Here is a 61,358-nt window from a genome sequence, read left to right on the forward strand (position 1 = left end):
AGTTGCCGACACTTCTGCACATACCAATCGCTGGCCTACAATACCCTTATGCAAACTCAAAAACAGACATATGAGCAAATTACAGCATGCACACAACACATCCGTCTCAGAACAGATGGACATAAAAAACACAGCAGATGGTGGAAGGCTAGATATTTCTGAAATATGATCGCTTATACACTAGATGATGCCCTTTCAATAAAGTGAACTGTATGAAGAGAATCTGGCAGCTGTTCCTCCACATACAAATCTCTGGCCGGGCAACTTTAAAGACCCCATGCAATAACAAGTTTAGAAAGTTGTATTATTAGTCCCTTACATACACAGAATTCTCATGGTCAAATAAACCTTGGCAGAAAATGAAATGGCCGATGAATAAACACTTCTCTAAATTTATCATTGACAGTTAAAGTTGGCCTGCTTTGCGGTTTTAAAGGGGGTTCGAATATAGAGGGGGTAAAACCTGATGCTTGGTGATCCAGTGCTCTGTTGACATTGCAAACTATCAGTTTACCGTGTTAATTGAACATCTAATAGCTTGCGTAGAGCAGATGGCCTGAGGTGAAACACGTCCTCTCACCCACCCCCCCCTCTTTGGGATTTATTTCGGGATCCGCTCTAGGAGGTGGGGTGAGAAGGGGGCAGAGGATGGTGTCTGTGCCCAAGACTAAAGCCTTGCTGTTTTGGCACATGAGACCCGCTCCTCCCCTCATCTTTGCCGACGTCCACCGCGGCCAAATTTAGGTGAGGGGAAAACTACGCAGGGAGATATTTCAGTAAACTGTGTGTCAATAGTGAAGCGTGCCAAACCAAACTCCATTTGCACTTGTTTCTCTACTTAATCGCTCATCTAAACAAGCTTGAGGGTTGGTGGGAAAGGAGGAAGAAGGGCAAAGGGGGCGGGAGGTGGAAAGGTGAGGAGGCAAGGAAGGGGGGGAGGGGTTGGCTGGGGTATGCCAAAATAAATGCATGAATGCTGTCTTTGACTGACTGGCATCTTTGAAGTGAGCTATAATTGCAGTCCTCTTGTCCAGCAGTGGAGCCTGTGGCAAGCCATGCCTTGGCCAAACTGAGATGTTTGGCTTAAGCATAAAGGAAACGTCAAGGCTTAACAATAAACAATATCAAGAGGGGCTCAGTTCAGCAAGATGATGGTCGTGCTTTGCTGGGAGCGGTGTAACTCACAGAAAAATCAGTTACTGATTTGCTAATTTGTTAAAATTCTAAAAAAGACAAGCTGTTTCGATTATAGCATCATTCCACTGATAGGGCACCAGTGTAGCTACCCACTGGGAGCACCACAAAGAAATTCCCTTTTATGTAAAGATATAAAAGCACGGTGAGAGTTCAAGAGGATCCTCACAAAGCTCCTTTCACAGCAGCACATATCCAGCCATTAGGTAACAGCTATGGCAGTCCTTCAACCCTCTCAGAACAGCGCTACCTGTGTGCACTGTACTCTGCTCTGAGAACACATTAAACGTATGAGCATATGTTTATATGTTCATGCATCTGCACACACATGGGTACATATACATCGGGGGGGGGTTAACCTGAGGTCCTGAGACATGAGAGCCAGACTTACTGCGTTAATTCTTTCTGACCACTATGCGGTTTTTCCACTTGGAGTGAGCAGGGAGGGTGGAGGTTGATGTGTGGGCACATGGGCCATGATTAACCCCTTAGGCTCTAGGCTTTTAAGTTAACTTTGAAAAAACATCCCCAAATTAAGGCAGCGGCATTTGCTGCACAAATGGAAAGCCAAAATGAGCAACCTTGGGCGCCATGGATAACACGAACTTGGAAAAAGTCTCCCAGTCCCCATTACCAGGTAAGATCAGGATTTGAAAAACATTCGTACTGACTAATCAGTTGGCAGTACTGACACGGCCTCTTCAATGAAGGCTTGAAGAGGTTTGCAAGCCTTAGAAAAAAAGTAACTGGCTGCACATTAATAACAGAGATGGACAGATCCAGGAAGAAAAGGGTTACTATATAGCCACTTGATGTCTTAGTTAAAAAATAAACCTACCCAGCCCAGTGATTATTAGACTGAACTCCCTGAAGAACACCTTATACAATTCACCTTTCAGCTGCTCTTTTTATTTCTTAGGCTCTGGGTGTGTTGTCTGGGGTTTTTTAAATGTTCCACTGCAGCACTTGTGAAGAGGGAAAAACCCAGCTTAGTATTGCCTTACAACACCCCTTGGTGCATGTCTATGTAACTTTGTGCTACTTTTAAAAAAAGAAAAAACTGGGAACTGGAAAAGTAAACGGAAGGGGGAGCAGTTAGGTGTTGCAGGGAGCAGAACAATACTTGTTAGGGCACAGCTTAAAATGGCTGCTAGGTGTTACTTGTCCTTTGTTTCTTTCTTTTTTCTTTCTTTCTTTCTTTTTTTTTTACATGATGAGGACCCTCAGCAGCTTGGCTAGTGTGATGAGAAGATGGAATGGGTGATCACCTTGAAGTAGCTTTTTGATGTTTTCCTGAACTCAGGCACTGTGCCAAACACACATTCCAGATCCTGCAGATGCAACGTCTCTGCAGTCTTTCCTTAAGTCTTTTAACAGACATGAGAAACTTATATACTCTCCTATATGAGTACTGCCACTCAAATTTTGTCCATATGATTCGTGTAATTACTGTGGGATTTATATGAACTGATCATGTTCAAAGCATGGCTGTAAACAAGGATAGGAAAACCTCAGGAAGGGGTGCAGAGTCCCTACACTGAGTTTGGTGTCAACACTTACTGACTGTTGTTTGGTCTAAAGATTAATTGCCAAATGTTTTGCCAATTGGAAAATTGACATTACGGTTTGGTTTGGAGATTATCTTTGCCAATTTTAGTGATGAATGGAAAAAAAATACAGTGTTCTTTGGATATTTTTTTTCCCATTAAAGCCAAAATGACTAAAAATCCAACTTGGCAAAAGTAGAAACTGAATGGTCTTTTTAACTTGGTTCATTTTTTAAAAAATTCAACAGTAATTTTGAAAATGGAGCATATGTTTCAAAAGTTTCATGACAAAATGTGGTGCTATGGTACTTGTGGTATGAAATTTGGGGAAAACAGGGAAGTGTTTCCATCCAGTGTCCCACATTTAAAGCTGTACTGGGGAAGAAGTGGGGATAAAAGATAAAAGCCCGATACTTATGGTGGACGAAGATGCCAATCCAAATATATGTAATGAGACAGCAACAGCCAGGGGAGAGAGAGAAGTCCCACATAATGATCTAAAATTGAGAATCTATGTGCTCTTGAAGATTTCTCAAAGTGTCTCATTATAATTATGATGGCCACCCACATAAATATCTTGGTGAACATTTTTGCTTTTTATTTCTGAAATCTGCATTATGCATCTTCTCTGTGTCTGGAGCTGGCAGATTTCCCCCCTGAATGCAAACCTTACTGGTAACTGCTGGAATCCAGGCTCAGGCTGGGGGTTGGCAGAGGAACCTGGTAACCATCCAAAAGCTAACCCTCCTACACACAGCTCTGTTTCTCAGGATTGTACCTGCGCCTGGGTCTGGACCTCTCTCAGTGAAGGTTTTTCTTCTGTTGGAGCCAATACAGCCAATACACACAAAAGTCACATCTGCATTACCGACTTAGCACAAATGAGCATACACGCGTCCACATGCTGTAACTGTGTTTTAATGGGGATAATAATACCTAAAAAGATACCTAAAAACTGAAAATGAACATAATTTGGTGCTTTATGAATCACCAAAATGCAGATAAAACAGAAGTTTTTGTAAACATGTAAGAGTATTGGTGGATGGATGATAGTACGAGTACGAATTTCCACAAAAGTCACCCCTGTGTGCACCACCATCTACTTACTACAGAGCATGAAATGTAAAGCACGTGCCCATACTTATTTTTAAACCAGAAAACAGATACAAGACGATGTTATTTACTTACTTTGATCTGCAAAACAAGTGGACCTGTTAGCATTTTAAAGATCAGCCTTAGCGTGTCTGTACCATCTAGGAGATCAGAACAGTACCCACAGTACTAAATCAAGCTCACGATCTAAGTATACGAACTGATAACAGCTAGTCTCAGCGGTAGGCCACAGCAGCAGAGGGCTCAGCTGATATGCATGCTACCAACATATCTTATATATAGGGTGCAGTATTTAAGTTGGTTTAGCCTGCCTACAGTTGTTTCTGCTTCTGCAAGCCGCTTTGCAACCCACCTCTACCCCAGTTCTTTCTTTTCTTCCTGCGCAGAAATGATTTTTTACAAGACATGTTCACTTTGTGATCTTTTTTGACTACAGATACTTTATCTGTTTATTTATAATGGTAACAGCTATTTATTTATACTGAGGGAGCCGGCTCAGTTTTGAGCCTTTTAAAATGGAGGGCAATTTTTTTAAATAGTTGTAATTCTGAAACATTTAACAAAATGGTTTTGTTAAACCCTTTGAATTAAAGCTGACAATCAGCACTTTAATCACATCTTTACTGACTGATTTAAAAACCACAATGCTGGTGTACAGAAGCAAAATTACAAAAAATTGAGTCTTTATCCAAAAGCTTATGGATCTAACTGTATGGAGCACGTGGTTTGTATGAAGAATAATCAACTAGCTGATCCTTCCATGCGAAACATCCTAAGTTGTTATTTTTGGCCAGTTAGTTAGTTAATTAGTGGCTTCCTTTCACATTTTCCCACAGTGTAATCTTTGTCATCAAAGTGGGCATCTGGGCTGAACTTAAGCTAAAATGAGGTGGTCTGAAAGTTGAACAAAGAAATGCCCATCCCTCTGCTTATCACAGAACCAGGTTAACCTTTCCACTCCTACTGGCTGACTTAGACGGAAGGGCTGAAATTACAGCAGTGTACACTCCAAATTTTCCTCCATTCTCTGCATATGCCAGACAGCAGGGAGGAAAGAATAACAGGCTCTACCGCCTTTGGCCTGCTCAGAACTAAAGCTCAGCCCCACTAACAGATAATCATTACAGCTCATAAAGACGCGGAGAACAGGAGGAAAACGTAGAGGAATGAAGACAAAGACGGGGGGAAGTGATACTGTGTACTGAGTTGAATGTGGGAGGACAGATGCAAGGAACTGTGGACAGGGAAAAATGTGGTATAGTTGGGCAGAGGTGGGAGTATATGAATATGAAAACAGATTGAAAACTTGAGGGCAAAATCAAGAGAAGTTAAATACAAAGCTGGAAGTGTTTAAGATAAATACAGAAAGAATACCAATTGATTAGAACCAAAACAAACCAAAAAAAAAAGAAGACAGCCAGGATGAATGGTGAATGAGCCCCCAAAAAAGGAAGAAGAGAACAAGATGATGACAGAAGACAGACTTGGATTGTATCCAAGTCAAATGAAAACCACACAATTAAGCTGCATGCTGATCCCACACATCGACTGCTTCTCTCTCACTCCCTTTCATCTACAGCTCTGAAGCAACAGCATGAAATCTGTGAAGGTAATAAAAGTGTGGAGGGGTAGTTCCCCAAGTCATCCTCAGCCTACAGACAGCGTGCAGACAGATATAAAGCCCGCGTGTGCGAAATAGAGATGTCATACCTGGATGGAAAGCGAGTGGAGACAAGATGAGGAGAAGCTGAAACACACACACACACACACACACACACACACAAAAATGAGGCAAAGCAGCCATGACAGCAAAATATTAGGAAACCCCACGGTTTATTCAAGACTGATGAGCACATATAGAAGAAAACAATGGCTTAAAATTGAAAAAGAAAAGAAGAAATTACATGCAGTTGTTAATAATGGGAGTTGCTTTTTTAGCTGACCCTGAACACAGTGTGGGGCCTAAACTAAAATATATAACTCATAATAATGTAAATATAAGTCAAATCATTTGACAGTGATCTGGCTCAGAAGCTGACATGCAGTGGTTTTCCATTTAATCCACATTTTCTCAAACATAAACCTGAACAGGCTCTGAAACATTCAGTAGTGAAGATGTATTCAGAGCCTTTATTCATCTAAATACAATATTAGTTTAGTTACTTTATGATTACAAATATTTAAAGTATCAACAGTAAAACTGTCACAAATTCAATATTTTATTTTTTTCTGTATAGCCATATTTTACTGCATAATATTTCATAGGCTGTAGTTTACAAAACTTTTAAGAAACATAATACATCCAGTAAAGTATAATGCTGACTGAAAATCAAATATTCAAGCATAGGAATCCCAGTTTCGTATTGTAGTTGAGTAAATGTACTTGATTACTTTTTATCACTGGGAAATTCCTGATGATTTTTCAACAAAAATCTCCGCACTCAAAGAAAACAAAGGAGACATTTTAGCCTCCCCCTGCATGTGCTGTCAACACAAAAAATCTTCAGTCTCATTTCTGATGCATGATGCGCTACCTGCAGTCATCTATACTAGACTTGTGTAATGTCTACAGCAGCACCTTTGAATTGGTGCGATGACACACAGGGTGAGGGAGACGGTAACCAGGAGTTAAGAGGTGGTCCAAGGCTGTAGCGTGAGCTCAGAGAAGTGTTTTGCTGATGCTATCTGGGCAGCTGTAAACAATTCTTACTCAGAACAGTCTGGCCAAGAAGACTCTTGGACATGCTGTGAACGCTGCGACACACTGACTGTAAACTAAAACATACCGCGACCCTGAAACAAAACCTCTCCATCTGTGTTAAACTTTAACACTTGCATTTCTGTTTGTTAAAAGCATCCATTTTCTCACTATCTCTGTCAACCTTTTTCGCCCCAGCCCCCCATCCTCAATTTGTTACATACTCATGGATCTTGTCTCTGATGTGGATGTTATCAGAACTATCACATTCCCTGTTCTTCTTTTTTTCTCCTTCTTTTCAGCTTGTCTTTCTCTTTCCGTTACAGCTCGCTGCCACTCCATCACACGCACCAACATCATACCTCTGTACTTGCCATCGTTTAGGGCCAAAAATATGACAGGTATACTTTTTGACCTCATTCATCCGAAACTGTCGGCTTAATCTCCTGCACCAAAACACGGCCTACAATGCACTGTGTGTAAACTATTTTAATTTTGAATGATCGGCTGTAATTCAGCAATGGGGGCCGGACTCTGCCTAAGCACGTATATGTTTATTTTAATGCCGTGCGTGTGCTTTGATTGCGTTGGAAAGCGTACTGGGACCTGTCAAAGCCTCAGGAGGCTCATGGCTGGCTCCAAGCAAAACAGGACTGCCAAGCCCGTCCATCAAGGGTTGTTTATGTAAACTTCTAGTTTATTGGTGGACTTTTTATTTCTTTGTTTAAATAACTACATATTTAAAGTGATAGCAGCAGAAAAACCCAACTCTTTTACTTATTTTGTCATGACTGTAAGGAGAGGTAACCTACCCCCCCAAACCCCAGTAAGCATTTCAGAGTGTTTGCGTCTGTTAGCAGATGGCTGAACCACTGACATGTCTACACAGGTCTGCCATCTGAACTCAATCAGTAATTCAGACACAATTAATATTTTCTCGCCAGACATTTTAATTGATAATTTATTGAAGTCTCCCCTTTAACCCCGTCTGATCATCTGTGTTCACGTGTGGCCCCATCTGTGCGTTGTCTGTGTACTCACTGTTGACTAAATATCTTGGAGCAGATTAGGATACATTAGAAGGTTTCTGCACAGTAATGACATTCCACAGCGTGTCTGCTTTCCTCCTGTGTCTTATAGTTTTGTTCGGAGCAGGTCAGCAGGTTGCCTCGCAGGGGTTTCAGACTCAAACTGGGGTGATGGGCTATAAAAGTATAAGTGGACTGGAGCCTTTAAATGAAGACAAACTCATTAATATCACCCGCATTTGCTTGCATTTCAAATAATCTTTTATATAGCCATAATTATGAGGAAGTAAAACCCGTTATATAGCTTTGTTATGTAAAAAAAAAACAAATGTTTCACTGCACTTGGGACTGAATAGAGGAAAGTTGTATAAAAGTAGCATAAGACCATGTGAGGGAGGGAAGCTCGTGTAGTGTGGCTGGTAAAGTGATAAAAGGAGCGAGTGTGGGAGGAAGGGTGTGTGTATGGTTGTTCTGCTTGTGGACGTAGTAGACGGTAATGTTATACCTCTTCTGTGTTTTGACATTTGAAGACTAATGGAATAGCTTCATACCAACAAAAGGCCAGACAATTATTAACGGTCTTCTGTAGACGGAAGTAAAAAGGGCACAAAGGCATCACTTTCCCATGATCACACTGCTGGGTCTGTGCCTGATCTCACGTGCTGTTTTTTTAAGTACCGCAATATTATAAATGGTTTATTTTCTACCTGTGTCTTGCGGTATGAAGGTAAGAGAAGCAACTTCCTAATTTCAAAATGAGGGGGATGTCTTCGGTGTTTATTCCAAATAAGAAACAGACTGACAGACATAAAATTGGTTCTCAGAGGAAATACTGTCTGCATAATTTGGATGGGGAAACTGTGGGTGGATAAAGAAAGAGGGAGCTGGAAGTTTGTTGAATAGCAATGATAAAAACATATTCAACGATCCGGATCATAAACAGCGTGTCTTGCTGTGAATGTGACCTTAAGTGACCCCTTGGCAGATCAGGTAATGCCATTTTTTTTCCACAGAGCTGCATTTGTGATTTTCTTTCTGGCTCACCTCAGTTTTAATCCCATTCATGTTTGGTTTTTGTCACAGGTTAACCTCCGGTCATCACATAGATGATGTTTTCCACACATCACTGCTAAACCACAGAATCACACAGTATTTCATGACAAGTTTCACTTCATCTTTTGTACTCTTCCCCTTTTTCTTTGCACTCTCCTGCATTCTCTTTTTCATATTTACGTCATTCTTCTGGAGAGTGAAGTCACAAACAAATATTTAGAAATACCACCAAATAAAGTCGCCATTATAATGAATTCGACCTGTTCTGGAAAACTTTTAAACTCTAAACCCATCAAAACAGAAAAGATAAGAAGCCCAGTGTAATGCTGGATTAACTGTACTACCAAAGTACAGCAAATGACCATTATAAGTCTAAACTACATACAGACAGCTGCCTGTTGGTCTGGAGAGGACAATAATAAGTCCGATCTGTCCTTTTTTTCTTGAGACCTTTAAAAATGGCAGATTTCAAGTATTTTTCTCTACATTACATATTGTTTTCTTCAATATTCCTTACTAAAAAACAAAAATGAAAAGGAATACTTAAATCAGTATTAACGTTTTTATAAATAAATACAGATAATTACATTAAAAGTGGTAAATAGTTGCACAGCATGACATCATGCTTTTATGCAATTGCATAAATGCCATGCCAGCAGATCCCAATATTTAACGGGGGTGAAACATCTCCACAGACAAAAACTACAAATGTAAAACTTCAATAAATCCTCAACAGTAAAAAAGAAGAATCTTTTTTATATATAAAAGTTTAACTGATTCTAGTGAAGGTCGCAGAATTGCAAGGATGGAAAACTTAGAGGTCCTGGTTGGAAAACGTTCTTGCTTCAAATTGGTGAACGATCATGTTGTTTTTTAAAAGCATTACCAGCACTGAGTTCCCATATTAAGTTCTTATAGGAAGGTCACATGTTTTATTACGTGCAGCCGCGCTATTGCAGTTATGGCGTTAACGTCATTTTAACGAGATTAACGCTACCAGCACTAAAATAGTAATGTCCAAATGTTTTCTTTTTACCAACCAGCTCCTCTTTGATAGCTGCCGTGTCCATCTTGTTGCCTGCAGGTGAAGCAATGGGGGAGGGGGAGTTGTGTTCAGTGAAGGAGAGGCGAGGCAGAGTAACGTTGCGTAGAGACAAAAGTGGACAAAAGAGAGGCAAACTTGCGATTCCACAAGTATAATTATAACGTAACATAGACTATATCGATATAAACGATATTGTCACATCTTATATCTCGTATAAAAATATATCGATACATTTAAAAACTCGATATATCGCCCAGTCCTACCATATGGTCACCTGATCCACTAGGTGAGCTACACTGGTGCCCTTTTCCAATTATTTTGAAGGGTTAATGCACCTTATAGAGTTGTGTCTTGCTAGCATAGCTGATGCCACTGGACAGCAACATCTTCTCAATCAGTCCCCAGCTCACTAAAGAACAAGATGTCTTTTGTGCTGTTTCTTAAATGAGGTGTAACATCGTGACACGTTGTATATGTCAGACGGCTACAATCTCTCATTCAAGTGTGATATCATTCATCTAGAGCCGATAATGTCTCGGAGTCCACCGCCATCTCCTAGATATGGTTGCTGTGGTCGTTGCCTGACGACGTCTCTGTTGTGGTCCTGTTTACAAGATAAACCAGGCAGTATCTTGCTTGTATAATTTTTTTGGAAAAGGGGAGAGACAGTGACTTCATCGTTAAACTGTCTTATTATTTTGGGCTCATGTTACAGCTCACTCTGTTGTTAAATTGTTACTTTCTAACCTCAGCCACCCCCCCAGGTACTGGTAATGTTAAGACAGGTTTAGAAAATTTTAACAATTTAATTTATTCACTTTAAAATCAGTTCTAGTCTTACACGGGATTTAAGGATCTAAACTTTAAAAGCCAGAGTGCAAATATCTCTCCTTAGGCTTAAAACTCAGTTGACCCCCACACTTTCCAACCTGTTTTTCCCTCATTTCGTGTGACCCCATCACCCCTTTCTCTGTTTTTATATCCTTGCCCCCCTTCTTCCAAACACAGGAAACCTGCGCTGAAGAATTTAGCTTGTGTGTCACTCCACCTTAAAGTGAGAGTATCAAGCAGGAACATAAATACGGGACTTAGAAAGTAGCAGCAGAACAAAGTAAAACAAAATTGGCATGGCTGCATAGCCAGGTTCTGGCTGATGTCCATGTTGATAGAGCGGCTTAGGCCCCGGCTGGGAGGTTGGTAGCGTTATAGAAAAGCTGCTTCTGCTGCTAGCAAAGGCATGCTGTTAGTGTGCTATTAGATCACTCATTCCCAACTAGTGGAACAAGTACCCCGGGGCGTAGAAAACGTAGCTCAGTATGAAAAGATAAGTAACTAATTACTTAAATGATGATTTATTCCTTGTAATAAAGAATAAAAGGAATAAAAAATTCTTGAGACACTTTTCATGTCTTTATATTTTTCTTCCAAAGAGCCAGACTTTCCTTGTATATTTTTTCAGGTCAATTTGAGCTGAAGGTCTTTGAAAGTTTTTCCTTTGGACATTGGCTGCTTTTTCACTCGTTTTCAATCTAGTCCTCGTACCTCAGCAGAAGAATGTGGGGGTTTTTTTCTATTTGTTAAGCTACTTAACCCTGACCTATGAGTCATTCAAGGATAAAATGCACTCAAAAAGATGAAATTGGGTGGTTGTTACATGTACAAGATTCAAACTTGTAATTTGAACTAAATAATTTCATGTTTCTATGGTGAACGTAATTAAATCATGTAGCATCTGCATGAAATTCAGCAACTTAATTTGTTCTTGTTGAGATGACATGATACAATCTAGTAAGAATGGTTAGTTGCCTGGACTCACGAAATTCACAAGATCACATTAGATGTCAAACTGCGGGAAAATCGCTGGAATTTTAAGAGGCAGAAAACTACACCCACACCATGTGTATACTATCGCTATTTATTGTGGTTTAACCTGTCAAGGACAAAAACGTATAGAAAAGTCTGCATCAAGCCTTGTCATCATAGCTTTCCTAGTTTTGGTAAGCCTGGATTGACAGCTTGGTGGCGTGATGGTTAGTGCTGTTGCCTCACAGCAAGATGGGCCTGGGTTCAAATCCACAATCTGGCTAGTTTGCGGTGTGTAAGTAGAGTTAGGTTAATTGGTGATTCTAAATTACCCATGAATGTAAGTGTAAATGGTTGTTTGTCTCTATGAAATCATCAGCCCCCTTATTGGTTCATTAAGCATGACTAGCAGTAATTGCCTTGATTAACACAGTAGTTGTTCAAACAACAAGATTTCATTGTGTTTTCCTAAAGTTTTGCTTTCATTCTACATACTTAAATAAATCACTTCAAGTCAATGCAAGTATACTACGTTGATCCAACGTAATCTGATTATATTAAACCACCAAATGCCAAATGTGTTGGTTTGACATGGTCAAAAATGGGTTATTGTACTTGGTTAAATCACGTGGAAAAAGGTGCCATGATTAAATTGTGTTCATCCAACAACAGATTTTTTTGAGTGTGGCACCTAACTCAAGTGATGAACCAGTCTTCACTCTACACATAAAAGAAAACTTAGTGAAGAGCCACTTTTAAATTGTATCTTTAGGCTCTTTGTTACTGTCACACACAAAAACACAATTTCTTGAGTTGAATCTACAAAACATGCCAAAGACAACACTGCTTCAACTGTAACTTAGTGTAAATACGAAGCTAAAATCATGTCGAACTCATAAAAGCATGAACCATGAAATAATTGCCAGAATTTCTTTTTTAAAGATTTTTTTTTTATTGAACCTTATGATGAAATAAAATAATAATTTAATAATAATTTGCATATATTAGTTTAATTTGTATCATATTTGCTACATCTGGCTTTTTTGTAATTTATTGCTTAAAAATGTATCGTGTGATTTACTTTGTGTTTGTTTTCCTTTTTATTTCTGTGTTTTATCAAAGGTGGGGATGGGGTAGAAGAATGTAGAAGAAGATTCATGCATCAAATATAATACTTTTGGCTTTAAAGGGCTAAACAGTTGAAACTGCTGACTAAAAGCATTTATTGAAACAGCCAACCAGTAAAAGTGGTCACTAAGATAATAAAGAGTTGTCACAAGAAGTGAAATAATAAACCATTGAGTATAGACAAAAAGTCAAATACAAATGCTACTTAAAGGTGATGTCGCTGAAGGTTGTTTCTGAGTATCAGAGGAAACTCTGGGAGAGTGACAGTTGTTACTTTGTTTATGCTGCACAGGGTGTAAGGCAGCCCTCTTGTATTTCAGTTGCCTACCAAGGCAACAACTGTGTTTGGTTCTCTGTCATTCGCTCGGTCTTGTACATTTTCCACGCTTTTTTGCTGCCTTAAGCCAACCGTGGCAACCATCACTGATCTCTTACCTTACTTATCCCACAAAGCTGACAGAAAGATTTGTCTGGCAGTGAGCTCAGTAACCACATATCCTGGTTGCCAGCCTACAAGAAGGACACCGAGAGATGATCAAAAAGCACAGGCAGGGTAATAACAATGTTTTCAAACTATGATCTTTTTTCACAAGTGTTTCATTGTGGGCTACAGACTGTCAAATGTTGGAACCTATTACATAAAGGTATTCTGTACATTTTCTTTAATCACACATCAGAGACTCCTCATTGTCATTTTGACAGCCTTGCCCGTCCCATCTTGTACACTTCAAAGAGGCAGAATAATCTCACACGGAGACTCACTGTCACACAAGTACCTCTCACTTTGTCTCGACATATAAACCAACACACCGACAATTTAAGTGGCTCATATCAACACTACAAATATCTTTCGATGTGTAAAACGATATGAGCAGGAACGGCTTAAAACACCGCACATAGGTGGGCAAGTGTTGAGATGAAAGGGGAGATTTCCCGAGAAGTCTTAACGGCTTTGTTCTAGAAGGATCCTGAGTGGAGATTTATCCGGTGGAATGCGGGGTGAAATCGCAGCCTGCATATTAAGCAGGCTGGCAGTGGGGAAAATACGATACAGAGGACAGATATGTTTAGGTGGAGGGGGGCGTTAAACATTCCTATAAAGTTGCTGTGGGGACAGTCAAGACTGTGTTCCATGGCCGTGTCCACATGTTGACAGCTTTACGCCTGTGGTCATGTATTTTAACTGCTGCCCTGGATAAACCCAAAAGTCAGCGTCTCTGCCACTTTATGTACAGAACTGAAAGAAAATCTGGCCTGGACTGAAGCTTAAAGCTCAGCAATGAGCAGTTTAGATGAAGGATGACTACTATAAGAGACAGTTTTGTTTGAATAAGGTCAATAAATGTCTATATGTCTCCACTCTCAACAGGTGCTGTGTCTAAGAACCAGACAACCTCAGAGCACAGACATCAGATGGTCACGGTGGTTGGGCTCACTGACCTATGAACCTCCATCCTAACCCTGACAAAGCACACGGCTTGTCTTTCCTCAATCCACATTTCCAGCCTTAATCACAGAAGAGAAAACATTGTTGGTTTGGGGTTCACAGGAAAATGTTTCAGGTTATTTATAAGGTTAAAAGGTCAGTTCAGCCATATTACAAAAACATTTTCTCACTTGCCCCAAGTAACATGGAGCCATGCAAGTAGCTTTGGTTATAAGGATTTGAGCTGCAGGAAAACTGCTGACACTTGTGATCCTAAAGATTATGATGACGCTGTTGTTATTGTAGAACCTTTCGCTATCCTTTATCTGCATGACTATCTGTTTATATCGGCCTGTCCACCACTTGGATCCAGATGGAAAGGTCTTGGATATTGGATAAATTGCTGTGAAGTTTTACATATGCAAGAGAAAGGAGACAAATGGAGCTTTCTAACTGACATCTCTTTGAGGTGAACACTTCTAGTAGTTAATGACATGGCTTAAAAATTATTTCATGCTATTTTCCATAGATAGGACATTTCATGGTGCCCAGATGAATACTGGTCAGCTGGGGTGATCTTGAAGCACCAGGAGTAGGTAGCAGTAACACGATTTCACTTATCTAACAAATATATATAATCTTCTTCTGGAGATTAGCAGCAAAGTTTGTATGATATTTGCAGTTTACAGTGTATGAAGCCTAGTGACACATAAGTTTTGTTGAAAACTATCCACAGACTGCTTGAAACAGGTCCTCTAACAAAATGCTCAATTTAGTCCTGCCAACCATCTGAAAAGAATCCATACCAGTGTTTCCAATTAACAAACGGATAAAGTCTTAGTTAGGTGGCAAGAGGGATGGAGGTAGAACAAAAAAGTCTGGACACAAAATCTGAGTTTGACATTCACCTGTGAATGCTTTTAAACTTTCCTTTTTTGGCTGTTTTGTTATTGTTTTCTTGCACAGTTTAGTTAGAGAGAACCTCTTAATTATAGTTATGAAAAGACCATAGTTTGTCTTAAGATAAATGTTTTACAGTATGCATTCACCCATCCATTCAACCATTTTCTGACACTTATCCATGTTACAGGGGCAGCAGTCTAAGCACAGAAGCCCAGACCTGCCTCTCCTCACCCACTTCTCCAGCTCATCCAGGGAAACACAAAGTTGTTCCCAAACCAGCCAAGATATGTAATCTCTCCAGTGTGTTCTGGGCCTGCCTCCTCCCTGTAGGACTTGTTAGAAACATCTCACCTAGGAGGCACCCAGAAAACATCCTGGTCAGATTCCCAAACCACTTCGACTGGTTCCTTTTGAGGTGAAGGAGTGGTGGCTCTATTCTGAGTTATTACCGAATGGCCGAACTCCTCGGCTCATCTGGGAGAGCTCAGCTGCCCTTCAGAGGAAGCTCACTTGTATCTGTGATCTCATTCTTTCAGTGCGAGCTAACAGTCATAGACGAGAGTAGGAACGTGGATCCACCAGTTAATCAACAGTTTTGCTTTCATCAGTACAGGGACTGAATAAATTGTAACAATACGCACAATACTTTGAGTACTCCCAAAGCATCTTCCAAGTGATGCAGTCGACTGCTCCACAAAGTCAGCAAAACACATGTAGAATCAGAATACTTTATTAATCCATAAGGAAATTATGTGAGTTGCTCCAAGAAAGTAACAGTAACAGACTAAACTAATTAAATATGTTATAGATATGTTACAGAATTTACAAAATTAAGAAATAGCACTAATATATATATAAATCGTCCAATTATAAATATCAGGAATATTGACAAAGAATATTACAGAGGTAGAATTTATATGTTTGACATTTGACTCTAACCTGGGAATTTTGTCATTTGCTATTTTACTGTAGAGCGTGTGCAAAAGGGTGTAACTATTGCAGTGTTTACAGTGTGTTAGATGGAGGAGTTGTACAGGGAGATGGCCATGGGCAGGAATGATTTCCTGTGTCATTCAGTGATGCTTTTTGGTAATCTCAGTCTCTCACTGAATGTGCTCCTGTGACTAGCCAGCATGTCATGGAATGGGTGGGAGGTTTTATCCAACACTGTCCTTATCTTGGACAACATCCGCCTAGACTAGTTGGGGAAGCTCCCTGCCACCTTCAAACATCCTGGAGAGGATAAAGAGCTCATCATGTCTTCTGCAATCAGGGCAAAAACCACATTGTTCCTCCTGATTCTGAGGCCTGACTCATGAATAGATTCTCCTCTCCAGTATCCTGGCATAGACCTTCCCAGGGAGGCTGAGGCATGTGATCCCCCTGTAATTGGAGCACACCCCTCCAGGCCCCCTTCTTTTATAGCATTAATTTGAAATAATGCAAAGCTCCTTTCTCTAGGTCTACACGATGTCGAGTTCCACCCCGATTTAGGGGGGCAACAATCATACATTTTGCAAGCAATAATCCACACAGCCACTAGCAGACTAAACAGACTAAACTCTAAACAGTACTTTGATATGATAACTCATCACAGTTATCTTAGGCACAGAAAGACATTCACTGATATGGTTCGGGACACCCCGAGTTCTGCTTTACTATTGCCGGTATTATATAGAACCGGCACACGTTTTGAGCTACCAAATGCAATGGTTGGATTGGTCAGATCTGTTCATTCGCCTGCGAAAAATCAGAAAAATTAAGCTTGAAAGATAAAAGCCGCAAATTCATCCTGCGAAATTATGTGATTGGTGTGAACAGCTGCATGTGTGAAAGCCTTACATCTTTGTCTGTAAAATCACTAAACTAGATTTAACATTCTTCAAGGGGTTTGCATGGTTTGCAATTACCTGGTTTAATTCCAGATAAACAACATTGTTGCATGTCATAACACAGATTATCTGTAACTCCTCATTATCAACTGGGAGCAAGATGCGCCAGATATGCAATATAAAGCTTTTCTAGGCAACACCTTTAAGATCCTTGTGTTGCAGTATAAATACAGCATATCTTCAATGTAAGATAGGATTCATGAGGATCATAGCAGTAATTTACTATTGTGTAAACATGTAAATACATGGTGGGCAGCACTAAACCGGAGGCATATTTGCTTCTCTGAGTTTCATAAGACTTCTGCTTCCCAACCCAAGTAGAGCATTCTGGTCCATGCAGAGTCCTCAACAACCTCTCAACACCACTCTCTCTGTCCATTACCACCTCTTGTCCCACTTACCCAGCGTCACAGTGAGACCATCCAACCCCCTCATCAGATTTGATGACAGTATTAAGTGTCTCTAAGTGTGGTACTGGTGTGTGTAGCTCGCTGTTTGCCTTGATCCCGTGGATGTGCAGCAATAGTGGCAGCATTCTGCACTCCACCGCTGTTAATTTTGTACATATGAAGCAGTCACTTTTAAATCTGAGGTATGGACTGAAAAGTAAGCACGGACAAACCAAAGACAAACACACAAGTCCATTGGTTTGGTGTGTTTCTACAAGCCAGCTGACGAACGAATATACATTTGGTGTGGACCAGCAGGTTACTTTTAGAATGAGGGGGAAAAAGCTGCTTGATCCACCTATATGGTTTGAATGGTATTTTGTGATTCACTAGCATTCTAGTTTTTGATGTAGCTTAAGTCCACAGTGATAAAACTGTCATCTTTTACTTCTTACCTCTCCCTTCTTTTTTCGCTGGGGCTTCTCAAAGCAGGAGGCCTGCACTGTGAGAAAATGTAAAAGCTTAAGTGGTGCGTTTGAGGCCTTCTCAGAATAACCCCATTTACCTTTCTGATAACAGCACATTCTGTCCCTATTACTCAGTAGTGGTTCATTCTGCTTGTATAGGGCCATTGAAGAGTTAATTTATAAATCTCTCTGCTCAAACTCCCCCTCCTCCCAAAAAAAAGAAAAGAAAAGAAAATCAATCCCAAACTACTGGCGGTAAAATGCATCATTAACAAAAAGAACAATGGAGACAATTCAGGAAGAGTCTCTGTGGCTTTATCAAAAATAACCTTTGAGATGAACAAATGTTAACACTGTGCCACAAACCGATTGTGCGTTTCTGCAACAATGTGTACAGAGTTTTTATTATTCACTCACTTTCTGTAGTCTTACAGCGTGAGAAGAATGGTCTTGATACATTCTGCTCTGGTATCAGTGCAGGCCGCAGATATTTGAGTATAAATAGCGTGAAAAGAGGAATTGTGCCAGACAGGAATGTCCTTCTCAAGGGCATCTGTTGGACGATGCCCAGAGCGCCATGATGGGTGTTAAAATTTGCTGGAGAGCAGCCAAACCCGGAGGTGGGGGGAAAGCGGGAACTGAAAGAAAGTACGAGTGAATAAGAGAGAAAATCATCCAACGCTGTCTGTCCTCCCTGCCAGCCGAGAAAAAGAAGACAAAGAACAGAAACAGGTGACAGGTCTGTGAGGTAACAGGCAAAGACGTGGCATGGAGGAATACATTTTTTTTATAATGGCACAACAACTAAAAACAAAGGGAAGTTGTTATTATTATTGTGAGGGACCAAGAGGGAGGAACCAGGCAGAGAAAATATCTGACTGGCTAAAGGCAAAATAGGAACTAGAGGAGGTGAGAGAAAAAGATGAGGATTTCTTGTCAGTCTTACTGTGACGAGTCTCAGACAGTGACGATCATTAAGAGAATGCAGAAGGCTGCACTCACTTCCCATTTCTCTTTCATGAAGTCAGCCTCGAGGTTCCTTTGTTTGCTTAGTTTCTTCCCCCCCCCATTCTTTTAGACTCTAAACACAAGGTTTTGTTTTTACCCAATAAAACACCCAGCCAACTTGCAGCTATTCTCAGCGGCCATCACCTGAAAATCATGCAAATGACCTTATAAACTATCATGCCAGAAGAGCTTTCAACAGCTCCTTCTCGCTTCTCAAAGTAGAGCGCTGCAGTGCCACCACAGAGCACACAGGCGATTAAGCAGTTATGTCAGGTATTGTGCGGTTACTTTGCGCATGCGAGTCAGTGTGGAAGCCCCGTGCGTGCACACAGCACCTCACCAGTATAGATGTTTTTGAGCTGCCACGTTAGCATTGTTGCCTTGTTTGTAGCAACAGGAGCTGCTGTCAGTCGCACGGTCACCCTGCCATTTTACAGGGGTTAGAGGTGAGAGGTCGATGAGGTGATGCTGGAATTGTTGGGAGATACAGAGTGAGGCAGCACAGCCCCATCGTGACATGACAAACAAAAAGCTGTGACCTCACTGCCTGGGAAGTTTTTAGATGTGCCGAAAGTTGCTGATCTGGACTTTAAATCAACAGCAGGAAAGCAGTTAAACTATAACTCATTAAGCTCCTGGGGAGCTGAGAGCCCATTGAAGACACGCAGTCATTTTGCTATATCGGTGAAAAGCAGAATGAGGCACGGCCACAAAACAGAATCATCGGTGGATTCCAGCATGACAACATCTGAATCACAGTGCTGACACTGTGGAGACTCCATGTAATTCTTAATGCTGAAGAATGAGGAAGATACTGCCCGTGATTTTGAAACTTGAGATTATCTGATTATCACAGACACCAGAGAGGTCACCGGCTGGGCAAGGTGGATTCAGGCTGCCGTCTCTGGTGCTTGAGATTTCACAGCAGCAGTGAATTCCTCGGCTCTGGTTTGTCACAGCCAGATTTGTTTCAGATGGTAACACAAAGGCGTTGCAAGCTGCATGCGGGCGCTCCACTCCAAGCAGTCAGTCTTGCTGAAAGGGCCATGCACTCGCACAATGCCACCTCTGTAACTCCAGCGAGCCTGCAGATGTTTGCGTTTGATGTCTCGTTGTGCAAATTTAAAATAGAATAAAAAAAATATCTTTGGATCACTGGATGACCTCATATCTGTCTCCACTGTGGGTTTTTTTTTTTGTTTTATTGGGGTTATTTTCAGAAAGTAGAAGCTTCAGTTTTCAGCTACACTCTTGGTGGACACTAATAAGTAAACAGGGGGTTAAAAAGGCAGTTATTGCTTCTTTTTCATGCCTTAAGAGGCCATATTTCAAAGATTAAAGTCAAAATTATCTAACTCTCTGTCTGCACCCACAATTGTTGACCTTCTCCATTTCAAGCCTCCCTATCTATCTTTAATGGTCTGACTAATTAATAATAAATTAGTTAATAGCTTAACTGGAAAACATTAAGAAAACATGGAACAATGCTACTTTTAAATCTATACTTTCCAACCTTGGTGATCCTAAAGCTAACATGCACTGAGCAATCAGTGCAGTGAACCCAGTGTGTAAAGATTCTGAGGTTAACCAGAAGCCTTACGTGACTTCTTTACACATTAAACCACGCAATGCCACTTTGTAGCAACAACCGCGGTGTGAGCCAGCTGTTCAAAGGGAACATGCCACCCATGCTTAAGCCCGTCACCCACAACCAGATGCTTATGCCTCACCAGAGTTTGATGAGACCATTTGTTCTCATTCTGGGAATGAGAGATGAAACGGGCGAGAAAATGGAAATAAAGAACAAAAACATTGCCTCTGATGCCAGTAATTCAGGGGTTTTGATTTCACATCTTTGTGAGTTATCATAAAGCGGAGATCGACACACAGAGAGAGAAATGAGAGCAGTGTGGGCATGCCTGTTGTTTGCTTGCCTATCTTTCCTCTCCATCGACTCCACAGCAACTCACCCTGTGACAGGAGGACAGCTTCCCGCTGAACCGAGGCTGGGGCAAAAAGTTTTCACATAAACACACCATAAACTTCTTACAACACATAACCGAGAAGGGTAACTTTCCTTCCAGCTGTCTGTAAAAAGTCTGCAAAAAGCATTTTCTCCCTTTTTGAACTCTCCGACGCCTGATTGATCTGTTAAATAGCATATCCGAAACACAGTGCGCGCCACCTTTAAGCTGATTTGTTTTATTTTTATATCCTTCTCATTCCCTGTTTTCAACTTGCTCTCCTGGAGATAGCTCGGCATTAAACTTTAAAAAGAAAAAAGAGCCATTGTCCTAATTTGCTCTAAGACACATATTTCAAGCTGGTAATATAATCAAATTATCAAACGCTTCAAAATTTTCCTGTTGCAGTATTGGTTTCCCCAGTGCAAACGCACTTTAATTACCATTCTCTAACTCATATACACACAAGCCCCGTAGCATTCAGTGTCTCGGATGAACTCAGTTCTGAAATGCACACTTGCGCCACTGGCATAGGAGCAACAAAGGTCTACACAGGCCCTGTTGTCCTGGGACAGTAAGGTAGTTATCTGTGCCACAGTGGGAACATAAAGCAGCCAATAGATGAATGCTATCTTTATATCTTCTGCACCAGAGGTGATTTGAAACGCTGCCACTGGACGTCATAGAGCCCCGCTCTGAAACACTGCCTTTGAAACACTGACAGCACCGACAGAATCAGGCCAGCTCTTTGAAACGGGGGGCAGTGAAAAGAAAGCTTGAGCGTTAAAGAGGGAGCATTATTTAGGTACAGCTCCATTAAAATGCTGGTGAGAATGAGAGGAGAAATAAAGCAGAAAAAGTACATTAAGTACTGCAGTCGTGTGTATTGTCTCACGACTGCAGTTGTGAAAGCAGTGGTGGTGTTCTTTGTCTACAACGAAGTTCATTGTTGGAACAGGCTGAGGTGAAGGTAATTTAACTATCCACCCAAAATTTGGTTTATTTTACTCTGACTTCCTGTTTTCCGATTACACATCATGTAAATGCGCTTTCTCACTTCCTGCCCGCAGGACTTCAGGTAAACCAAAACATTACGTCAGTGAGGAAGTCGCGTCTCGCCACTTCACGCCCTGAAGGTCTTTCTGAGAAGAATGATAAACACAGTGGCTGGCAGCGCGAGAGAAAGTTAATTGCTAATGGCTGCTTCATGTCTGTGGGGTGTTTTTAATGGGATTCAGGAGTCAGGCTGAGCAACAGCGCAATCTGTTTTTAATGGGACTTTGAAAAGTTACAGTTGAAGCTGTTGTGCTCAGAAACAAAGTCTCTGCTTTTACTTTAGGTGCAGAGACTGATCTCATTAGAGGGCTGGTAATAAATGAATCGCGGAGTGATTAGATCAGAAAGAATTGGGGGGGGGGGGGGGGGGGTGAATGACATTATCAGCTATTTCTCACAACTCAGAAAACACCCGGAGGCGTTTCTTTTACCACAATCACACTTAAGCCCTGTTATTGTGCTAGTACAACATAAGCTTTCACTGTTGCTCTGACTCAGTCTAACCAAATGAGAGGAAAAAAGGCTGACTTTGACTTTACAGATACAGTAAATTATTATTGTTATCTAAGAGTAAAGCACACTCCAACGAGGTAACATAGCAGAGTTTTGAATATAACTAAAGGAAGGCAGGAAATAAGCCTGGAGATTTTGTTCAAATTCATTCACTTGAATGCCCAGGTAGCACTTCTGAATCCCAACATCTAAAAAGAAACGTTCTAAATAAATGTGGTAACCAAGGAATCACAGCCATGGTAACAAAAGATATGCCGGAGAAGCTTGCTTCAGATGGGAATCTAGTTGACATCTAGTGACAAGGTAACATGAAACTGTCCCTTTGTTTGTGCTTCCCTTGTATGCCAGGCAATGCTTGTTGTGATACTAACATTTTTTGATAAACTTTGTGGCATCTAAAATGTAAGTTAGCTAGTTTTCTTGGTATCTTGTAGTTAATCATTGCTGTTTCTAGAGACCTGAGGATATTGATAGATGGCTAATTTTCATCCGTGTCGTTAATACCGTTTGTTTCAGGCTAGTGATCTTCCACCAGTCCTCACATGCATCCATTTTCTTAACTGCTTATCCAACTTAATGACACAGATCTGTCAAGGAAATCTAGTGAACTTATGAATTTTTGTTTGTTTGTTTGTTTTTCTGTAATGTTCTGCACCAGAATTGTGTATATGTGTGTATGTGAGTTGAAAGTTGGAGGCTAGATGTTATCATGTTTTACTAGCGATTCAAATGTACAGTCATGTGAAATAGAGAGTATTCATAGGACTCCATGCATTCCTGTTAAAACGAAGTACATCCTCTCTGGTTCCATGGGAATTAAGAGGGTGAGTAGCAGCCAGGAGCTGCTAATGAACTACACCTGATTAATTCATCATTGTGAGTACCGCTATAAAAGCAGACGTTTTGACAGCTTGCTGGTCTGGAGCTTTTAGGTGTGTATTAACACAATACCACAATCTTCCCAGCAGTGAGCATTTCAGCAAATTCACCCCAAGGTCAGACAGCGCTCACATATCTATATGCAATAAGCTGCAACATAAATAGGTTCTGCTTTCTCAAAACTGTATTAATTAATTATTTTTAAAGTGGATGTAAATTGGATTTGGTAAATTGGATGCTCAGATATACTGTCATGTGCGACCAGCATTCAGCAGGTCTAAGCTTAAGTTAAGCATTTGTAAATGCATTTTTCACTTGCTTTCTGCTTATTGTTCTAACAGTTATTGCTGTTCATTGGAAAAGGCTAGGAGGGTAACCTCTCTTTAAAATATGTCCACAATGGTTTTCAAACACGTGGAGCTGAGGGTAAGAATGTTGCAATAAAGACGAGCAGAATATGAATGACTTTTAAAGAATAAGGAACAGAGACTGAGTGACTCAAAGAACGTGGAAGAGTTCTATTGGATCAGAGAGATAAGGGCAGAACTGAGGATGAGGAAAGTTTGACATCTTGGGAAAGCGGAAGCGCCAAAAAAGAGCAACAGAAGTAGCCAAAGCACCCAGGGGATGGAGACAGACATGAGAACGCAGATGTGTCTAATTGAAGTTCCACAAAGCTTAAGAAGACATAGAACATAGAAGAAATCCATCGTGCAAGCTGATCTGCGGACCAGTCTCTCCACTAACTGTGAGATAAAACCTATCAGTAAAACCATGAATAACCCTGCTGCCAAATAGTAGTAATTATATTTCTTTTATTATTTCCAAATTGGAAAGCTTAAGCCATAGGCTATAGTATGAGGATTTAGCTATTTGGCTTTTAGAGTAGCAACCGAAATTTTAAAAAAGTATGACCTGTTGTCAGATGTAAGCAGACAAAGCACCATCTGACTGCACAGAACCCAGAAAATCCATCCATCTCCCTAACTGCTTATCCACCTCTTACCTCAGTGCACTGATTTGAGCACTGACGGTGGGGACAGGGCGCGTGATCCTCAAGAGGCATTACTAGTAAGGCAAAAGAGCAGCTGCTGAAGTTTTCCACTCTCATGTACTCGTTTTTGAGGTCATGAACGTTTTGCTCTCTTTTCCTGCAACTCACCTGTGTGAGTTTCCACACTGACAGCAATAAAATCTAAGGTCACAGAAATTGATATTAGAATCTACTTGATGACAATAACTCACTAAACCTATCTAAGAGGTGTTTAACAGACACAATTAACAGTTTATGTCACATCATGTATGTGCTTGGGGATAACTGCTACCTATAAAGCCAGGAAATTATTAAAAACCTATGTCTTACACTGCTCCTTAAGCCGTTTTCATACATGCACTGGAGGCCTAAACTTTCCTAGAAACTACGTGAGGAAGTTGTATTTGAGGCGCTAGACCCAACGCAGTTGTTAAACTGTTTTTATCCTGCCAGCTCCCAAGTGCAAAGTACAAGTGCGATTGTGTTGATGTAAGAATAGCCGAGGTTGTAGTCCACTGAACTCTCAGTGAGAGACTACTTATCCTGTGTCCTCCTTCCTGCACGCACAGGCAGCTCTATCACCCAAACATCGCAGAGTGTCCATTGATGTGTGCTACGTGCAGGGAAAGGACAACTTTGGACATGTTTTTCAAGAGTGATAATCTTGAAGCTTTTTGTAACATAACTGGTACTGGCAAACACCAACCCGCTCACACCAGACACATAAAATCTGTGCAAATATTTCCTGCGTTAAAAATATTTTTCAGACTTATTCGTATTCTTAATGCAGCCATTCACACCAACCGTGTAATTTCTCCATACGAATTTGTGGCATTTATTTTTTTTGCTTTGTCCAGTTTTTCAATTGGACCACTGCATTTGGCAAAGAGTGAGCTTGTAGCTCAAAATGCACACCGGTAGCGAATATACAATGATATGGGAATCAATTGGAATCAAACATGTATGAAAATGGGGAAGATACAGCTTCACCTCCTGGATCAAGCCATGAAATTCTCCTTCTGCCTTCTCTTGAGAATTAGATAATCTAAGTTTCTTCCTTTTTTGTTTGGAAACACCAGGACAAGCTCATCATCGCTTGATGTCAATTTCATTTTTTCAGTGTGTATATTCAGTATACTGTAAGATATCAAGAAAATTACCTGGCATCAGTAGATTTAATCAACATAATCTGAAATAATTTTGCAAGCACCTGAATGCTACAGACTTTCATTTACATTTAAAAGTACCATACTCCAGCTTTATTCCTCTATTGTTGCATTTGCAATGCAACAATATTGTTGCATTTGCAATGCAACAATAGAGGATGATGACAAAGCATCATCAGTTTCATCATGCCCCCACCCTGAAGGAAGCCTCCATGGGTTGAATGAGAGGGGCAGAAAGAAGGAGACTCACTGGATTTATCGCCTGAGACTCCTGCTGCACCGCCGAGGATTACTGAACTCTTTATAGCTCCAGAGCCTCCATAACCCTGAAGACCTCCCACAGCTCATCTTCTGTTCATAGCGTCACATAATCTTAATGCTTTGGGAATACACACACAATCACACACATACAATGCCTCCTCAAGCACACTCACCCATTCATCTCCACAGCCCATAGTTTAAATCAGTTTTAGTGGCGGTTAAAAATAGAGGTTTAAGGAAATGTTTGGGGAGAAGATCAAAGATCATCATCTGTAATTTGTGCACAAGTTAATGATTGAAACACATTTTGATATAGCAGTATGGCTTGAGTGAGTCCAATGTCAGTCCACCACTTTGACCCAGTTAGAAATATCTCAATAACTATTGGATGAATTTCCATCCAATAGTTTCCATCCAGGCTGGGCCTGTTCAAATCGTTGAATTCGGTGATCCCTGGACATTTCATTCAGATTTGCCAGCAGGTTCGCATTTGTGGTTTTGATTAAAACTTCCCAACAACTATCTGATGGATTGCCATAAAATTTCATATATAACTTCATGTCTCCCTGAGGGTAGACTATAGACCAATCATTTCAGAGGTCCTCTTTTCATCTAGCAAAATCACTGGGTCAAAATTTCAATTTGTACAGTAATTGTCCACTACCCATAGTCATTCCCAGGGTCTTATGTTCCCCAGATTTATATGGGACATAATGGGAACATAAAGGGTCCTGTGTTTCCCAGCTCTATATATAATGGGAACCTGAAAAACATGTTCCCCAGCTCTGTATTTGCTTCATATGTTGGCCTAATGGGCTGTTCTGTGAGCTTGTCACAGGGTGGTTTTCATTTGTCAAGCAATGGTTAGGGGTTATGATAAGATAAGACAAAGTAAGATGTACTTTATGCATTGCAGAGCTGGGAAATGTATTTGTTACAGGGTAAAATACTGAGGAACATAGCTAAATAGGCTAGTGAGTCAGTCACAGTCTATAGCTCGGGAGGTAGAGCAGGTTATCAATTTTGGCTCCTCCAGTCTGCACAATATGTTAGTACAATACCCTTGCTCAAAATACTAAGCCCCGAGTTCCTGATGGGTTCATCAGAGTGTGAATGTTACATAAAAAGCACTTAGGCATAGAGAAAAGTGCTTGTATAATTGTGGGCGAATGAGGCTTGTAGTATAAAGTGTTTGGGTGTTCAAGTAGAGTAGAAAATGACATATAAGAACCAGTCAATTTACAATAAAAGATCAACTATTTAATTTTTATCTGTTGTTGGGATCATAATTTACAAACATTTGAGTCAGGTCATGAACTTATCAGGAAACAGTTTACTGAGGCCATAGAGCAAAAGTAGATAACGCCTGCCTCCCAGCAGACTTCTATATAATCAGATGCTCTCTTGAAACCCAGGTAGTCACAACTGGAAAAATTACAGGTTTAAGGTGCTTCCTCTTTAGTTTCTTTTTCCCACTCAGAAGCTACAGATTGCACCTTATATCTAGGATATGCTGTAATCAACAACCTAGCTGCTAAGCCATGAACGCTTGTGCCATGAAGCTTCTTTTACGATTGTTTTACAGATGTTTGTAAAGGCAGATTGCATGGCTAGATACCTGATTTTATAAACCTGTGGCAAACACCGATTGCAGGTGTTATGAATAAGATGACAGGCTCTCGTATTTCCCTTTCAATGTTTGCCTTGATTCAGGTTAACACACTTTACTGCAGAACACAGAGAAAAGGTAACGCTGGTCAGCTACTGAACAATCTACACAGTGTGGTAGATGTTTGTATGTGTGTGTGTTCTGTTGGTTAAATAAGGATGGGAGAGTGAAGGAGGAATTCACGGACACTGAACACATGTTATGTTTTGCCCTTCTTCCTCTGTCAGCAGGCCAGAGACGTCAGTCATTTATGTTTGAGAGTGTGTGCATAGCTGCCTCGAGGAGTGGCCAACAATGATTTACACCTCCTACACCGCACGACAATGAATATGTCATTTAAAATAGCAGGTGTTCGCATGCTGCTTAGCTCATGGAAAGCAAATTAAAGGGAGAGGGGGGGAAAGAGAGAGGAGTGTGTGTGCAAGGGAAGGGAGACGGGGGTAGGTCTGAAGCTGAATTAAAGTCTAAAATGGGGTAGTCAAACTGGCAGGCAGGTCACCGAGTTTCCCAACCGTGGCTGGGCCTGTTTCTCATCCTGGGACAATAACTTTGCCAGGCTACTTCAAACAGAAGTGGTACCAGTTATGCTGTTACAATTATTAGCTTTTGGTGAAAGTCATGTCAGAGATATTCGGGTCAGAGTAAAACCACCGAATTTTAAAGGATTTGGGGTTAGTGGGAACTTTGCATGCATGTGTCTGAGTGCTCCCGTTTCAGCACAATCTGCAATGACATCATTTCACAGAGGAAAAGAGAAATGTGAAAAACTGCACTGACCAACTGAGCCACCAGAAAACGTTTAAATACCACCAAGGCAGTTATGTTTCTTCTGAGGGGGAAAAAAACTTACAGGATGATAACAGCAAGAGAGAAAGCGGCAAATAATGCAAGAATGATGTAGGAACACAGAGAAACCCTCATGTTATATAAAAAGAACGTTAAAAGGACGCCGCAGAGATGAGAAGCTTTAGAGAGAAGGCGAAACAAAAAGGGATTTGCTCCTTTGCAAGACAAAGAGAACAAATGAGGTGCTGTGAAGTCTGAGAGCGGGCAATGTTAACATGCTGTCAGAGATCCCTACACAGTCCTTCCTCTCTGCCGCCATCTCTCCATCACTCATTCCCGCTTCCCCCCCACTGTCATGACCTTCCCTCAGAAGCCACTCCGTCAAACAGCTTCCACTCAGACTCCTGACTTTCAGCCTCACCTCACATCAAAGACGGTCATGTCATGGGGCGGGGGGCTTCAGAAAAATACCCTCACAGCCTTTAAGTGGATGTAACAGGAAGTTGAAAGCCAGCAGAGCAGTTCACAAATGTTTTTCACAAGAGAGATGTTGTTAGAGGGTTAAGTCACACATTAGCTCAGTAGTATTCCCGAACACTCGAGATTATTTTGAATAACAGTGACACTGGAATTTGACTTCCTTATTTAAGATTGGGAGTTTTTCTCTGTGGCATTCAGGGAAAACTGTAACACACCAAATCAATAGGGGAGCCCATTAGGAGTTTTGCCAAAGCAAATGGTTTGCATCCACCATCTGATAAAACGAATAGTTATGTCTATAACTTCTGTTCCCTGAAGGAGAGGAACGAAGTACAACACATAAGTATGGGATATCACGCCCTCGCGTGTCCTGGCTGAAGAAACCTTTATTCACGCCTTTAAGGCAGATGACGTGTGATGACACGCGCACGGCCCCGCCTGCACATATAGCCGCTGTCATCACAGTCATCCCTCAGTTCGATAGCCGCTCTTCACCGAGCCAAACTGCTCAGTGGGGCCACCTTGTGTTGTACCTCGTTCCTCTCCTTCAGGGAACAGAAGTTATAGACATAACTATTTGTTCCCTTTCAGTCGATTCACTCGGTACAACACATAAGTATGGGACATATATACACGCCCCGCAGAGCAGCCACTGAACCGGAATCGGGCCACTACTTCCTTAGTGAGTGGTAGACCCAGCAGAAAGGACAGTATGAGCCACCGAAGGGGCTGTAACGTCCAACCGATAAAACTGCACAAAAGTGTGCGGCGATGCCCAACTAGCTGCCGCACAAATATCAGCTACAGGCACCCCTTTAAAAAGAGCCCATGAGGTTGCCATCCCCCTGGTGGAATGAGCCCTCACCCCGTGGGGCAAAGCAAGACCTCTGGTGCTGTATGCCAGTGAGATAGCTTCTATAATCCAGCGGGACAGCCTCTGTTTGGACAGAGATCTACCTCTATTCGGATTGGCGAAGCAGACAAACAGCTGGTCACATAAACGCACATTCTGAGTGCGCTCAATGTAGGTGCGTAGCACACGCACTGGACAAAGAGAATGCATCCTCCTCTGCTCCTCAGATGCAAAAGGAGGGGAGCAAAAGCTCAGCAACTCAAACTCCATTGAGCTATAAGATGCAGGCATGATCTTGGAAAAATAGGCAGCATTTGGACGCAATACGACCTTGTGGCCATCAGGAGAAAACTGTGTGCAGGCGGGATGCACAGACAGCGCATGAAGGTCACCCACTCGCTTTGCCGAAGCCAAAGCGAGAAGTAATGCAGTCTTATATGAAAGAGATTTCATATCCACAGACTCAATAGGTTCAAACGGGGGGCTACAAAGGGCCTCCAGCACCAAAGACAAGTCCCAAGCAGGGACACTGGACTTAAGCACGGGTCTCAGCCGGCGAACTCCTTTCAGAAAACGTATGGCGAGGGGATGTGCACCTGGTATCACCCCGTCAAAGCCAATATGACAAGCAGATATAGCTGCTAAATAAACCTTAATTGTCGAAAATGAAAGGCCCTTATCCAGCAGCTCCTGCAGGAATGACAAAACATCCACAATAGAGCACTGAAATGGGAGAGTGTGGCGGTCCTGGCACCATTGCTCGAAGGCTCGCCATTTGTAAGCGTACAAGCCTCTAGTAGATGAGGCTCTAGCGCTCTGAATTGTCGCTATCACACTAGGTGGCAAACCCTTAGCAATCAAGTTTAGCCTCTCAGCAGGTAAGCATGAAGGCGCCACAGATCTGGGCGCGGATGAAACACTTCTCCTCCCGACTGAGAGAGGAGATCCCTGCGGAGAGGAAGCTGCCAAGAACTCGCTGCTAGCAGGCTGATTATTAAAGGGTGTAACCTCCATTCTCTCACCAGAGGACCCCCCCCTGGAGAGAAGGTCCGGCCCCAGGTTCAGGTGGCCCGGGACATGGGTGGCTCTCAGAGACAGAAAATGAACACTGCATCATAACAGCAGAGAGCGAGACAGCCTCAACGGGGGAAGAGAGCGTGTTCCTCCCTGCCTGTTTATGTAAGACACCACTGTTGAATTGTCCGTCCTGACTAAGACATGCTGGCCCTCCAGGACTGGATGGAAATGCTTTAGAGCTAAGAACACTGCTAACAGCTCTAAGTGGTTGATGTGCAGCTGGCGCTGAGCTGCGGACCAGATCCCTCTCACTGATGCACCCTTGCACAGCGCTCCCCACCCTCTTAGGGAAGCATCTGTGGACACCACCTTGCAAAACAACACCCTCCCAATCCGAGAGCCCTGATGCAGCAGCCTGGGCTCCCTCCAAGGACGGAGAGCTAGCATGCAAGACGCGGTTAGCGGCAGCCTCCTCCTGGGATGACGCGATGCACACAGGCGGTGAGAGAGAGTCCAGCGTTGAAACGCTCTCATTTTTAACAGTCCAAGTGGCACTACGGCGATCATAGATGCCATCATGCCCAACAAGCGTAATGTCGTCTGGAAACGCAGTCTGCGTCCCAGCTGAAACTGAGCGAGGCAGCGATGAAACGCGGCCACTCTGTGATCCGACAAACTTGCGCGGCTGGAAAGCGAGCATATTTCCAAACCGAGGAAAGAAATCTGCTGACTCGGGATTAGCGAGCTCTTTTGAAAGTTCACAGAGAACCACAGTGTCTGAAAGTGTGACAGAACCAGTGACAGCTGTGTCTCCGCCTGCTCTCTGGAACAAGCTACGAGAGCCCAGTCGTCTAGGTAGGCTAAGATGCGGATGCCTCTCTCTCTGAGGGGCGCTAGCGCTGCCTCGGCACATTTCGTAAAGGTGCGAGGAGCGAGCGACAGCCCGAACGGCAGTACTAGGTATTCGTAGGCTACGCCCTCGAATGCAAACCTCAGAAACTGCCTGTGTTTCGGGTGTATAGCGACATGAAAATAAGCATCTGTTAGATCGATTGTCGCAAACCAATCTCCCGGGCCGACTGCATTCAAGAGCTGTCTGAGTGTTAGCATCTTTAACCTGTACGTACGTAGATACGTGTTCAAGACTCGCAGGTCGAGGATGGGACGAAGCCCTCCCCCTCTTTTCGGAACAACAAAATAGCGGCTGTACCAACCTTTGTTTGGCTCCGAAGCGGGGACCACTCGTATTGCTCTTTTCTGCAATAGCGCCTTTATTTCCTCTCTGAGTATCATGGCTGCCTCGGTGTTGACAGTCGTGTTTACGACTCCTTGGAAACAAGGCGGCTTGACCCGGAACTGCAACCGGTAACCCATGGCAACGGTTCGCAGCACCCACGGAGAGGGGGCGCAAGCGCGCCACTGAGGGAAGTGAGCAGCCAGCCAGCTGACCTGCAGCACCGTAGGCGGGGCGTTGTCGCCCCCCAGTGTGTCTGCAGGGAACTGCATCACCTGCCTGACCTGGCTCATTCTGCCCGCAGGCTGAGCATTTGTGATTGTTTGAGAATAAACAACACTCTTTATTGATTGTAACATGGGAACATGTACATTCATACATTTTGTTGGATGCACCTTTTCTGGGGAACAACAATGAAAAACAGCGGGAACACTCGATGTGGTCACCTGAACATTTAACACACCTGGACAGGGAGTTACCTGAGGCATTTTGTGTGCAGGGGTTTTGTGCTTGGGAGACAGTGTTAGGAAAGTGCAGCGCCTTCTGGGGCTGACAACCTGAACAGAACTTAAGCGGCACCTCTTGTGGGGCAACAGAGGGGTAAAAGCAGCGTCTCCCTGCTGCTGGACCCCTTCTCCACTCGAAACCACAGCTAGGAGGGCTGAGGCTTCTTTCTCCTGGGCGTCGGGTCCCGCTGGGGGCCCGAGGGTGGGCCTTTGCTCCAGGCCGACTGGCGTGGAGCTCGGGCCGGAGGATGTGCTCTCACTGGCGGCACACCCACTTCAGCAGTGGGCGCCGATCTCTTGCCAGTCGGCAGAGGAGCGGCGTGCCTGTGAGAGCTAGCTGCGGGCTTGGGTTTCGGCTGACGTCTGGGGATGATGTCGCGCAGAGCTTCTGTCTGCTTCTTCCTCAGATCGAATCTAGCCTGAATGGCTTCAAGTGAATGTCCGAATAACCCAGCCGCAGACACTGGTGCGTCCAGATATACAGCTCTGTCCCTATCCGGGACGTCAGAGAGGGTCAGCCACAGGTGCCTCTGCGCCACTACTGTCGAAGCCATCCCTCTGCCCAGGGAGAGCGCTGCACAGCGAGACGCACGGAGGATGTGATCTGTGGCGACTCTGACCTCGTTAAGCCAGCGGGCTGTCATCAGGAACCAGCGATCCGAGCTCCGCCAGGCACATTGCCTGGTACGTCTGGAGCATGGTGACAGAGCTCATGGCGCGAGCAGTGCCGGCCTGAGCCCGATAAATCTTCTCCAGCTGCGAAGCAGAGAATCTGCAGTGCTTGGACGGCAGAGTTGCGGGGCCGCCGACACCATGGTTATGGGACGGGACCAGATAAGCAGCCAGAGACAGCTCTATAGGGGGTGGGTTAGCTAAGCCAGCCCCCTCGGCGCCGTCCAACTCCATGTACTGTCCATAGCCGGGCACAGTGACGCGGGTAGACAGAGGTTTGTCCCATGATGCTGTTAGCTCGCAGAGAAAGTCTGGGAACATGGGAAGGCAGTTTTTGGCTATTGCGGGCTCCGGTGGGAGGAAAAAACCCGCGAACCGCGACGGCTTCTGAGCTGGTGGAGGAGAGGGCCAGTCCACCTGCAGCTTCTCAGCAGCACGGCGAAACAGGGAGAAAAGAGAGGTGTCATCGTGGCCGACTGGCGCAGCAGCGGCGGCACATTGGCCCGACAATGAGCTCTCCTGCTCATCCTCCAACAAACCATGGATGTCCAGGCCGATGTCCAGCACGTCATCGTCTTCCTGGGGAGCGCTGGCGGGCTTCAACCCAGGCTGAAGCCCGTCAGCGCTCCTGCATGGTTCTGGCTCGTCATCGGCTAACCTGTCAACATATTCCATGTGGTCAGCCCAGCTAATTGCGGGGACATCGACCGGAAAATCCTCGTCTTAGGACTCGGATGAAGCCGGGGCTCCAGACTCGGAAAGGAGAGGGTCATGCCGTGCGACAGCCGAGCGTCCCAGCACTTTTTCCACAAACGTCACCCGTCTTTCCAGGGTCGAGCGCCGGAGCTGGCGGCAAAACGCACAGGCTTCGGGCTCCGTCAACGCTCTCCTAGCATGGACGATCCCCAGGCAGACAGGGCAGGCATCGTGCTGGTCGCTGTCGTGCAAAGAGAAACCGCATCCCTGAGGACGGGGCGAACAGAAGATTTCTGCTTTGCTCGCTTCGGTTTGGAGTCCATTCCAAAACGCAAAGCGAAACGCTGCACAGGAAAACTTGAAATTAGCGCTCCGCGGGCAGCCTACACACCAACAGCGCGGTGGAGGCTAACACCAACAGGGGCAGTTAAGCTAAGTTCAAGTCGGCAGACAACGGAGCTAACTAGCAGCAGCTAGCTAGCCCAACTCAGCAGAGGTGTTCTCAGCGAGGTGAAGAGCGTAAGAACTGAGGGATGACTGTGATGACAGCGGCTATATGTGCAGGCGGGGCCGTGCGCGTGTCATCACACGTCATCTGCCTTAAAGGCGTGAATAAAGGTTTCTTCAGCCAGGACACGCAAGGGCGTGATATCCCATACTTATGTGTTGTACCGAGTGAATCGACTGAAAGGGAACCACTTCTGTTCTGTTTCTGAATGTCTATGTGGGTTCTCTCCAGAACCCTGGCTTTCTCTGACAATCCAAAAACATACAGTTAGTAGGGTTTGGTTAACTGGTGAGTCTAAATTGCCAATAAATGTGAACGTCACTGCGAATGGTGGTGACTGTCCACAGTATACTCTGCCTGTTGCCCTATGACAGCTGAAATAGGTTCCAGAATTGGATAATCAGAAGATGAATGGATGAACTGATGGATGGAAATTAACCCTTGAAAATGCGTTACACCGCCACCGGAAGAAGCTGACATCTTAAAAATCTCACTACTATGGTTGCCACGAGGGCAAATTAAACTACAGCTAAAGAAAAGACCAGCAAATAGAAAAATGTCGCAAAAGTACACAGACGTAGAATAAAACACAAGAGAGATACGCAAATACTCACCAAAACACACCAAACACAGCTGAAATGTTTTTTGGGGCACAATAAGGTGACGGACCAGCTAAGGAAGTGACAAGCTAACAGATAACGGCTAATAGCAAACATCTATTATATGAATCATGCGGTTAAAAAAAAAAAACCACATTGTCTTGCATCTTTTTCTCCCTCACTACATTGTTGAATCCCCCTCTCCTTTTAAGCATGTGTCCAATTCACATGTTTAGCTTTCCAACACATCCACAGCTGTTGCTTCACTTTATTGTGTCCCCAAAAACACTTCCAATTGGTTTTATGTGATTTTTCTTCTTCCTTTATATTTTCTTCAACTTCCACTGTGTTTTTTTTTTCTTTTTGCTGGTGTTTTCTTAAGTTGCAGTCCATTTGACGGTAGAAAAGTGATGAGTTCAAAGTTTTAAAAAGTAAAAGAAATATCTATAAATATATTCAGTTTTTATATATAAAACATGAATGTAGTAGTTGTAGTACTATGTGTACCATAGCATCAATAATGGCTGTCTCTTTCGGGGATTCAGTCAGTTGTGTGTTGTCTTTAGTGATAGCTGTTTCCTAGAAGGAATTCAACTGAGTCAGTCCAAATTTTGTGGTTAAGATTAAGGACCGAGATCAGTGCCAGAAAAATAATAGCTAGCCTGCAAGCTTACTCCTTTGCTTCTCAATGTTTTGGTGGCAGCAGACAGCTAATTTTAGAAGGGGGAAAAAAGCCCATCATAGTTTATTGGCTCAGACCCAAGCCAAATTACCGAGTGCAGAACGCAGCAGTCACAGCAACTGCTCAAAAACCTAAAATGAAGTGAATATTGGCCAGACATGATCTCTGTTATGTCCTACTCTATGTTTTGCATCCTGCCTCAGTGCTGCAGCTTGCATTTAATTGATGTTATAAGCGACACCTGCAAGGACAAGACAAAATATAAAATGTGTGTTCATCTTCACGTGAGCGCCAGGTGCGTCTGCCACCTGCCAGCTGGGGTGAACAGTGGGAGGTCTGTTGTGATGCTCTCATCACACCCTCATCAGAGAGGTACGAGGCTGGCTCCTCCTTCAGCCCCACAATCTGTATGTAAACTGCATGAGCACACATACCAAAGTCCAGAGTCCTACATTAATGTTGAACAGAGCTTTTTTTTTTTCTTTACATCAGCACAACAAATTCATTGTGTGTGTGTGTGTGTGTGTGTGTGTGTGTGTGTGTGTGTGTGTGTCTCCGCAGTCTATTGACAATAGTTTTCCTTTAGAGATAAGAGAGCCCTGTGTGTGTGCATGTGTGGACTACAACAAGTGTAAACTCAGAGCACTGATCACACTCCTAAAATATTAGATTTATGTGCCAAAAAAGTTGAGCACCTTTCATTAAGAGGCATAGGCTGTGAGCTATCAAATGTCATTTAGTCAGCATCCTAATGAAGTTTGCGCTCGGCATACAAGCCCTTCCTTGGTTTAAAATATGAAGGGAAAAGAACACCCTGAACTTCATCATGTCAATAAAGACAAAAATCTCTGAGAGGAAAAACTGAAAGAAGCCAGGTTCATCTGAGTCCACTACTCCCCTGATGGTGGTTAGATCAAAGAAAATGCTGATAATGGTTACACCGCAGTTAATAACACTGCCGGCCCAAGAATGTTGGCTGGGCCGGCTACTCCCGACCTCACACATATAATTGTGCACACACAAATGTGCGCGCAAACACACACGCGCGCACCGAGTCCTCATTCCTCAATAGCAGTGACACATTCCGAGCTTTCTTCCTCTCTTCCCACAAAACCAAACACTGCTCTCTCCTTCTTTCTAATTGTAGACTTTTGATTTATTTGATGTGCAAAGGGAAACTGGCTTTCCTAGCTGCGCTCCCATCGGAAAACGTGCATGCTCACACACTCGACCTCTCTCACAAACACATATACAGTAGAATCAGTGACTCCAGGCATCTTCCTTTGTAATTACAACACATGCAAACTTCCGCTCCCATTCAGGCGTGACTTATCTCCCTCTGGAGACCTCTGTACTCTCAGGAGGACCTCTGCTATGGCCTCATTTACTCCCTGCTTCTTTTGCTTCTTCCCTTCCTCCGTTTAACAAGACCTGATGCAGACCCTGCCAGGTTCACTTCTGTAAGATAGTGTTAAGCATGTTAACCGATAAGACTGTGAAGATATCCAGGCTTTTCATTCAACCTCAGCTTAAGCAGTTAAAAGAGGTATAGGTCAGAGGAAGAGAAAGTAAATCAGTGTCCCTAACTTCATACCTTTCATGTTTGTGTCTTTTGGTTCTTTTGGCTTTTGGCAGAATTGTGATTACTTCAAAACAAGTTACTTCAAAACTTTGAGATGGGTCCTGTTTCAGCATTTTCCAACTGAGTGACCATGCAAGCTATGGTCCACCTCCAGTTTATCAGCACCATCAGTCAGCCACCCTCTCTCCCTTTGGGGGAGTTAGAATACCACGATCCGGTTTCAGAGTCCTTCAGAAGCTGCTTACACTTCCAAAGACTTTTCCTTTGCTGTAGCCCAGACGGTGAGAGTCTGACAAAGCATTTTAGCAAAGGGGAAGTATAAAGGTAAGAAGATGGGTGTAGGAAAGAAGGATCCTCTGCAACCATCTTCTTTCTGAGTTTTCTGCTTGGCTGGGATCGGTACACGCTCAGCTTTAAAATCATTCTGGGTTCCCTGCTGTCAGTGTTGTGTTAGCATGTCTAACAGTTGTTTCTGTTGTTCGCACTTTACCATCAGGTTCCTATCCTTTCACAATAAAATGGCCTTGAATAATCAGACCCCATCTTATCTTAAAGACCTCAGAATACCATATCACCCCAATAGAGCACTTTGCTCCCAGACTGCTGGTTCCTATGGTATTTAAAGGCATACACTTTTGAATGCCTTTCATAATTTCACTTTGTCCAGCTCTAACTATAAACCTTATCAAAAAGGAAGAGAGGGTGTCTGTCTGTCTCCCGAATCCTGGGAGCTGGTTCCACAGAAAAGGATCCTGAAAGCTGAAGGTCTTCAGCAGCATGGCATGTCATTAATCGCCTAAATGAGACTTGTTTTGCTGCGGCAGAAAGAAGAAAAAGGGGCAATTTCATGACACAAATCAGATTTAAAACAAACTTCAAATGAAACATAGTAAACATGCAAACTGTTCTGATAATGCAGAGACGTCGCTGTGGCTTGCAAAGTGTCTGCTTATTTTTATTTGTTCTCTAAATAGCATCAAAAACATTAGCTAATGTGGCTTAAATCACTAGAGATTATCAGCTACTTTTAGCTTTCTGAGCCATTAGTCTGCTGGTATAGTTGCCGGCAAAAGAGTTGCTTTTTATTTCAGTTTGTTAAAGATTTCTATTTCTATTCTGGTCGAATTGGGCTTCAGTGTTTATTAACAGTACAGCTCCAGTTAAAGGTGACAGGAAGTCAGAAGGGTGTTACCTGTCAAGAGCCCAGCAGCAGTCTGTATTAATTTAGAATATTGCTATTAATTGATATGAATCAGTTTATGCCTTATGCTGGCTTGTAAAGTCTGTTTTACTATTACATCTCACTTTTGGGTGACTTGGTGTTAAACTTATATCAAAAATGCACTGAATGCATTGAAAGTGTTGAATCTCCATACTAAAGGGAGGGTTTGCATTAATTAATAAACTTTAATCTAAAAGCAGCTGTCTTATAAGTTTGCTTCCATTCAAGGTGTATGGAGTGGCAGTGAGATTTTCCACTTTCTTTATTGAATAATGCTACCTTAAGTGCTTAATGATTTGGTGGGCTGCCTCCATGCAGTTAAGAGACTGAAAATTGCTGTGCATGTTTTTACTTTCTCCTCACAACTTGTTCTTTACTTTGAAAAATTCTGGCAAACATGATTGAGCTTTCGACTTCCGGACTGATGACCTGAAACTGCTGTATTATATTGGAATCTGTAATTATTATTCTTAGACACTGCAATAGGTCAATCAACTATTTAAGTTGCTTTAAAGGTAACATTCTACAGAAATGTGAAAAAAGCTGACTAAATTTGAAAGTAACATAGCTGTAGCTATGCTATTTTCAAATGGGATGGCTGTAGCTCAGGAGGTAGAACAGGTCATCTGATCGGAAGGTTAGTGGTTCAATTCCTGGCTCCTCCAGTCTGCATACCAAGTGTCCTTGGGCAAGATACTAACCCCAAGTTGCTCTCCGATGGATCTATTGGTGTATGAATGTGTATGCGCTAAAAGCTTAGAAGAAAGTGTGAATGTGGAATGTTGTCACTTTGAGAGTAGAAAAGTGCTATATAAGAATCAGTCCATTTACCATATTCCATTAATATTAATTGTAAGGGAAATAATATTAATCTCTGGCTCTCTTCCACAGCATGTCTTTTGTCCTCCCATCACCCCCAACTAGACCCAGCAGATGACTGCCCCTACCTGAGCCTGGTTCTGCCAGAGGTTTATTCCTGTTATAAGGGAGTTTTTCCTTCCTACTGTCACCAAGTGCTTGCTCAAAAAGGGTCTTTTGATTGTTGTGGTTTTCTCTCTATTATTGTGGAGTCTTTACCTTACAATATAAAGGACCTTTAGGGATCTGTTCAGGGCACTGAAACGAGTTGAATAAAAATAAAAGTGATGTTCATATATCAAATATTTTTATGAGAAATGTGATGATAAATATTTTAAACAACTCCTAAAACAATTTGTAAAAACAGATAATATCAGAAGGAAAGAGAAGAAAGAAGGCCCATGATGTTTATGCACTGCATTGCCTCTCCCGTGTTGCTAATAAATCATTACCTGTCTGAGGTAAGCAGTGTGTGCATGAGAGAAAGGTTTCTGAGGGACTGTCACCCAGGGGTGAAACCAGAGCACAGAACGCTTGAAGCGCAAGGCGACCACTGCCACCTCAACCGCCCTTCTGAATCACCCCTTGCTGCCCTAATCCAGTGTTTACATTCAACGCTGGGCAGTAATGATAGCCATGAGACCATGGACCACACCACGTCCTTATACACCCTCCTTTCTTCAACCACCCCCACCACCTTCCACCGCTAACCCAAAGCTGTTTTCACAGGAGCCAAATACCTTAAATACATAATTAGCAGGGTCATTTGTGCAAAGGGGGCCCCAGTGAGGGCATGAGCGTGTCCATGTAAGTTTGTGGGGGGGCAGAGGGAGGGTAAGGAGTGTAGGAGGGGGAGGATATGAAGACGTGAGAGAGTGGCGCACAACAAAGGCGGGCATTCATGGCCGTGGCCCTGGACAAACTTTGGCTGTCGCCATCTTCAAAGCCCACCTCTGCCTTTCCTCAAAACCCAGAGGCCACAGGTTGGGGCTCAGAGAAGAAACAAAACAGGGCTAGGATGAGGGTAAAAGGAAAGGGGAGGATGGAGGAGGGAAGAGAGTAATGAAGCAAAAGTTAAACAATCTGTAATCTGTTAAGGAATAAAGCAAAAGCTAATTCCTGGAGGAGGTTGTTGTGTCTATTAGATTTAGTCGAGGATGCGTTGAATCCAGGGTAGCAAAAACTTTACCAAAAATGGTTCCTGTGAAAGATGGAATTTATTTACAGTAAACACAAAAAGGGAAAGCCACGAAAGCTTCACAATTCATCAATAACAGCATCTTCATATGACCCCTGAACCCTAAACTCTGACCCTGGGTGTAATCGAATGACACTTTGCTCTCTACGAGGGCTGAAATTCCAGTGGAGCATGTTTCACACTGAGACACCTCCTTTGCATTGTTTTAGTACATAGACAATCACACTCATTTTGCCAGGCTCGCTCTCTCAAACACTTGCACACACTCATTCATCAGCCCCCTGCTCACCTTATCTACCCCCATATGTCCCTCTGGTATTACTTATAAAAGCATGTCCACTTAAGTGTTGCCCCGTCTGCCCGTTCAGGCTGTGGTGCCGATTACCCCCACCCTGAGCCCAGCTAACCCTCTCTTTTCATCCTTTTTTTCCCACCCCGTCCCATTGCACTCTTACTCCTCAGGGTTTTCCCACTCCTCCTTTTCTCTGCATGACATATTGTTTTCTTTGCCTTGCATGGCGACTACACTGCACACGCTATTCTAAATCCTTACTTCGGCCCTCCCCTCATTTTTGTGAATAAAGCCGTGCATGTCAGGTTAAAAACAATAAAATCAATCAAACCTCTGCTCCTCCTTTTATCTTTGCTTTATTGACTTTATCCCCTATTCTACAGGGTAGCCGAGCTGCTGTCTCTCTGATCCTGTGTCTCTTTCATGTTGTGCCTTTCTTTATCTCACTCCCCTCCTGAGGTAATAAGCAGGGTATATGGCTGGGAAGTGCAAAGCAGAGGGGCTTTCATGTCCCTTAGCCCGGGGATTAGGGTGAGCTGCTCAGGGGAAAAGTAATAAAGCCCCCCAGAACCTACCGTCTGCTACCGGTGGATCCTGGAATAAAGCCCGGCTCCTGCTCGACCTGCAAGCCGGTAAAAGCTCACATTTCCTGTAACAACACCACCTTCACATCAAGCTTATGTTATGCCAACTACGGCAGTACCAACATAAGAACACTTCACTCTTCTGAGCGTGCATAATCTGTACATATTTTTACTGCCTTCACATAGCAAGCAAGTGCATGCTTCACTTTCCTTTCCCTTCATGTCCATTTGTTTGTCTTTACGCGGTCTACATTTATCCTAAAAACTCATCCTTGAGACACAAGGTGCAATTAACAGGACTCAACATCCAGTGAAGAATTTCATGAGCAGAAATATATTTATTGTTAATAACATAAATATATAAATTATGATTATTGCTATGTTTATCCAATGAAAGCTCAAAAGAATAGTAATAAAAGGCTTAGCAATAGCATAATAGCATTGTGGTATACTGCAATCAAATTGCTCTATGCATGGTCCCTGATTCACTGAGAACACTATCTTACATTGATGCAACTGTGACTGAGAATACCGGTGAAACATCAGCCTTACAAAATATAGCACCAGTCAACAGGTGCGCTGTGTGTGTGAGATATGTAGCCCACAGTTCAGCAGTAGCTGATACAGCCATGTTTCAGTCAAGCTCTCCTCACTTGATTTGCTTTTCATTGCACTGTGACTCACTCTCATGCCTTTGTCTGCTAGAAGAATCTCAGTCATACTTCCGTATTTCGACACAGGCTGGAAAAGGGACGTTGTTTTCGCGCCATGTAAGCCCCAGGCCTTGTCGCACATTCATCACTATCATAGGAACTGGTAAGGAAGTAATTGTTTGTTCCTTTGGGGCACGAGTTCAGGCTAGCACCGCGCTGTTTTCAAGCCACCTCAGATCATTTGTCCTGACGGAGGAGAGCTGCATAAAGTGTGAGTCCCTTCACAGGGGTGGAGTAATCTGAGATCTGTTCTCTTGTCAACAGAGGAGTAAAGCCTGACCAAACAAGGAGCCCATTCATGCACTTGTCGATTTGCTTTGCACGCTCATTCAGTCTTTAAGATGGACTTTGCTCTTCAAAGGCACAACATGTGTGCTTATGTAGCAGACTGGGCGGGTGTATCTTCCTTATCAGCGCTGGACTGAAATGGGTGAGAGAAAGAGAAAAAAAAAAATAAAAAAAATAGCCTCTTGTAGCAGAGAAATTGTGCATAAGCACACACACACATACAGCCTATGAATATGCTCTAGTTTAGACATGCTAGTGCACTTTTTGTGCACTTATGTGATTGGCAGACACACTAATTTGCTACATGCATGTTTGTGGTAAATATTGCCTAAAGGATAGGGCAGGGCGTGCCACTGCCTTAGCATATGCCACAGTATGCCACACCGCGTGCGCACACACACCTGGGCTGTTTTATCCCCATCTTTTATCCTGTTCACAGCTAACACACACACACACACACACACACACACACACACACACACACACACACACACACACACACACACACACACACACACACACACACACACACACACACACACACACACACACACACACTTTCACCCCTGACCTCATTTTTTGCCCCACCCCCCCTGCCCAGATGGATTAAATATAGACATTCAAGAACAACAAAAAGAAAACATAATTCCCGCTTGGATATAAGTATGCATAATATATTTCATAACAAAAATAAAGCATCTTCCTGTACTGACTCTCAAAACTCCTCCTCACACACATGTATCCAAACCATATACAAGACTGGACATCAATCAGATATACTGTAATATAATAAGAAACATGGCTGACAAGAAAACAAAATTACACTGAGATTGTGATACTGATGGTTACAAAGAACCAGACCTATTGCAAAAACATGATGAAACATCTTTCGTTTGTTTTTTTCTTTCATAATGGAAAGCAAACATCCACACATAAATAGCTTGTAAGAAGAACAACTACTTTCTTTTTAAATTGAACTGTACATAGCAGGTGGGCAAAGTCACAACCAGAGGTCTCGGAGCAAACATCTGTCAACTCAAAGTGTTTGATGCTCCATAAAGAGTCTCTTTCATTCCATCATTTTTTTTCCTATATCCCTGTCTTTTTTCCTGTGAATGCAAGACTCATTTAAGCAGGTCAGAGTACTTGTGTTAAGTCGGAGCACTTGATTCTCATCGAGGTGTGGTCCAACTGTTCAACAGCTGTTCAACTGTCGCCCAGTCAAAATGTCCAACGGCGATCGATCCCTTTCATCGTCTCCCTTTGGCCTTTTTCCTGGCCTGCCCGAGATCCGCAGCATCCTCTCTTTTCTTCTTAATCAGCCATTTAGGTAAGTGGCTTACCGCAGAGAAAGTCACCGGCTGTTTTCTTTTTCAAAAGCACCTTTGGTATCTCAGTTGTTTTTATCTGCTGTCTCTTTTTCAGTCTGACATCTTTACAGAAAAGTTTGGGGTTTATTTTGTTTTGTTTTTTTGAAACGAAGGTTGCACGGCAGCGGGGAAGAGGACAGAGCAGGTGTCATTTTTGGAGGCCTCCTCTATTTAGGCACCTCCCACGCTGAAGTCCCTTGTTCTGATTGGTCTCACCTCACATCCACTGTGGGAGAGAGAGAGAGAGAGGAAGGGTGAGATTAGAATCACAGGTTTACAAAAACAATGCATGTTTGTTTTTTTGTTTGTTTTTTTAAAATCATGAAAAAGATATCCAACTAGATTACTGGATTTAGAGCCCAATTTAACCAGTTTGTTCATGCATTTCAAACACAGCTCAAACAAGATCTGCAGTGTTCTGAATTATCTTTCTCCATATTTCAAAGACAGCGCTCAGACCAGACATCATCATGTCCAGTCAAAATACGGTGTGTGTGTGTGTGTTATTTTGTTTATGTTTGGTGTTTTTGCTTGTGTGTGTGGCTGCAGTAAAGGACAGAATGAGGAAAATCACAAATACTGGTCTCTTATTTTTTTTTTTTTTTTTTTTTTTTTTAGAGGGTGATGACAATATGATAGGGTGAAAGACAGTAAAAGAAAACTCAGAGCAGTGATTTCTAGAAAGTGAAACAAAACAAACAGTTGCTTTACTGTACAATGAAAAGAGCTCATGCAAGCACAAAACACAGCAGATAAAAGCAGTGTGCATGCTCAGCAGGCCACAAGCTCAACATGCAGCATTGAGGACAGCACGGAGGATGACACGCCTTAGTTCCTCCTCTTTTCACACTGATTGGCTGTGATGTTATTGGGTGATTGGCAGGGCCCTTTCTTTGCACCTGATTGGGCCAGTGCAGTGCCGAAAGGTGATTAAAGGCTGCAGTTCTTAAGTCCTACCTGTTCGCTTCACAGCTCTCCAGTGGACTTTGGGTAATGAGTGCAACTTTTTTTTTTTTTAAGTCACCAATAATCCCTTGGTGCGTCTTAGCTTTTTAGGTTTCCTTTTTTTACCTTTGGCCCTACGGTGGCCTGAAAACACAAAAGTCAGGGAGGGTGGATAGGAAGGAGGGTTACAAGCGAGAAGCAGGGGTTTATAATACAGAAAGAGCCACAACAGCCCGGGGACAGAAGCAGAGAGTGCAAAGATATAACACTATAAATTCTTGAGATGCCTTATCAGCACACATTACAGCGCTTATCTGCTCCCAAGGAGAAAAGAGGCCTCAGATCAAGGCACTGGCGGTTTACCTGCTGTCATGCCAAGCAGCCCTTTGGACACCCTCCCTTAACACACAAGTACACATACACGCATATATACACGCACACATCCTCATCTTACAAGGCACGAGCACTCAAGCTTTACAGTTTTGCAATAGTGAGCCGCTTCATGGGTTCGTTTGGGGCAATCACAGAAAAAAGAAAAAAAAAAAAAAAGGTCATCCAGTGCAAAGCCATGGAGACAAACAGAGAGAAGACCATCAAACCGATATGAGGAAGACAGGAAAGTAGAATGCGGGTCGGTTTCTGCAATCAAACTCAGCTTCTAAGTGCTTTTTTGCAAAGAAGCAAAGCTTTATTTACCTGCTTCTGGATCTGAGGGCTCTACCGCGTGATGATGTGATGTGCATACACACTCCAGGTGGTCTTCTAACCGCACAAAGACTTCTTTCAACTTGGGTCTCCTCCTCACATACTCCACCTTGGCTACCTGAAGAGAGGAAGAGGGAAAAGGTTAGCTACAGACCCTGCTCCAGCAACATCATTACTCTTCTGTGTGCATCAGAGAATGCACACACTCATTGCCCATACGCTAATATCAAGAGGCATAGCTCTGTGACTGATGACACTGATGACACATCCATAAATCGATTCACAGAAAGAAAAAAAAAGAAAGGAAAAAAAAAAAAAAAAAAAACATTGCCTTGGTGTGTTTGAAGTGTGACAGCAGCATTCCCCTGAGGATGATTCATTGAGTTCCACTAGTCGTGTGCTCTTATAGACTCTTGATCAGGTGTTTAAAAGAGTGGAGTGTATGACCTTGTCCAAGCAAGCTCAAACAAGGAGGAAAGGGATGGAGGGTGGTGGTGGGGGGAGAGCATTGTACGCCCTCAAGCGCAGGAAAGAGTTTACTCTGGTAGAAGAGAAGAAGCTAGGAGCATCCACATCCAGACAGACACACGCCTAAAGTCATTCACCTTGTCATAACACGTTTGGAGGCATTTCTTTGTGGGTTAGGGAAAGTGTTGCTTAGCATGCATTAAAGAAATACTAGGTGTAATCTAAGCAGAAAAAGCAAACCTTCCCATCAAGCAAACACAAGAAGCAATGCAGGAATTCCAAAGCAGGTAACGCCCACTTACTTTAAGCCTCTATTTCTCACCCAACTGCCAGCAACAAAAACAGCCGCTTGTCGGCGGTTCATGAAGACGCTGTATTGATTAAAGCTTAAATGAAAGCTGAACGGAAAGGGTTGTGTTTAGATTACGATGATCTTATTGTGTAACTCAGGGGAGGTGGCTGCATGCTTTTTCATTCTCTGATCTGAGTGCCAAGGGCAGAAAAACCTCCCCATCCACCGCCAAGGGGCCCGGGGGCCACATGGAAACAATATCCTCAGCTTCAACCATCTTAGTTGCTGCACGAGAAGGGATATTGGGCGAAATCTCCCAGCACTCTCAAGCGATATGAACAACACAGTTTTTCAGTCAGCACAGGGATCATGTGCACGCAGACAGGGCGCAAAACCAGCGAGTGGCTTTTCTTACCCATGGTGGCGTACTGCCAAGGCTGCCTGTCGGTGTCAAGTTAGTCATGCAGACTAATAAACATACAAGTCCCTGTATGATAAAACAAAGTATAATGCTGACATTCACACAGAGAGGCCAGCTTCATGTTGGTGCTACAACTCGGAGTCGATGGTCATCAGGTGAGGCTAAAACCGAGGCAGAAAGAAGTGAAAGACGAGGAGCTTCACCGGTTACTCCTGTGTTTCTTACAAGTAAAGAAAGGGAGTGAAAGGAGGGCAAGCGAGCACAGGAGGTATGCAGTGAGCAAACAACGGACAATGGCGTCTGGGCTAGTGGCGGTGGTGTATTTTCTATCATCAGGCCCCGAGAAGGAGAGCAGGTGAAAGGCCGAGAGAAGAGAAGAACGTGGAGTAAAAAAGTGAACCATCACTCTCATGTGTGTATGTGTGGAAGCAGAGGGGGTCATTTAAGGCAGTGAGACGGACGGCTCGCTGTGATCATGATTCGCATGAGATGACATTCATGCGTTACCTATTAACGCTTAGATCCTGGGTTACCCACTGAGAAACAAAGTTTACTACACTAACACCAACGGGACAGACAGCTAGAGAAGTTATCAAGGCTTATTGTTATCTACCAAAAGTGAAGCAGCATCGCCATTTCCCAGAAAACTTGCTAATATTTAATCAGATTATCTAACTGAAAACAGGGAGCTACGGGGAATGTCGGAATACTTCAGAAGAAGTCTGCAGGAAGCAAAAAATAAAAAGAAACCGCCGCATCTGACATTTACTGCTGATCCTAGTAACTAACACACACAAACACTTCTGCCTAAACAAACAGCTATTGACTGAAGGATAAAGCAATGGGCCCCCATGATGAGAGGCCCAGCAGTAAGCTTGTCTCCTTGCCCCTCGCACAGCAGGGTTTAAAGCACTCCCTGCAGGAGTTGGTACACACACACAAACTTTTTTTTTAAATCTAAACGAGTTTCTGTGCTACAGTTTTCCTCAAAGTGCATGTGCTCTGACCAGTTAGTTGACGCTTTCTCTTTCAATTTCTGCCTCGCTTCCTGTTTCCTATGTTATGGGGAACCGTTAATGCTGTCGTGGAAGGAACCATTGTTCCCTTTTTTTTTTTTCTTAACTATTTTTTCCACTTGGCTTTCATATTTACTTCTGTCATATTTTTTTAAGCACTTCTTAACCTTCATACAAAGATCACCGGCTTCCTATCTGGCACAGAATCAATCACTTTCCAAATAAAACATACATCAGAAAGAGACCCCCATGCTATGACAAGGGGCCCCACGCTCTCTTTGTATAAATCAAGCTCCTCTAAACTCCCTGGAAAGCCGGGGCCCTGAGAAAAAGTCCTCTGAGTCGCTGTGGAATGATATCCGATGCAGAGGGTTGGGGTGAGGCCGGGGGCTCTGGGAAGTGCACCCCCGTGGTTTGTCCCCAGTGTCTCCGCAGCCTTACTTGTGAATGCAGTCGTCCCAGTCGAGTTAATTGGGAATTCCCTGAGTGCACGGCACTGATGAGAGCATGATGGAGAGGAAAGTTTTACTCCGGCCTTCCAAGGAAAACACAGCGAGGATGTAGATGTGCACCGCAGGCCATCATGAACTGGAACAGCGACAGAACTGAGCAAAAATAAATAAAAATGTATGCGTGCTCTTGGAGAATGGAGGGTGGAAAGAGGCAGGATTGGGTGGCAATTCATCTGTCAAGACAGAAATTAGGCAAGAGTGGCCTGACAAAAAGGAACCTTTGTTGGGGGTGCCACAACTGTGAGGCTTCTTGTACTTACAACTTTGTGTCTGTTTGCGTCCTGAGATCAAAAAGAAAGGAAAAAAAAGCCAGAAGACAAGTATGAAAACTGAACTTTAGACAAAGACTGCCAAGATAATCTGCTGCTGCTCACACAGACACAAACTTTGGATAATGGGTGAAAGAGGTTATCACAGGCTGTGTGTGAAGAAGAGAGGAAGCAAGGAGGACATTTATCACATCTCTCGCAGGTCTGCAACACACTTCAGGGTACACCACTGTCTCGTAGCCACACACACACGCAAACATACGTCTCCAGATGTGCACATCTATCTTCCCCTGACCGCATCACGTACCTCTCCTGCACAACTATCGTGCAATATCAGATATCAAAGAATCTGAAGATGTGTATAATCTTTGTTTTTGGGGGGTTGTTTGGGGGGTTTTTTTTAAGTGAACAACAGAACAGAGTTAGAGACATTACTGAGAGGAGAAAACGAGGTTTTAATGAGAGAGAGCAAAAGAGATAAAGTAAATGGCAGAGGGGTCAAATTAGAGAGCGGGGATGGCTCGGATTCAGGAAAGACAGAAAGAGCAAGGAGGGAGTGAACAACTATTTGACTGAACAGACAATCAGACTCCAAGACTGAAAAGGGAAGGTGGGGGGGCAGTTCTGTATTGAGAGGAGATGTGGAGGGGGAGGATGAAGTCTGTAGGGAAGAGCAAAGCAGGGGAGGATTGAAGAAAAATACAGAAATGAAGTAAAATGTGATTAAAATATGGTTTTTCCTGTTCGGACTGATGCATTCCAGCCGGTGCAGCAGAAGCCAAACTTTCCATCTTCGAGCTTCGTGAGGACACTCCCATTGGTCTGTCACGACCTGCCCCGCAACCCCCGCCATGTACACCACAAACACGCTTGTGCGCACACAAACTCTCTCACCCTTCCTTTGTCTAGCGGAGCTAAGTGAATCAAAGGGAAAATAATTCACAGCTGCAGAAGACTTCAAAACCAGGAGGCCCCTCGTTCTCCATCTGCACCCCTACCCTTCAAATGATCATAAATCATTCTCACTGTATCACCGTCACGACGCCTTTTATTTATGAAACACCCCGTAAGTCAGGGTCCCACACAACCGTGGGGCTAGAGCTACTGCTTTACCCCCCAAACCAAACACCCGGATGTGACCCACTGTTGCTGAGGTAACTGTCAGTACGTATGTTGTGTGTTTGTGTGTAAAGGTCGGGGTTGGGGCCGGCGCAGCGAGATGTGTGGACCCCCACACTCAGCACTGTGGCTATATCCGCCTGGCCTCTGTCAGCCTCCACTTTGATCCAGTAGCCATCAACACTTCATTACTCTGCAGCCTGTCTTCCTCTTTGCTGCCGCTTTGCACAAACGGCCTTGTCCCTACTCTGCGGTTGGGGAGTTTACATCGCTTAGCATGGAGTGCTCACACTATTCTCACACACACACACACATATTATTCTTGGGTTTACACAGATGTGCTGATGACTCTCTCAAACCTCTGCAAAATACCTGTACCTGTGCATCAAAGGTGATTGAAAGCCTCGAGCTACTGAACCAAACCAAGACTGAGTTGAACTGAATTGAATGAACAGTTTATTAGACTAAGGCCCTATTTTCTATAGTGGGATTTAAAAATGTGCCAGGACACGTATGCACAGCCCCAATTTTTCTGTTTCACAACTTCCTGCTGTGCATGCATTAAAAATCTACAACTTTGATTTGCTTGCTTTAAGAAAAAGTTTTTCTTTGTTTTTTAAAAAGGCATATCGTTGTCAATGTTTATGGGGAATGCAGTATACTGCAGAAGCCTTAAGAGCTGATGAGTGACAGGTTGAATGACAGCTCTGTTCTTTGCCTCCGCCGTGGCCTGTTTGCAGTCGTATTTGTGCACGTATGTATACACAAACACAGACGCACAAAAGAATTTAAAAGCGCACGTCTTTCCACCTCGTATGCAATTTGTATCCCTTTTCCTGTCGAATCCCGCCTGCTTCAAAATCACCTGTTGTTTTATGAGTGAGTGCGTCTGCAGACACTCGGAGCCAAAAGCGCTGAGAAAACCATCAGAAATACCGGACACACCTGCAGCCGTCAGCCAGCAGAGACAGACAAACACTAAGAGGAGGATGAACTGAGGGAATACAGGAGAGAGGAGAGGAAGACAAAAATAGAAACTTGAAAGTGTTTTGTGCCAGCGATAAATAAATTTGGGCATGTTTATATTTTGAGCTATCCATGCCATGTCAAGATTATAACAAGTTTAAGAACTCTGTGGCACAAAATCAGCAGCATGCTGGCCAAGATGTTTCTTGGCAGCCTTCTGCTGATAAAACACCACAAAGAAAAGACAAATGAGAACTCTGACTAGAAAAGAAATGCGAGAGCCAAGATGCCGGGATAAAGGGAGTGATTATGGTGTCACTGAAAGTGCAAAAGGAGGCGGGGTGCAGCAGTAGGTAAAGGAATGCTGGGATGTAAATACATGAAAACATATAATAACATTAGCTCATTAGAAACTGTTTACCTCCCTTTGTTTCTCTTTCTGTTTCTCTTTCCACCTTCCTCACTTGATCTCTTTTACGGACACTGAACCATCTCTAAAAGCCTGCCACGTCGCTTATCTTTACACCTCTCGCTTTTACTGTGTCCTCTTCCATGCCAAGGCATGCAGACAACACAAAAACAAGTGTGTAAACGAAATTGACACGTACAAGGTCCCAGAGGCTGACTTATCTCGATGAAGGAGCAAAGTGCAAAATGCAAAAGAGTGAGTGAAGGGGCAAAACCAAGAAAAAAGAAAAGAAAAGATGAATTTAGGATATGGCCCTGTTTCCCTCCCTCAGGTTAGTCCTATTTAAAGTTGGCTCTTTTCTTTTTCTTTTCTTTTATTACCCCATCACAGGACAGGGCAGGGCAGCCTTCTACAGAACGGGGCCTGCGCAGACCCGCTTGCTTCTTTTGGGTCCACAGCATGAAAAAGGAATAAGGGAAAGAAAGAGAGAAGGGGGAAAAAATAAATAAAGGTGCATTTGGACAAATGCAAAGTGTCATGAGATGGAAAGAAACACCGCAAATGTGAACAACATTTTTAGTTTTCTAATAAATGAAGGCAGACACACAAATTGAACCCCTATTCAGACCGAGGACACACAGGAAAAAAAGAAAGAAAAAAAAAAACAACTTGGCATGAGACAATGTTTCTCACACACAATGCGATGAATGTCTCCTGACCGGAGCCCTGACGGCTGACCTTTACAGGGATACGACGCTTCTCAGCCGCCCTCCCTCACCAGAGGCTGGAACCACATGGAAAAACTGACCCCCTTGAAACCCGTTCCACCATGCCTGAAGGTCCCTCAAGTCAGTAGGCTCATTTTGCCCTTTGTGTCAAGATGGGGTGGGGCGGAGTGGGGGTGGGGGGGGTTGACAAAGTTGCATGGATCACTGCATTCCAGGAATAGCTGAATCAAGCCTTAGTGTCTTCCATGCTGTTGTCAGTCTCTCTCCATCCCTCATCGCTGTGATCACAGACAGTGCTCCCATTGAGGTCTGGCAGACGGAGAGACAGACGAGCTTGCATGCAGACAGACAGACACACAGAGCTGTGCTGTACATCAGAGCTCCACTCTCCTTCCACGCTATGAGTCAGCAGGTCTTACCATAAACTCTGTGCCCTGGGTGCAATGGCTTCTGCCCTACAGTGACCATCTTGTCAGAGTTGCCTCACCATCCCTGCACCATAAGAATACGAGGTGATCCTCCTATTAATACTGAAATCTCCATGGCCTGTGCCAGGGTGCCAAAGGGGAAAGAGGGGGCAAGCCCAAGATTGATATTTGTTTTATTACCTATTCCTCTGCTGGTCTATTAACGCGGCATCTTTAAAGTCCTGCAAAAGGACCAGGAGACAAAGCAATGTACCAGCGAGGGCAGCTGGGCAAGATCAGAATCGGAGAAGAAACAATAGAGCGCGAAGATGAGTGTGCAGTCAGACTGTTCCAAGCTACCCTGTTTATTCCCTGGTTGTCTCTTACTTACAGAACAGACCACATAACTCCCATACCTCCAAACAGAGCCATGCTCAGGCTAACAGGCTGAAGTGTAAATACGTCAGAAATACATCTCCCGCTCCGGCCGCTGAGTGTCTCCTCTGATCCTGAACAGGACATGTTTTCAAGCAACCATTGCCAAAGAGTCTCTGAGAACAGTGCAACCCCTTCTCTCATCCTCTTTGTCACCCTGTCTTCTCTGGGCTTACTGCTTCCCGAAAGGTCCAAACAGAGAAGACAGGAGAGGTGTACTTGTGCAATAGTGAGAGACAGATACTTTCTAGATACAAGACTCCATCTCTGTCTCTTAGCCTGTCTTACATCTGCCAGGAGCATCCCTCTTGGGTCATTCCTTCAACAGATGTCATGGTTCCAAGTGCCAACAGCCCCATCTCCTCCTGTTCCTTCCTCCCACCGTCCTGGCACAGCCAACCCAGGGCCTCTCACCAAACATGAGAAGAGAGGGTGGTGATCAATAAAAAAAAATGAAGGATAGAGGGAAGGAATGGAAGCAGCAGGTTAGGTTAGGTGGCCAATTCTGGAACCGTGAGGAGGAGGGTTGCAAAGAAAATAGGGAGTAAAGTGTGGAACAAGTATCCAGAAAAACATATTAGCCCAATTTTGCCTCCCTGTTTTACTTACCTGCAGAGAGGAAAAGTGGTGAATGGATGTGGAAGCAAGTGTGTTTGCACTGAGCGGGTGACTGGGTTTAATATGATGCAGTCACGGATTTACGCAAACAACCTATGCTGCAGGCGTGCGTCTTACCTTAACGGTGCGGTGGTGTTTGCGGGAAGGGTGACAGCGCATGTTGCTGGTGTTGCAGCAGCCCGTGCAGCGCTTCACCTCCACACAAGGCGGCCATATCAGGAAGTTGGCAGACGTGGGATCCACCTGGCTCCTGGGGATCTCGTAGATCACCGTCCGTGTCTTGCACACTGCTGGGACTGCCTCCTCTACTGTAACAGAGACGAGCGAGAGGGGGGAGAGAGGGAAAGTCGAGTTAATGACTTTGGTCTGCGCCGGCATTTGTTGTCATCTTTTCCATCTCGATGTACTGTTGTAATCTGTCCTGTTCGCTCACAGCTGCTTCATGCATTCTTTCGCTGCTCGTTATTTGATGAGTCATTTGATGTGGGAGCTGTTTGTCTAGGCTAAGATCACACCCAACCCCATTTAAGGCTGTTAAGAAGACAAGCTATCCAAAAAAAAAAAAAAAAAAAAAAAAAAAAAAAGCTGATCTCATATCAGCTAAGAAGCTTAGGACTCGATGAGACATTAAAATAGTACTCTTTTGTTCAGAGAACCCGGTGGAGTTAATGCAGCGTGACAAGGCCAGAAACCTTACGTGCACCGGTGGGAAATCTAATAATGGCCTTTGACCCCGCTGGCTGTAATGAAGACTTTAAGTATTCATAGCAGATTTAATGCTCCGAGAGGCACTTAAACCTAAAGATTTGATAGAGTGTGTACAGTAAGATGCCATTATGTCGTAAAGATGATATGTGCATCATGTGGAGACAGCTGCCAAAATGGTATACAGTACATTACACTTATGATATATATGAAATACAACCAACCACATTATCCTGTGTGGCTTTAAATGCTGTGCCACTTAGGGTAGAGAGTCTTAATGCACACGCATCACACATTACACGGTGTTCTACACGCCTCTATCAGATATCGTACCGCGTGGCGTTTTATGAAGAAATCTGACTGAGAGCCCAGACGAGCTGCAACTTGAGCCCTGAATGCCTGGAATTTCCACGCTCAAGGATATATTTCTCTCCTGACGCGCGTGCCTTAGATCTGTGAGCCTCCGGCCAATTACAAGGCTTCGTGTCAGACGGCCTCGTCAACCTCGCGCACCAGTCTCGTTTCTCATGATTCCTTGATTGCAGTAAATACCGGGTAGATGTCTTCATTAGGGTTCCCTTTTATCCACAAAAAGGCAGCATAAAAGCCACTAACCATTAGCTTTGTTTGAAATTAGTGTAAAGTGATCAGTTTCATCTCCTGGGAACTCATGTTGGGGGTGATATTTAAGACGCAGGTTATTTTTAGGGCGTCTTTACACTGTAATCTTATGTGCCAAAGTGTGATGCAGGCTATATGGTGTAAAAAGTAATCATGATGCAACCTCTGAGTTGAGCACGTTGTACTCTGTCGGCCTTACCAATGCTCCTCTTGCGTCGGCTGTGCAGCTGGGAGCTCTTCAGGTCACCGTAGTAACCATAATGATGAGAGGAGTTCTTGTGGTTGTTTGGGTGCTTGTGGTGCATGTGATGCTTGGGCTCCTCAATAACATTGTTTCCCGTACCTCAACAAAGCAGAAGGCCGCCATGTTAATAATGTCACAAAGAGAGAAAAAAAGCAAAACACAAACACACATAAAGCTTATTCAGCCAATAAACCAGCTATGAGTTGCAGCTTTAACAATGCTGAATGGCTGCGATGGGTGGCTTGGTAGACCTCAGGAAAAGCCGGCATGCGATCGGCCGTTGATGTTTTTATATACCCGATCCACAACAAATTGTGCGTCGGTTAGTCACACAACCATAATAAGATGGTAACTTCTGACTGGTTTCTCAGGGCCTATAGTTCCCTTCAACATGCCGGTGGGCAGGAGGGCAGAGTGACTGCTGATGAGGTCACAAACTGAGGTAAACAGTCCAGAGGACACAGGGTGCAGGCAGGAGGCCCATTTTTACACACAGCTCTGCATAATTGTAAAGCTCTGTGTGTCAGACTCACTCACTCATTTGGCAGGAACTTTCCACACACGCATGAAGTAGCTAGACGCAGGTGAGTCAGCACGCTCCCTCAAAAACAACCAGCTTTCACAGACACACGCGGGGGGGACTAAAGTGGTCATTTGACAGGTGGTACTCAGCCACCATTATTCCTGCCCTAATTAGCGGTTTGGTGTCTCTCATTTGCCTGAAAATGTTTGCTTTTTCAATCATTTAGTGGCTTGGAAAAGTACATGTTTTGTTATGCTAGCTCCTCAAAGTTCTCTAAGCTCAGGTCAATGTAGCCAGTTTTTTTTTTTTCCACATTCATGGTCATCTGATAAAGCTTGCTTGTTTTGGTCCCCACCCAGGATATAAGGTGCACTGCAGAAAAGTACCAGAGCAGCAATAAAATGATAACACTTCCCTGCAGGATACTGCCCTTTCTAAGAGAGCAGAGTCTGAGAGTGTTTGCTAAGTGGGTGGGTCCTACCTGTCTGTAGTCACAGCACAAATGCTTCACCTGGCTAACACACTCCTATGCATGTACACTTAACAGAAACACATAGCGACAGTTACACAAACTCCTCTTATTATTCAGCATGGCAGCCTAAAACCCAATGTACACCGGCACAACAAAGCTTACCCACAGGCAAACACATTCCACCCCCTGATCCGCTTTGTGATCTGACCAGAGTCATCTAAAGGGATTTCCTCTATCTATACAAAGTCCCCCTTCAGGATTGGTTGTTTATTTGCTTCTTGATGCTGTCTTTTTCCACATTTGTCAACTTTCAGTCCCAGTGTAGTCTCTTTAGTGAGTAGTCAAAGGAACTTGTCGTGCGCTCAGTCAGACAGGGAGTGAGTGCACAACACCTACCTACCTCTGACTGGACGTCTACCTAACAATCTTTATACAAGGTCAGGCTGTGCTCAGTTTACCCCTGTCCTCATTTCAGGAGTGAAGAAGAATGTGACACTGTTGGCCACCCAGATTTTCAAAATCTGATGTGGAAAAGGGAGATGTGACCGACTCTAAGTCCCCCCGCCCCTCATTTTCAGCATCACTGGGTAATCCTCTATGCTTAATGGAAAAAAAAAAAAAAAAAAAAAAAACAGAAAATGTTGGTAAAAAGGTAAGAATAATGACAGGCAGAATAAGAAAGAAGTCAGCACCAGGGGAGTGAGGGGTTTGCTCCACTGCTGATTCCAGGTGACTAAGAAGCAACTGCACCCCCAGAATGTTGTCAAACTGAGACAAGAGAAAAGAAACCATGCAGGAGACGATCTCATGCCTTGAAGGCAAATTACTCCCTCCTTTTACCCCTCCTCCTCTCCTTCTTTGTCCCTCTGCTTATAGCTAGCGTTCTATTGACTCGTCGCAATAAGTGACCCCCATAATTCTCTCTCTGCGCCGTTCTTCCTTGATTTGTTATTTGTGAGCATCTACATGGTTGAATTGACAAAGCATTCGTTTAGGTCACAAGGGCAGCATGTCCCCTCTCTGTGGGTGCGAGAGCAGGTAGAAAGTACACAAACGTTGTTTTTGCAGATTTGCGGGTAGTCCTGGTGTACAGGACGTAAACTCTGTCAGCTTTTCAGAAACAAAGCGGGTTGCACAACTGCTGCAGTCTTTCTACAGAAAGCGGGAACACAACCTCCGGATTCCTCCTGTTCCCTCCTCCACCTCTGCCCCATGCTAAGAGTCAGGTTCCCTTTTCTGTCAAAGTTCTTCAGTGAAAGAGATAAGAGCAGGCAGGCAGGGGGCCACCTCAGGAGAGAAGAGAGGAGCAGAGAGGAGAGAAGCACCTCAGGGGCCAGACGGCCATCTGCAGGCTCCAACAGGGTCATCTCATCTGTCAGTCAGAGCTAAAGACACCATCCTCCCGAAAGCAAATGCAGGCCGAGATGAGCAAAGCAACACTAAATGAAACATTCATCCTGACAGGCAGATTTATTTTATCTCTTGATCATTACAATACAGTTCCTTGTTGAAATATTCCAGGTGCAATGCGTTGCATACCCTTTCAGATGCTTCTCTTTCTCCCTCCCTGTTTAATATGCTGCAACATTTGTTATATATTGCAACAAAAGCTCTGAAAATATCCCTCTGGCTGGCGTCAAAAGTCTTTTAATGGGCTGACCAGGGCAGCCAAGTGGGCCTTTGGACAGATTTATGTCCTCGTAACAATAATCAGCCTACTACTGTTACCCTGAAAAACATTACTCCGTTTTAAGAAAGACATTTTAATTTAATTATAAACACCTCTCCTCATGCTAGAGGCACTCAGGGAATCTATTCTGGGCTCGGCATAAAGAGGAGTAATCACTGTTGTGCTGTACAGGCTGGTTTGATTGTGAACTGATAACATACTAATGATGTGGGAGCTATTAGTCCTAATTAACATGTTCTTCAATAAGGCAAATGCATGCTCACACAGAAGAATACTTGAGCCAACGTCCGGTCCCAGTGCTGCTCTGCTGAGTATATGGTTAAGGGTTGCTAATGAGCTATGACTGGTGAGGCAGCTTACATCATTTGGGACTGTTAAAGCAAATTTTGTAATTGCCTGTGTCCATCAACTAATCTCTATGGGTGAGACAGTTTCACCTGGTAAGTTAATCTCAGAGGGTCCGGGATGACCTGGTCTCAGCTTACGTGGCAGCACAAAAAAAAAAAAAAGTAGTATTCAACCTTTGTCACACGTGCACAGTAAATGCACCTGTTGCAGTTTTATCGTGCTTGGCACCCACTGGTGCACAGATCCCTCAGCAATTTCCTGCACATGGTTATGTTTTTGAAGATTCATTTCTGGAGTGCAATGGTTTCCCGCCTGAATGAAGCTGGCAAAAATGTGCCAACACATTTCATATACCTGCTTACGTAATTCATTAAATCTGGAATTGATTAAATGTTGATACCAGCATACTGTCAGTGGCTTCTGGACTTAAGTTCTTTCTTAAACATCGCCATACTACAGGCTCCACAGTAATAGCCCATAGAAACTAAGTGCTGATAAAAAAATAAAAATAAAATAAATTTAAAAAAACCCATCTTTGATAAATCCATGTGTTGATTTACAAAGAAAGAAATATATATATATCAGATGCTAATAAAAGGCTATTCATGATGCAGTGTCACATCTGAATAACCTTCCCTGCGTCAGGATTCTTAATGTAATTCATATGTATGATTCAAAGCATCAAGAAGCAGAATTTACCTCTCCAGTCGATATCCAGTAGCCGCTGGAGGTCGCTGATGCTGTGGATTTCGCTGTGGGACAGTCGGTCTATCAGCTCTTGGGGAAACTCCACTTCCTTTGGGGTGGGCGCGGGTCGAGGGTGGAGGAGGAGGAGGAGGAGGAGAATGGTCGGGGCAAAGAAATCAAACGACAAATGAAGGTTAGAAATGTGTGATGGGCAGCTTTACAACAGTGTGCCAAAAAGCAAGCAGATTTGTCTCATTGCCACACATCACCTCATCCACGGAGGAAAAAAGCGGTCTCTTAAGAATTCTGCAGTTTAGGTAGTTCTCGTTAATTTGGCACCCAGATAACTGTAGAATAAACACTTTTATCATTAAACTTTAAAATGTGCGTTAAAAAAAAAAAGATTTCCTTTACCTATCAGCACTTTAAACAATTGCTGTCTTGCGATAAGAGTTGCTTGCAATATCATAAACAATATCCTCTCCGCACTCTGCACTTGTTGCGGACCTGCAGGCACCTCAAGCTCAGCAAACCGTGCGACCCGCACAGGAGCAGGGGCTAAAAATATCAGCCGGAGCGGTTCCCATGATCGCGCTCAGCCCAACCAAAACGTTTGCCCAGTTGACTCAAGCTACGAACAGATTTGGCACATAAGCCAAAAATAACTGAGATATGCATCCAAGTGCAGACGTGATGTTTGTTCAAAAGCGCACAGTCACTGATACGCTGTTGTCGAGAAAAAAAAATGAAAGCACATTCACACTAATGTTTAAAATCAGAGCCTACACCACCATGGTTTTTTTTTTTGAATACACCGTTTATATCGGTTAAAAGTGAGTTAAAATAAAAAAAATAAAATAAAAACTGTCTTACATAACCCCATCTGTGTGTATCCGAGCCTAAAATGGCTTAAATCAAATCTCAGAGCTCTTACTTTTGTGGTTTTCTTTATCTGGACATTAAAGCTGTGCTGCTGAATGTGTGGCTCTTGTGAGAGGGTGCAAAGGCTCTTTGGGACCTTTGCACCCTCACAAGAATAAAAACCCCACACCACCAAGTATGACACGGGGGCCAAAGACACCGTCTATCTGACCCCACCGTGCCTCCACCAAGTTAACTAGTAACTTTACCTCAGCAGTGGCCAGCAGGTACGTCGTCCACAGCAGGATGTAGGAAAGTGTGGCTCTCATTTCCCTTTAATTTAGAATTTACTCGAATCTCAGAAAAAGTGCGAACGTGTAGGAGCCCCAGAATCGCTCCTGGCCCCAGAGGATCCACAACCATCCCCTCTGGGAGAGAAACCCAGAGTGTCAGGCAGCTCAGCGTGCTCAGTCAAGACACCGCGCTGCACTTGCTTGAAGCTGTGAGAGGCTGGAAGTTGATTCTTGTTATTCACAGTGGATCGCGTCCTCTCGAACACACTCTGCTGCGACTCGACATAGCTCCTCAAACGCAAGTGAGACAATCCCAAGAGACAAGCAGGACGCACATTGCCCTTCACTTTCTTAAAAGAAACTACAGGCTTCAAACTTGAACCCACTTTAATATATATATTTGAAAAAAAAATACAATAAACCCGGCTACTTTTAAGAAAATGTCACGTAGGATTCAATAGCACGACTAATTTGCTGACTTTTTTTTAGTATTTAATAGTCCTACATGAATATATAATCCAAACGAGGAGAAAATCACACTGGGGAACGTTGTCCGTGCTGTGCTATCCAGAGCCTGTCTTGCAGCAGTCTGCGCAGTTCCTTGGCTGCGTGGGACTCTGGAGTGAATGGTGTCAGAGCGACTCTGAGGCTCTGGATATAGAGAGCAGCTCCGTGCCCGTTGCGCCTCCCCCCTTCCTTTGGTGATCGTGCATCTATTCAGTGAAGGGAAGCTGGTTGGCTGCTTAGATGACTTAAGACTCAAGAGCACATCCCCACCCCCTCAGTCCGTGTGTGTGTGTGTGTGTGTGTGTGTGTGTGTGTGTGTGTGTGTGTGTGTGTGTGCCTTTCAGCAGAGAGCCCATTCAGAGATTCAGGATGTAATCGATATTGATTATCAGTGATTAGAAAAGGGGGATGCAGGATGGAGATACTGAAGAGATACTGTTCTCATTAAATCATCTGACAGAATAAGCATGAAAACAAATGATCAGGGGAAGTTATAAATTGAATTTATCATATATCCCTCAGGATGTTTGTGATTTTCAGGGCGTAATTAAATTTGGACAAAACTGGGGGTGGGGGGGGGCAAAAATTATTATGATCATTACGGCAGTGATGGTGGTGACTCAGCCCGCCTGACTCTGAATTTGAGTTTAAGGCAGGAAAAACAAATATTCAATGTTCAGCAATTTTATCAAAAGACAGCAAATTCCTAACGGTGATAGCAGATGATAATCTGATTATATAACGCTGGGCATGTGTGTGTGTGTGTGTGTGTTAAAATCACAACCTTTCCAGCTCCACTACACAACATGCATCATACATTCACCTGTCAATCTGTTGGACACGCCCAGGTGTCTGCAATATATAACTCCACCCTTTTGGCCTGGTTGGCCCTTTTCCTCCTTACCTCCAGACTAGGAGCAAAGAAGTTAAGAAGACAGCTTAACCTTATAACTGATTATGATGCAGCATAAAGGGATATTTCCTCACTTGGATCACTGTATTTTTAAATTTAAAGAAATCAAAATACTAAGATGGTGGTTGCATTAGTAATGTGAGTTGATGTTTACTTAATTTATTTTGGTTTGGACTTTAATTGTAATTATTTGTTTGTATTTGAATATATGGGTAAAAAATCATCCATCCACTCCAGCTGTTAAATATACCACATCATCACTGACACAATAAACCTTTTGGAAGAACCTTCTGGATTCTGTGTTTAGATGTGCACACCACATCAGATGTTCTGTGAGCCAGCGCAACCAATGTCCATGTAGTTTCTTTTTGGGTTTTTTTTGTACATGTAAGATTTGAGGACACAGGAAGCTTCTACTTAAAGCAAAGGCTCACAATAGGCTGGTCCTAACTTGTTGAGAAGAAGCTGGAACCAGTGCACCAGTGCTGGGCTTCATTTTGCTTTGCTGGGAGGTCTGGGAGAAAAGCCCCAAGGGCCTGATAAAGGAGACATACCTGCAGGAGCAGAGACGCGGACAAATGGCTTGCACACACATTATCACCCAGAGGTGACAATCAGTGGGGAGGCATAGGTCAGCCGACCAGGTGGTCTGCTAACCACCTTGTCCATTTAACTGGATCAATACAGCGCGAGGCGAGCCAGAGGGCACGGTGGCTGGAAACGTTGCACAGAGAAAGCGCCGCAGCAGATGGTGGAGTAATTAATGAAACAATTTTACTAGGCCTATGAAGCTCGTGTTAAGATGGCAC

The 61,358-nt window shown here is 43.5% G+C and overlaps 1 protein-coding gene across 2 annotated transcripts; it reads right to left on the bottom strand.

Annotated features, from left to right (window-relative positions):
* Positions 1-42,657: 42,657 nt before the first annotated feature.
* On the bottom strand, positions 42,658-59,746 carry pdgfab (platelet-derived growth factor alpha polypeptide b). Of its 2 annotated transcripts, XR_010093724.1 has the most exons (7): positions 59,106-59,746; positions 57,988-58,084; positions 54,211-54,354; positions 52,803-52,993; positions 45,017-45,143; positions 44,333-44,464; positions 42,658-43,601 (listed from the first exon to the last, which is right to left on the bottom strand). XR_010093724.1 is itself a non-coding variant. In XM_063470640.1 (6 exons), the coding sequence occupies exons 1-6, from the start codon at positions 59,163-59,165 to the stop codon at positions 43,588-43,590; spliced, it is 633 nt and encodes a 210-aa protein (XP_063326710.1). In that variant the 5' UTR covers positions 59,166-59,746; the 3' UTR covers positions 42,658-43,587. The 2 variants fall into 2 exon arrangements, 1 of the variants encoding a protein (XP_063326710.1); XM_063470640.1 differs by lacking the exon at positions 44,333-44,464.
* Positions 59,747-61,358: the final 1,612 nt, after the last annotated feature.

This window comes from Pelmatolapia mariae, linkage group LG4 (genome assembly GCF_036321145.2).
Source record: "Pelmatolapia mariae isolate MD_Pm_ZW linkage group LG4, Pm_UMD_F_2, whole genome shotgun sequence".
NCBI classification, from domain to species: domain Eukaryota; kingdom Metazoa; phylum Chordata; class Actinopteri; order Cichliformes; family Cichlidae; genus Pelmatolapia; species Pelmatolapia mariae.

What these genes read in the sequence shown, in the direction of transcription:
- pdgfab (XM_063470640.1), bottom strand. Translation starts at nt 59,165, where the DNA reads ATGAGAGCCACACTTTCCTACATCCTGCTGTGGACGACGTACCTGCTG. An exon ending in ACCTGCTGGCCACTGCTGAG is followed by an intron (nt 58,085 to 59,105) that starts GTAAAGTTACTA and finishes CCCACCCCAAAG; the next exon opens with GAAGTGGAGTTTCCCCAAGA. An exon ending in CCGACGCAAGAGGAGCATTG is followed by an intron (nt 52,994 to 54,210) that starts GTAAGGCCGACA and finishes TCTCTGTTACAG; the next exon opens with TAGAGGAGGCAGTCCCAGCA.